At 57.9% G+C, this 68378-nt stretch overlaps 3 protein-coding genes across 4 annotated transcripts; all 3 read left to right on the top strand.

The window, feature by feature from the left end:
- Positions 1–8025: 8025 nt before the first annotated feature.
- Positions 8026–50269, top strand: LRRC4B (leucine rich repeat containing 4B). Of its 2 annotated transcripts, none has more exons than XM_061139893.1 (3): positions 8026–8153; positions 25689–26020; positions 47744–50269. In XM_061139893.1, exons 2-3 carry the CDS (start codon positions 25724–25726, stop codon positions 49595–49597), a joined length of 2151 nt encoding a protein of 716 aa, XP_060995876.1. In that variant the 5' UTR covers positions 8026–8153; positions 25689–25723; the 3' UTR covers positions 49598–50269. The 2 variants fall into 2 exon arrangements, with proteins under 2 accessions (XP_060995876.1, XP_060995875.1); XM_061139892.1 differs by lacking the exon at positions 8026–8153 and adding an exon at positions 23273–23538.
- Positions 50270–53560: 3291 nt separating this feature from the next.
- On the top strand, positions 53561–56298 carry ASPDH (aspartate dehydrogenase domain containing). Its single transcript, XM_061139956.1, has 7 exons — positions 53561–53619; positions 54517–54661; positions 54923–55007; positions 55096–55245; positions 55328–55548; positions 55617–55771; positions 56203–56298. The coding sequence occupies exons 1-7, from the start codon at positions 53565–53567 to the stop codon at positions 56244–56246; spliced, it is 855 nt and encodes a 284-aa protein (XP_060995939.1). The 5' UTR covers positions 53561–53564; the 3' UTR covers positions 56247–56298.
- A 399-nt stretch (positions 56299–56697) lies between these two features.
- Positions 56698–61283, top strand: JOSD2 (Josephin domain containing 2). The gene is made up of 5 exons (XM_061139983.1): positions 56698–56865; positions 57482–57641; positions 59162–59287; positions 60694–60888; positions 61016–61283. Exons 2-5 carry the CDS (start codon positions 57496–57498, stop codon positions 61113–61115), a joined length of 567 nt encoding a protein of 188 aa, XP_060995966.1. The 5' UTR covers positions 56698–56865; positions 57482–57495; the 3' UTR covers positions 61116–61283.
- Positions 61284–68378: the final 7095 nt, after the last annotated feature.

Here is a 68378-nt window from a genome sequence, read left to right as displayed (position 1 = left end):
TATTTATTTATTTTGGCTGTTCCAGGTCTTGGGTGTGGCATGTGGAATCTAGTTCCCTGACCAGGGATTGAACCCAGGCCCCCTTGCGTTGGGAGCTCAGAGTCTTAGCCACTGGACCACCAGGGACGTCCCCTCTACATCCTTTTTTCAACAACTCGGTGGAGGGTAAATACAATTTACTGAGATAAGGAAGACGGGAAGCAAAGCAGGTGTGTGGGGTGGGGTGGGAGTGGAAAGCTGCATTGGAGAGGTCAGTGGTCCTCTGTGAGCTTGCCTGACGAGAGTCAGGGCTGGAGACCCACGGGGGCATCACCAACTGACTGGGTTTAAAGCTGAGAGCTGGGTGAGTTCACCCCGGAGAGAACAGAGCACAGACAGAGCCTGGCCCCCGAAGCTCTCCTCCCACATCCGGAGACCCTCAAAGGAGTCTGGTGGGGAAAAGAAAGCGGAGGGTGTGGCTAAGCCACACTCGGGCCAAAAGAAGAAGTGGTTTCAAGGAGGTGCTCTGTTAAGTGCTGGCAAGTGGATGAGTAAGATGTGGGTCTAGAAGGAGCCCACAGATTTGCAACATGGAGGTCTTTGGTGACCTTGACAAGGGCAGCTTAGCTGAGTGGGGAGTCGGGGCGGGGGCAGAAACCCAGCTGTGTTTGAAGAGAGAACAGGAAGAAGTAGAGATAGTGAGTCTTCCCATTGTCTCAGAGAGTGACAGTGTTAGCCGCTTGGTCCTGTCCAACTCTTAGCAACCCCATGGACTGTAGCCCGCCAGGCTCCTCTGTCCGTGGGATTCTCCAAGCAAGAATGCTGGAGTGAGTTACCATTCCCTTCTCTAGGGGCTCTTCCTGACCCAGGGATCGAACCCAGGTCTCCTGTATCACAGGCAGATATCTTCTTTACCATCTGAGCCACTAGGGAAGCCCACAATTGTCTCAGGAGTTTTGCTGAAAAGAACAAAAAATGAGGTACAGGGAGATGTGTTCTCAAAGGCGGAAACTATGGGAGTTCAGGGGTTTTTACTTTTGTTTTTTAATATTTACTTGGCGTTGTTGGGTCTTAGTCGGGACAGACAGGGTTTTCGGGATCTTTGCTGCCTCTTTTGGGATCTTTGTGTTTTGGCATGTGGGATCAGTTTCGGTGCTCAGGCTTAGCTGCTCCATGGCATGTGGAATCTTAGTTCTTCTACCAGGAATTGAACTTGTGTCCCTTGTATTGCAAGGTGAATTCTTAACCTCTGGACCACCAGGGAAGTCCCAGGAGTTCAGGTTTTTTGAGAGAGGATTACCCATCCCCTGCTTGGCCCTGCAATAAAGCTTTCTCTGCCCATAAAAGGAAAGAAAGAAAGAGAAAAGAAAAAAAAAAAAAGGAACTTTGGGGTGATTTTTATTTGAGATGAGAGATATCTTGAATGTGGAGGCAAAAATTATTAATATTTATGCAGGAGGGGAAAGGGGTTCATAGCAAATAACAACTACCCTAAATGTTACTTCTCTCAGTGGCCTGCCCCCTCCTGATTTTGTATGAAAAATGTCAAATATATAGAAAATTGAAAAGCAAATTTCAATGAGCTTTCACACACCCATCATTTCAGTTCCACAATTGCTAACATTTCAAATGTCGACTTTTTAAAAGTTAAGTTGCAGGTGTAAATATTCCAGCATGAATCTCCTAAGAGTAAAAACATTCTCCTACATAATCACAATATCATATTATCACACTAGAGAAGACTAACATTAATTCCCTAACGTTTTTAAGATCAGGTTTAAGTTCCATTTTCCAAATTGCCCATAGAGTGTCTTTCAAACAGGGATCCAAGCAAGCGCTATACAAGTGCACCTGGTTTGGGGGCTTCCCCCATTCTCAGCAGTAAAGAATCCGCCTGCAGTGCAGAAGACATAGGAGACGTAGGTTTGATCCCTGCGTCAGAAAGATCCACTGGAGGAGGGCATGACAACTCACTCCAGTACTCTTGCCTGGAGCATCCCATGGACAGAGGAGCCTGGGAGGCTACAGTTCATACGGCCACAAAGAGCCAGACACGACTCAAGGGATTGAGCACAGGTGATGTCTCATTAATATGTTTTAGTCTAAAGCTGCTACTCCACCCTCTTTTTGCTCCCTCATGACACTGACTTTTCAAAGAGACCAGGCCAATAACCTTGTCAGTGCTCTACCTTCTGAATTTGTCTGATTATTTCTTCATAGTGTCTTTTGACTTGTTCCTCAATCCTATTTTCTATAGGATGGAAATTAAGTCTGGAGCAGAGGTTCTGAAACATCCTCATTTCACAGTACCTTTAGTGCCTCAGTAATTTTTTCATGGTATTCCTCAAGACCCTAAAGGAATACCTAACTCTTCCATTTATTAAGTAGTTAGATCCTTACGATGTAAGAGTTAGCACCGATGGAAAAAGTAATGCACATAAATCAAAAGAGAAAACATTTTGTTTCATCCTAACTGCTTACTAACAGGATGTGTGCAACTGTTGGGCACTTGCACAACCTCTCAAACTTCAGAATCAGATTAGACACCATGACCCTCATTTCCAGTCCCACAAAGATTTTCAGGGCAGTGCTGGCTGTTAATCACAGAACTGCCAAAACCCCAGCTTCACATAGATATGTCAACTCTAAAAACATAGCACAAATCTAATGTTGAAACTGTGGACTACTTCATACACACACACACACACACATTACCGACATCATGTCATTCCTCCAACTGTCCCAACTTCTGCCAATGAGAACCCCTTCAAGTTGGCTCCTGGGTCCCTTGGAACTGGCCCCACTAGTATTTGAGTACTTTCTTGCCTTTGTGGCCGAAAAAAAAAATGTCCCAGGCTTACTTTGTATTTGTCCTGTCCCACACCCAGAAGCAGCTACTTTCCCGAGGAGTCTGGTTCCTTTTAGGGGGAGCAATATCTAGAAACCAAGACCAGAGTGGTTCACAGTTTATTTCAGCCAAACATTCAACCACCGATGGATGCAGCCGGCTTGAGACTGCCTGTCTAATATAAAGAACTGGAGTGTCAGCGCCCGTGTCTGTGACTGTTGCAGTTACCTATTGCTCTACAGCAAATCACCCCCAATAATTAGTGACTTGAGGCCACAAGAGAATTTTATTATCTCTTCAGGTCTCTCCAAGTCAAGAATTTGGGAAACAGTCAGCTGGCAGTTCTGGCTCTAAAGCGGATACGGTGAAACTGCGGCTAGGGCTGTCACAGAAGGAGAGCTAACACACCCACGTGCTGGTCAGGCCTTCGTCCCTCTTCAGGTAGCGTCAGGGCATCTCTGTGTGGCCTCTCCCTGGATAGGACAGTTTGAGCGTCCTCCCAGCAGGCAGCCTCAGCGCCTTCAGTCAGCTTATGAAGCCAGCAGAGGCTCAAGAACCAATATTCCATCAAGTAGGGCAGGAGGTGCATCTCTTTTATGGCCTAACCTTGGAAGTCACGTGGTGTTGCTTCTGCCACTCCATTGGTCTAAAAGGTCATAAGCCCTTGCAGTTTTGAGGGACGTGCGCATGGAGGAGGACCAGAGTGTGCGGGACGGGAGTGGAGGGGGTGTTGCAACCATCTTTGGGAAACATGGCCAGCCACACTGACTCAGGACAAACACAGCTGTGTTAGAAACTGGACAAGTGAACTCACAGGGATGTTGCTCTGCATCTAATTCTGTGTTCCTTGGTCAGCATTGCCATCTCTCTGAAGAATTAGGGATTAGGTTGGAGGCACGGTGAAAGTCAGGTGGTTCCCAGGTGGTTCAGCAGTAAAGAATCTGCCTGCCAATGCAGAAGATGCAGGTTCAATCCCTGGGTCAGGAAGATCCCCTGGAGGAGGAAACGGCAACCCACTCCAGTATTCTTGTTTGGAAAATTCCATGGACATAGGAGCCTGGTGGGCTACAGTTCCTGGATTGCAAAAGAGTTGGACACAACTGTGCTTCACACATTATGCTTTTTATTCATTTACATGTTTAGGGCTGGTCTGGTGCTGGAGAAGACTCTTGAGAGTCCCTTGGACTGCAAGGAGATCAAACCAGTCAATCCTAAAGAAAATTGACCCTGAATATTCATTGGAAGGACTGACGCTAAAGCTGAAACTCCAATACTTTGGCCACCTGATGCAAAGAACAGACTCATTAGAAAAGACCTTGATGCTGGGAAAGATTGAAGGCAAGAGGAGAAGGGGACGACAGAGTATGAGATGGTTAGATGGCATCATTGACTCAATGAACATGAGTTTGAGCAAACTCTGGGAGACAGTGGAGGACAGGGAAGCCTGGCATGCTGCGGTCCATGGGTTGCAAAGAGTCGGACATGACTTAGTAACTGAACAACAACAAATAGTGAAGGTCAGAACTGGAGGCTAGATCAGAGCTTACCTGAGCACCCACTGTGATATTCTCCCACTCCTAGAACTCTCCGAGTCAGTGATGATCTTGTTTATGACTTGTTTATCCACAGTAGCTGCTCAGTGCAAGTATATTGAACAAAATACAGGAACACAGCTGTGGGTGGGGGTGTGTGTGATACCTCTAGCCATTATCTCCCATGGATCCCACTTTGAAAGAGTTTTCTGGGCAAACCAAACTACTTTAAGTGAAAATTTCCTTTGTTGGCCCATATTTTATTTATCAAAGGTAAACCTAACTGTCCATGAGAACTCTGATCAGGGTAAGATGACCAGTTAACACACAGAGTGGATTAAAAAAAAATTTTTTTTTTTTACAGCCTGAAGCAGAGAAATTTGATTTTGGGTTAGCCTCTGAAGTGCTATCCCAAAGGAAATGTATACTTTATGTTTGATTTTTTTTTTTTTTTAAATAGTAAACGTACCTTTTGAGTGTCCATTACTACGCGGGGGAGGGGGAGGTCCTGGGGTCACTGCCACTCTCTCTTAGGTAATAGAGTTTCTGGTCCATCATAAGCCCCAGTCAGTGTTGAATATTTGCTTGAAAAAAACGGGGATCAGGGTTTAGGTTGCTCAGGACTGCCGCTAGGGTTCAGCTTTCAGGCCAAGTTTAGGGGACAGGCGGGCGCCTGGGCTTGGTTTTGTGTTTGCGCTAATCTGAGGCTCTTCTTCCTCCCTTTCTGCTCTCCTTGCGTCTGCCCCGTCTCTGCCACACCTGCCCTATCTCCTCTCTCAAACAGACTAAGCCTGCAGCCAGCCCCATGCCTCTGCTCACCATGCCTCCTCAGCCCATGGACTCTCTGCTGCACACCCAGGCGGCTGCTTCCTCTTCATTTAAATCTCGGCTCAAATGCCACTTCCTCCAAGAGGCATGCTCATCACCTGCAGCCTGCCGCCCCACCCACCTCTGTCTTCCTAGTGTGTTTTTTTTTTTTTGGCTGCATCAGACCTTGGTTGCATTATTGGAGATCTTTCATGATGGCGCAGGATTCTCTACTTGTGGTGCACGTGCTCTCCAGCTGTGGCACACAGACTTAGCTGCTCCGCAGCGTGTGGCAAGTAGGATCTTAGTTTCCCGAGCAGGAATTGAACCCACGTCCCCTGCATTGCAAGGCAGACTCTCTTAACCACTACACCACCAGGGAAGTCCCTTCACAGTGCTCTTCTGCTTCTCTGAAATAGGTTCAGACCAGGCCAGGAAGGCTTGGGAGTTGTAAGATGTGGAAATTCTGTACTTCCCTGTTCTGGCCCCTCCCCAGCAAGCCTCCAGGAACTGAGGGGTTAACTCTGGGCACAGCAGGGGCTCCCCCATATCCTGCTCAGCCTGTGTCCACCAGTGCTCAAGCATCCATAAAAGTCCAGCTGAGGCTGGTTGTAAGGAATCATCTAGATGTTCATGCAGTACTCAGCACAGTGTCCAAGTCTGACCAAAGCCAGGAATCGCTAGCTGTTATTACTATTACTGTTTTACCACCATTATCACCACTGACCTTGAGCCTGTACTATGCTGCACTCTGGGGTGGCCGTGTTCACACCTCCCATCTCCTAAACCCGGTTTCTGTAGCAGCACCAAGTTGGGGACCCAGTGCTCCATGACCCACCTGCGGCTCCCAGGCCCCAGCCCTTCTCTCCTTCCTCAGTTTCCCCTCTCTGTAGTTCTCACATCTCATTAACCGGTCATCACCCACAGCTGCTTCTTACGCACCCAAAGGTGACCCACTTTCTCTCCCTGCCTCCCAGCCCCTCTCTTTCCCCAGGCAGGCTTCCACTTCACCCCACTTCTGCCTGTGGGGAAGAAGGGGATACATCGGCCCCTCCTGGGGCTCTCAGAAAAAGAGCAGGAGTCAGTCTCTCCGGGGACCTTGCCACTGAGGGAACTTGTACCTTTTCCCTCTTTGTCCAGAGTTAGTAGCCGGACTTTGGAGGTGGAGCGGGGGCGTCAAAGAAGAGGTGAATTTCCTGCCTGGGAGGAAATTCAGTGCCCAGGACAGGGGCTGCCTCCTTTCAGCCCCCTTCCGATTTTTTTTGCCCCCTTGCCCCCCATGCCCCCCACCCATGGTGTCTGAGCCTTTGGGGGCAGCAGATGGCAGGGCTGGGGGGTAGTTGATGAGGCAGCGGGAGGGCGAGGTGACCTCTGAGGCCCCTGCGGCCTCTCCCCACCTCCCTGCACCCAAGGTGCAGAGCGGGATCACAGCTCTAAATGTATCCCCAGCGCCCGCCGCCAACACCTGGGGAGGTGAGAGAACGCGGTGGGGGTCAGGTGGGTGTGGGCGCATCCTCTGCCCTGCCACCCGACAGATCTGGGCCAGGGGCTCCTTGCCAGGGCCCGACCTCCTCTTCGCTCCTCCAAGACAGCCCGTGCAGAGCCCGGACTCCGCACTGAGATGCGGCCGCCCTGGTCCCCCGGAGAGCCCAGCGTCCTCATCCGGAAAGTGGGTATGAGGATCCTCTCTCGGGGTGCTGAGTGGGGAAAAGGTGACGAGGCGGGCACCCCGCGGGGGTTTAGGTCCTGCCCAGGCCCCTGCCCTCCCTCCCCCAGCCTGCCTTCACGGCTGTAGCTGCCAAGCTCCTTTCTCCGCTGCCCTGGACTCCCCTCTCCCCCGACCCCTCCCTCGATGTCCGTCCTCTCATCTCCGTCCGCTTGGTTTCCCCGGGGCTCCCTCTCTGTCCCTACATCCCCCCCCAAAGCTCCCTGACCTTTCCTTCCGCCCTGTCCCACCTCTCCCCTCCCTCCTCCCTCCCCCACTTGCCCGCTCCCGGGGCTCCTCCAGGCCCCTGACCATCGCTCCCCTCGCGGTCCCTGTCCTGTCCTCTGCCTGCCGCTTCGCTTCTCCCCAGCTCGGCTTCCTCTCCACCCCTTCGCTCTGGCCTGCCTGCCCCCGCCCCCCCCCCCCCGTGCCCTCCCGCATTCGCCCCTGCAAATATTTACCAAAGGTGCGCTAGGAGTTTCTCCTCTCCCAGCCTCCCATCCCAGGCAGGACAAGCTCGCCTCCCTCCCCCCTTCCCTCCATCCTTCCTGGCTCGTCCCCCGGTCCCTCTGTCTCTTCCCCGTCTCCGTCTCCCCCGTCGCTTCACCCCTCCCCTCCCCCCACGGCCCTCCCCCCCCCCGTTTCCTCTCTCCCTTCCTCCCCCCCCCCCCCTTCTTCCTCTCCTCCCTCCTCTCCCCCCTCCGCTCCTTCCCGGGCAGCCTCCCCCCTCCCGGCGCCCTCCCTCCCCTCCCTCCCGCTCCCCCTCCATCATCAGTATTCCGCTCCCGTCTCTGCCGCTCTCGGCTGCTCCCGGTCGCTGCCGCACCGTCCGAGGCGGGGGCCGGGGCCGGGGCCGGGGCCTGGGGGGGGTGGGGTGGGGGGAGAGTGGCGCCGGCGGCCCGAGGAGGGAGGGGGGAAGGCAGGCAGGAAGGCTGGAAGGAAGGAAGCGAAGAAAGAAAGAAGGGAAGAAAGGAAGGCAAGAAGGAAGGCGGGCCGGCGGACCAGGGCGCCGGGCCGGGCGGCGGGCGGGCGGGCGGGCGAGGAGGCAGAGCGGCCCCCCACCCCCCGCCGAACCCCACCGCTGCCGCTGCGGAAGCCCCCTCCCCATCCAAGAGCCGGGGAGGGGGGCGCAGAACGCGACAGCCCCGGGCCCGGCCGCAGCCCCGCCCCCCCGCGCCTCCCCGCAGCGGGCCTCGCACCCCGGATCCCGTTGCCTCATTGGGGGGGTCCTCCCCCCGTAGGCCGGGCATGCTGCCCCCCGGAAGGAGCCCCTTTCCTCGCTGTGAGTAGCCGCCGAAGGGCCCGGGCGGGGGCGGGAGGAGGAACCGCGGGGGGGTGGGGGTGGGGGGGGCATTCTCTAATTAGGGGACCGTGGTCTTAGGCCTCCTCCGGGATGGGGGGGCGGCAGAGGACAGTGGGCGGGGCCTGCTGGAGAGCAGAAGCCGGTGGGAGAGGCGGTCGGGTGGAGGTTCTTAGTTCTGTGTTGGGGGGTCGCCGCCGCCGAGGGATGGGGGGGAAGCACGTCTGGCAGTCGCTGCGTATCCAGCTGTGGGGCTGAGGATGGAGGCTTGCGGGGAGGGGGGGCTCGCTGGATGTAGGTTTGGGCCCCCTCTCTGGGTCGGGAGTCCGAGTTCTCCCCCCCCATTGCCCCTCCCACCTTCCACACCACTGCTGCTTGGGGTGGGGGGGCACTCCAGTGATGGGGAGGGGGGGAGAGGCGGGCACGGGGTTTCCTTGGTGACCGCGCCTGGCAGGAGCGGTTGCCGTGGCAACCGGGGAGAACCGGGGAGTTTGGGAAGTGAGAATGGGAAAAAACGGAGGGGTGACTGGGGAATGAGACACCCCCCCTCCCCAACCTGCAGCCCTTCTCTCTCGGGGGTCCCCCAACCCCGACTGAGGGGCCACCGAACCCCGGTCTCTCCCTCTTCCCAAGACCCCCTTCCTTGACCCCATTCTGCTTCGTGGGGCCTTGCATCCCCAGGCACGTGTCTCTCTGGGACCACTACCTGCACCCCACCGTCCTTAGCCTTCTCCGCTTGGGGACCTCCCCTCCCCCATTTGCTGCCCTCCCAGGCCTTCCCTCCCTCATACGTGCTCTTCTAGGACCTTCTAACTGCTCCTCATCTTCCCCTCAGGATCCACTCATCTCTCCCCCCCCCCCCACTCCCTACCCCCATCTGTCACTCTCTCCCCGATATCCCCCCTTGATGCCCTCTCCAGGAGACCCCAACTTTAGCATCTTTCTCCTCTAGCCCCCAGCCCCTACCATGTTCCCCTCAGGACCCCTTACCACTTCCCCTGTTTAGGGCCCTCACCTGGGCAGGGGTCTGGAGCACCTCTCTAGCACTCCCAGACTCTTTCACTCCATCTTGCTCTGTCCGGGACCCCCTTCTGTGACCTTTCTTCACTCAGGGCCTCCATCCTCGCCTCTTCACTTCAAGGGCTCCCCCAGCCCCCGTTCCCCGGTCCTAGGGGCCTCCTCTCTGGAACCTCTCCTTCTCCAACCCTCGGGTTTTCCCAACTCCCCTTCAGTCCCTGGGAGCCCGAGACCCAGGCTCTGTCCAGGGTTCCTCTGTCCAGGGTTCCGCCCACGTTTTCAAGCCCCCACTTCCGCAGGCTCCTCCTTTTCTCAGGCCAGGGGTCCAGCCACTCTCTCTGCAGGACTCGGGGTCCTGAGGCCCAGGATGCTCCCTCGCCCGCCCAACCCTAACTGGTCTCTGGGCACTCACTTCTTCCCCCTCCCTCCCCACCCCCACCTCCTCCGGAGCCCCGGGCCCTTCTCCCCGCCCCGCTCCCTGCAGCCTCAGACCGGGCTTTCTGGAAGAGACTTTCTCAGGGTGAGGAAATCCCCTGGGGAGAGCCCAGCTGGGAAGGGGGAGGGGGCAGGGAGCCTCAGGGCCGCCCCTCGGCCCCCTCCCCACCCCCTCCCCAGCTGGGAGCTGCAGTCGAGCCTCCGCAGCGCCCCATTGCTATGCGCCTCACATCCCGAGTCCCGGCCGCGCAGCCGCCAGACAGGAACTCGGGCTCCGGCGGCAGCTGGGAGTAGCCTTCGTCGCTCGCTCCTGGTCCAGGCCGTGGGCAGCATCCTCTCCCCGCTTAAAAAACTCCCCGCCTCCCACTCCCGACCTGGGCCAGGATCGGCCTCCTTCCCTCTTCCTGTCTCCTTGATGCTCCTAACCTGCACCTCCTTTTCCCCTCCCCACCGTCCTTCTTCCCTGGGGTCTCCTCTGATCCTAGCCCCGGAGAGTTCGAAAGCACACTCAGGAAAGAACGACAGAGAGCAGAGCGGGAGGGATTCAGACGAGGCAAGGAAGGGAGGGAGACAGAGGGACAGAGAGAGGCACAGCCAGAGTGGGACAGGAGGACCCGACTCCCAGACACACACACAATTAGGGCGCATCGCCACGGGGCCAAACATACACAGAGTTACTTAATTTCTCTCGGGGAGAGAAGGGAACACACACCATCCTCACACACAGAGCCAGGGCGCAGGCGAGGCAGAGACACAGGGAGCCACAGACTCTGGGAGCGCAGGGACAAACCCAGGGCACAGCTGACAAGGAGCCCGGGGCACCCCAACACCAGAGAGGTGCAGGGGGCGACCAAGGCAAAGGGTCCAGCCTGCTAGACAGAGTCAGCCATCAGTGGAGGGCAAGAGGGGGAGTGGGAGACAGACAGAGGAGTGTGTAAGCAGAGGTGCACATGGGCGTGTGTGCACGCGCATGCACACAGAGTCATTCACTCGCAGCCAGAGTCTCAGATGTGGAATCAGACAGACCCAGTTAAACACTCGGCTTTGGTGCCCAGAGCCAGGGAGAAAGACCGGGATACACAGAGACGGGAGGGAGAGACGTGGCCAGAGAGAGGCCCTCACACCTGGTAGCCCTGGGACCTCACACTCGCAGAGACACAAATGTAGAGGCGCGGAGGCGGTGGCTTCAGAGCTGTGAAGGTGCAACCCCATGTGATGCTGGTCTAGTCTCAGAGCCCAGCTCGAGGGGCCAGGTGTGTCTGTGTGTGTGTGTGCGCGCGCGCTGAAGGGACCCAAGCAATGGCCCTCCAACCCACCCAGAAGTTAGGAGAGTGCCCGGGTGCACCGAGTCAGAGAGCTCGGCGGAATTAAGACATGAGGTATTAGAGGGCCGTTGGCTCATCTCTGGAAAATGGAGGCAGGGTCCAGCGCGTGCACGCACACACAGGAACCGAGGCCGGTGGAGAGAGGCAGGTCTCCTGGCGGAAGCGGAAGCGGAAGCGGAAGAGCGGACTTCTCCGCGTCTTCCGGTGTCTGCGCCTCGCCTCCCTACCCTCTTGGCTCACCTGTCTCCTCTGTCTGGACGGTGGGCCTGCTCTCTATAGCACCCTTCCTCTCCTTCTCACCCTCCTTGGCCTCTCTGGCTGGTCATCTGCCCCAAGGTGTCACCTGGACCTCCTGTCTCCCATCTCTGCACCTCATGTCCCGTCCCACCCCTCGGCTGACCCCTCATCTCCCCCGACCCAGCCCAGTGCCTTCGCTCCTGGCTTCTCTGTCTGCCTTTGCCTCTATTTCCATTTCTTCTCAGCCAGGCCTCCTGCACTCTTCTTGTTTTATTCCATGCACTTGCCCTCCCACAACCCTGAGCAGTTACACTGGTGTCCTGAAGACCACGAGTCTTAATTCCCCCAGTACTTTCAAAGTGTTTAATGTGTTGCCAGCTTTTTTTTTTTTTTTTAATTAGAGATTTCACATAAAAAACTCATTCCCATCAGGAGAAAAAAAGTGTTTAACTATATGTGGTGATTTGTAACTAGACATTGTGGTGATTATTTTGCAAATAATGAATTATTATGCTGTGTGTTATGGTTGTTTAGTCGCTAAATCGTGTTCAACTCTTGCTACACCATGGACTGTAGACCACTAGGGTCCTCTGTCCATGGGATTTCCCAGGCAAAAATACTGGGGTGGGTAACCATTGCCTTCTCCAAGACATCAAACCCATGTCTCCTGCTCATCAGGTGGATTCTTTACCGCTGAGCCACCTGGGAAGTCCATTGTGCTATACACTTAAAGCTAATATAATATAATATTAAATTATATCTCAAAAAAAAATAGCCAGCTTATCAGCTTCTTTTGAATAATTCTCCCCCACCTCCCACCTCTGGGTAGCAATGGGCTGTGTTCAGGTACTCTGTTCTAACCTGCTTCATCTGTCAGTCTTCCCTACCCAGTGCTATAGTCGGCTGAGTTTTCCACCTCTGCTATTTTCTCTTCTCTTCCTCCAAGTGGCTCTTACCACCACCACCCCACACACATACTGTCTACACTTCTTCCCTTGGTTTTCTTCCGGAATTGGGGCTCTCTCTGCCTGTCCCTCTTGCTCCATCATTCTTTGGGGCAGTTTTGCCCCCAGCTCTGAGCCTCCTTGGAGCCAGGGTCTGCCTCCCTGCCACACCAAGGGAGGGAAGACTCATAAGACCACCAGGCTGCAGAATGCAGACAAGTTCTCCATGGCCACAGCCCCTCGAGGTGTCTAGAGCTAGCGCTGCATGAAGCCACCATGTTACAACCTGTCCTTGGCTGGCTGACAGCCAGGGTGGGCCCCAGACCCCACCCATGTCCCCCGTGGGTCAGGGTGCAGCCCACAGGCAGGGGTGGGCTCCCTGTGTGTTGGAGGAAGGGCAGGTACACACTGGCTCACCTGCTGCCAGTGCAGGTCTCAGAGGACACGGGGCTCGGTTCCAGGAGAGGAAGGGCTTCACTTGGTCTCATCTTGGGGTCAGGGTGACATGAGGTCCCCTTGGTGTCGTGACCGTGCTCAGACCCCCATCCATTGCCCCGCCATCACCCTTGTCGGGATGAAAGGAGAGTGACCATGTTTCCTCTCTGGCAGGGTGTAGGAAGCCTCTTCATCTCTGATTTGAGAAGCCCCCTCCTCTTTGCTAGGGAGAACCTCCTTTCCCTTCCCTTCCCAGTCCCTGAGAGTGGGGTGGCTCTGCCAGAGAGGGGGGTGGCGGGAGAGTTAGCAGAGAGGCAGAACGCCCCCTTGTTGCCTGGAAACCTACGTGCAACTGTTGTCATGGCAGGTGGAGGGGACAGGCTGCATCTGACACCTGAGAGATGGGCTGGTAGGGGCTCTGCAGGCGGGAGTCCATCCCAGGGGACAGCTGGGTCCCCAAGAGAGCTGCAGAGAGTGAGAACGCTGGGTCCTGCCCTGTGTGTGTGGAAGGGGGATTTGAGCAGCTTGTGGGTGACCCAGATCGGGAGGAGCGAGGGAGCAAGGTGGGACTGGTGCAGCGACCCAGGCCACCCCCTTCCCGTCTCCAGCTGGGGCCCCCTGAATCCCTCAGCCCACACTGTTGTCAAAGTGTTGAGCTTACGCCCCAGAGTTCTTGTTCAAACAGTGTGACAAGGGTCAGAAAACAGCGGCAGCCCCAACTCTCCCAGAGGGCCAACCCCAGGCAGTAAATGTGGAGATCTGCCATCCGCTTGTCTGGAACCCTCAAACACAGGGCTGGAGATAGTGATAAGAGCTGACATTCATTAGAACTTACCCTGGGCCAGACTCTGTGCGGGTCATTCCAGGCGGATTCGTCCTGTTATCTCCTCTCGGGAGTCCTGGGAGGGAGGCATGATCATCGTCACTAGTTTGACAAAAGGGGGAACTGAGGCCGGGAGAGATGAGGTCCTATGCCCAAGATCACCAAGCTAAAAGTGGCAGGACTGGGACCGCAAATCCAGGCACTGGCCACCCTGTGGATTGCCTGTCGCAGCTGAGACTGCTTTCCAGAGGGGGAAACTGAGACCCAGAGAGGGCAACGTGCTGGCCCACCAGGCCCCCTGAGTGGCAATTAGGATTGTTAATAATAATGATAATGAGATTGTTAATAATAATCAATTCAGAAGGTTAGACCTCCAAGGATTCACTGGAGTTCTGGTAACGCACGGGCTCCTGGCCTCCCAGTCTTGTTCATGCCCTTCAAACCCTAGAGGGGATAAGACATATCCTATCCCCTGGGGCCCATTGTCACAGATGACTTTCCTCGCCAAGGTAGGAGTGTCCAGCCGGGCCTCGGCGGGGCACAAAGGCCCCTCAGGCAATTCTGTGGGTCCCCTGGCCCAGTGATAAATGGACATTTTTGATCCATTCAGAAACGCTGGATATACATATGGGGGGGTAGGAGGTGGAGTCACAGTGAGAAAAAGATTTGTTCTTCTGACCCAGTGAGAATAAACAATAATGGTTATTAATTATTTACTAATAATAATGCTGGAAAAGACCCTGAAGCTGGAAAGATTGAGGGCAGGAGGAGAAGGGGGTGACTGAGGATGAGATGATTGGATGGCATCACCGATTCAATGGACATGGGTCTGAGCAAACTCCTGGAGATGGTGAAGGACAGGGAAGCCTGGCGTGCTGCAGTCCATGGGGTCGCAAAGAGTCAGACACGACTTAGCGACTAAACAACAACAATAATGATTGTTGTCACTACCACTGAAGTGCCCAGCACTAGACAGATCATCCTGAGTCCTCACCTGGGGGGCTGGAGGGGAACATGGCAAGAAAGCAGCGAGTCAGCGTGGACCCAGGTCTCCCTGACACCCATGTTCTTCCCACTCTGACAGTGTGACGCTGTCTAGGAGGAGAAGGATAGTCACGGTTACAGAAGAGTTTTATTGAGACCTTTCTATGTGTCGGGCACTGCACTCAACCCATCACAGATATCATCACAGATATGGGGCCACAGACGCCCCGTCATCCAAGGAAGTTGATTAGCTATTTTTCTCATCTTACAGATGAGCAAGCTGAGGCCCTGAGAGGCGATGTCCCCTTTCCAAGGTCCCACGTCTAGTAAGTGTGACAGTCGAGGTGCTAACCCAGGTCTGTACCGACCCCCCACCCCCAGCACACCCTTAGACAGGGCAGGCGGAGGGTTCGTTTCTCATCCGGAAATGGAATGTGGGGGTGGACCGCAAGCTTAGGGGGCCTGTGACTACTTGCTGCAGGACCAGCATCCATGGGAGGTGTGGGATCTCCACTTCGTCTTGGACCCACCGAATCAGAACCTACACTTTCACAAAGTCCCCGGTGGATCTGGACGCACAGACGTCTAAGGAACGTGCTCCTGTTCAAGGAGTTTTCAACTTCTGGTCACTGTTAGTAGAACCACCTCTCCCCCTCCCCTCTGCCCTTTTTTTTTAAATGTAGTAGTTCTGCACACCTTGAGATGGAAAACAGATAGCAACATCACCCTTGCAGGAGACAGCAAGGGGAGCAAGGGGAGGGAGGTCACACACAGGCTGGCTCACACCAGAGCCCTCCCTCCAAACTTACCCCCATGCACTCCTGCAAAGTCGGCAGTGGCCACTGCTTTGAAAGATACCAATACCAGGCTAGGTCCTAGTTCTCTCCTGGGTAGATTCAGTTCAACGGTGGTGTTAGCTCCTCCCCACCCCCAACATCCAGAGTCATGCAGAGTATAGGGGGCCTGGAGGTTCAGCTTCCTTCCCTCTCTGGGCTCCTACCTGGGACCAGGCGGTCACAGGTACATTGAGAACTTGGGAGTCTCACGGCACCTCAGTATGCCCTTCTGTGAAGTGGGCCCAAGGATCCCTAGCACAAGCCTGGCACGGAGTAGGCCTCATATGACAGGCAGAGCCAGCCTGGCTTGGGTGCCCTGCTCTCAGTCAAGTTTGTTTCTCCAGCTTTGATCTTCTCCAGAGTCCTTCCAGAGTGCTGTGAGGCTGTCGGGCAAGCTGTCTGAGCTGGAGCCCAAGTTTTGGGGACTCAGAACCGGTTCCAAGTGAGACTGAGCCTGAGCTGGGAGACACTGGGATGGAGACACAGGGATGGAGACACAGGGATGGCCTTCCCCCGACGCCCAACACAGGAACCACTACGGCCGCAGCCACGTGTGGCCATCGACATTTAGATTAATTTAAAGTGGGACTTCCTTGGTGATCCAGTGGTTAGGACTCCACCCACAGTGGCAGGACTTCCACTGCAAGGGTATGGGTTTGATCCTTGGTCGAAGAACTAAGATCCCACATGCCACAGGATGCAGCAAAAAATGTTTTTTTTTCTAGATAAATTTAAAGTAAATCAACAGTTCAGTTCCTCAGTTGCACTCACCACATGGCAAGTGCTCAAAGCCACACGTGCTGGTGACCACACCCAACAGCGCAGAAAGAAGGTTCTGGGGGACAGTGACCCATTCAAATACTGAACTGGTCCCACACCAGCTGGCAAACAGCTGCTGCTCTTTCCTCATCCCCTGCCCTCCCAGCCCTTTCTCATATGGTGCACGCGTGCATGCTAAGTCGCTTCCGTCATGTCCAACTCTGTGAGATCCTATGGACTGTAGCCCACCAGGCTCCTCTGTCCATGGGGATTCTCCAGGCAAGAATACTGGAGTGGGCTCCCATGCCCTCCTCCAGGGGGTATTCTCCACCCTCACCGCGAGGGACTGAACCCCTGTCTGTTACATCTCCTGCATTGGAGTCTACCCAAACTCATGTCTGTTGAGTCAGTGATGCCATCCAACCATCTCATCCTCTGTCGCCCCCTCTCCTCCTGCCCCCAATCCGTCCCAGCATCAGGGTCTTTCAAATAAGTCAGCTCTTCGAATCAGGTGGCCAAAATATTGGAGTTTCAGCTTCAACATCAGTTCTTCCAGTGAACACTCAGAACTGATTTCCTTTAGGATGGACTGGTTGGATCTCCTTGCAGTCCCAGGGACTCTCAAGAATCTCTCCAACACCACAGTTCAAAAGCATCAATTCTTCAGCACTCAGCTTTCATAGGGTACCTGTTTTCAATTCCCATTTCTCAGATGAGGAAACAGAGGTGCAAGGTGTGGTTCCCAGCAGAAAACTGGCAGCAGCCTGGGACGGGAGTGGGTCCGCTTCTTTCCCCACGCAACCAGCCGGACTTCACATCCCAGTTCACCCTTGCCCGTCACTCACTGGTCAGACCCCCTCCTGGGCCGCCTTGCTCCAGCTCTGAGCTGCTCTGTCACTGACATCCTGGGTTAGAGGAGGAAATGGGAGCCCAGAGAGGGGAAGGAGCCGGCCCAAGATAGCACAGCCAGCAACCGAGAGCACCCAGGCCCAGGGTCCCTCCACCAGCACCTCCCGCAGCATGGCGGGTCTACCACCTACAAGTAAAGACTGAGGTTGGGAGGTGTGTCTAGCCACCTCGCCATTCTCCTCCCCTCTCCAGCCTCTTTCCCCGCCCTCTCCACTTCCCTGGCTCTGAGAATTTGACCCCCGCCCCCGCCAGATGGATCAGAAGACCCAGGCCTCTCCTCCTGCCTCATCGCCTGCTTCTGCCACTGTTGCAGACTGGCGGTATCTTTTCCGTCTCCTCCTCTCCATCCCTGTGGTCCCCCAGCCCCAGCCTCATCCTATCCCCCTGGACCTTTGACCCAACTCATCACCGGCCCCCAGTCTCTCCCGCAACCCCAGCATCCACACCTCCGCCTCTCAGCGCGCTGTGGAGGCAAGAGGTCTTTGTAACCGAGCTGGACTCTGCAGATCCCCGGCTCCCATCCGCCTCTCTGGCCCCCCTGGGCTTTGTACGCAGGGGGTCCCTCCACCCCACGCGCCCGTCTTCACCCGCCTGCCTCGCGATGGTCCTGCAGCTTTCAGCTTTGCCATCACCTCCTCCAGGCCGGGGGGCGGCGCCCCTCGGAGACGCTCCAGGGCCTTCAACCCTGAGCTCACGCTCTCACTCAGCCCTTTGTGGGTCTCCCCTCTGGACCGCTAGCTCCCCCAAGACAAAGGCAGGTTCCTCTGCCCCTGCGGCCCCGGAGCCGGCAGGGAACCCGGCGGTAGGCGGCGCTCGCTCGCACCTCGGTTCCGCGAGGGTGGAGAGGCTCTGTGGAAGCCTGGAGGGTTACAGGCATCCAGGATGCTTCCGGACAGACGACCCCCATGCCTGAGGAGCTCACCTCCTAGTGCGCAGACAGGCAATCAGCAGGACCAGTCGTGATCCATCAGATAAGGTCGGGCCAGCTGATGAGGGTTTGAAGGGAAGGAAGTGAAGTGTAAGGGGTGGGATGGGGGGCGGAGGGCCGGGACACCCTCCCGGAGGTAGCATTGGAACAGAGGCTGGAATGGACACAGAGGCAGACACGCAGACCTAAGGAGGCCCGCTTCAGGCAGAGGCAACAACAGGAGCAAAGGCCCAGAGGAGGGAACGTGCCTGGGATGTGGGCGGAGCCTCAGGGGGCGGGGTGGGGGGGCGGTGCAGCCTCTCTGTAAATATCCCTTAAATGAATGTATGAAAGATCAAATAAATGACCCACCAGTGCGTCTCTGGGGGGTGTTGGGGGAAGACAGGAAAATATAGGCTCCCTTGCCCAGCAAGTCATCCCTCCCTAGCCCACCCCTGCCTGGGGAGCCTGGGCGGGTCCGGAGCTGAGACCCCAAATTGTCCCCAGCAGTTAGGTCTGGACCGCCCTATTTCCAGGGTGGTTCTAGCTCAAAAGTTAGGCGACTGTCAACTCCTGAGGCTTTAGGGGTGCTTTTATTTTAAAAGCATTAAGGACACGGACTGACTCAGAGGGACACACGTGTGAACTTGTTTCATCCATCCTTGAAGCCTATGCTTCGGTTACCCTCCGGCCTCCCCACCCTAACAGCTCCCGCCCAACCCCCCCCCCCCCCCCACCGCAGGACAGACATCCAGAGAGGGAAGTGATCCTCTCTGCCCGGCTTTGATGTCTCTCCACCCTCCTGGCTCCAGGCTCCTCTTCCCCCACCCCCCCACCCAGTCCCTCACAGTCGGGAAGTTCTTCTTTAGATCTAACCTCCATCCCTCTTGCTGCGACAGCAATTTCCTATCTTTTCTCTCACCTTCTGAACTTACCCCAGAAAAAAAAAAAAGTGAGTACGCCCTGACAGGAATGTTCCCTGCCTCCCTTTTCTCCTCGCCCCGCCTCTCCTGGGCCCCTGAATTTCCCAGCTGCCATCTGCTTGAATCCTCTTAGGCTCGATGCCCTGAGAGTTCTCAGGACTGGAGCTTGAGAGGATGGGGAAGCTGGTGAGGCCTCGGCCCACACCTCGAGCACCTGTGTCTCCCTGCCTCCACTTTCCCCCTGGATCTCAGCTCCCTCTCTAGGTTCCTCTGTTCCCCCTTGAAGCCTCTCCCTCTCTCTCCCCTGGTGGCTCAACCGGTAGAGAGTCCGCCTGCAATGCAGGAGACCTGGGTTCGATCCCTGAGTCACAAAGAGCCCCTAGAGAGAAGAATGGCAACCCACTCCAGCATTCTTGCCCGGACTTGGAGAAGTCCGTGGACAGAGGAGCCTGGCGGGCTACAGTCCACGGGGTCGCAAAGAGTCGGACACGACTGAGTGACTAGCACTCCGCTCTTGCCGCCTCCCCGGGCTCCCCTTGGTCTCTGCTTCCTCTCTCTGACTCTCTGTCTGTCCCTCTGTGCTCCTCACACCTCTTCTCCCCCGGCCCTCTCGCAGCTCTGTATCCGCCCTGTCTCTTGCACCACGTAGCGGTGGAGGATCCTAGCACTGAGGCTTCTCCAGGGCGCTCGGGTGAGAGAGGCAGCGCGGTGACCTGGCCCAGGGCTGGGGCTTGGGTTCCAATCCCAGCTGTCCCGCCTCCGGGCTCCATGACCATCAGCCGGTGCCTTCAGCCCTCAGGATCTGCTTCTCCATCTGGAAAATGGGCACAAGGACAATGACCTGCTCCTAGAGCCGTGGGGAGAAGCCAGAAGCTCCAGCGGAGGGGGCCTCCCAGGTGGCACCAAGGGGTAAAGAACCTGCCTGCCAATGCAGGAGACATTAAGAGACTCGGGTTCGATCCCAGGGTCGGGAAGATCCTCCGGAGGAGGAAATGGCAACCCACTCCAGTATTCTTGCCTGGAGAATCCCCATGGACAGAGGAGCCTGGTGGGCTACAGTCCATGGGGTCGCAAAGAGTCGGACACGACTGAGCGCCTTAGCACACACAGCAGGTGACAGCAGCATTCAGTCGGCGCCGGGCCCCCAGCGAAAGCTCATTGGAGCTCCCGCCACTATCAAGGGTGCACCCTGGCCAGTAGGGGTCACAGAAGGCTGGGCACAGTTGACAGGTCCCCCAGGAGGACTGTCCCTGCTCTCATGACAAACTTCAAGGTCTTGAGCCCCTCAGCTCTGGGGCGGCTGACAGGGAGGGGCCCCTTCCCAGCTGTGTCTTTGGCTGGTGACTTTGCTTCTCTCTGCCTCACCTTTCCTGTCTGTGAAATGGGGGTAAGAGCAGTCCCCTGTCAGAGGGCCAATGGGAGAGCTATGGTAAATGCTAGTCAGCCTGCCAGCCTGAAGCCCAGACCCTCAAATACTGACAACTGACCAGAGCTGGGTTGTGAAGGTGTTGAACAAATGCAGGGAAGAACTGTCTTTAAAGGGAACGAGGTGTTTGGCCTGAGGAGCCTAGGGGAAGCAGCTGGGAGAAACGAAGAAAATGCCAAGAAGTGGAGGTGAAAGGTAAGGAGGGGCTAGAGAGCCAGCGGGACCCAAGGAAAGTCAGAGGGAGCCCTGGTGGGCGAGACTGGAGGAAGGGTTGTGAGGGGGTCACCAGGGCAACTGCTGCGCCGAGGGGTCCCAACCTCAGTGATGAGCCACTGGGATCAAGGGGTAGAGATCTCGCTGGGCCAGATACATGGCAGACATTTGTGCGTGGTGGTGGCATTAGTCAAGGAGATGGTGTGAGTCAGGTGTGTACCGCATCCCTGATTTTGAGAACATGCTCAGAAGAGGGTTAGCCAGCACCCCTGTTAGCTGGGTCGGAGGGGTGTAACTGGGGCCAGGCGTCCCCTCGGGACACAGCGATGTAGCCCACACAGGTGGCATCCGAGGTGTGGCTACCCTCAGATTTGCCTGCTTTTGGTGGGTGCACACAGCTGCCCTGGGGACCTTGGGTAGAATATCTAGGAGCCGATCAGCCAGGTGGCACCACGGCGTGGGCGTGGGTGTCCAGCTGAAGGTGGCTGTGCTCATGGTATATGGATGTGCTGCCTCCACCAGGCTGGCCTCCTGGGATGGGAGGGAACGTCGGGATCCAGGACATCTAGGGGCTGAGCCTGAGATGTGCAGCCGGGGGATGTGTGTCTGGGCCGGGTGTGCAGAGAGGGGCATCTCTGGGAGGCATCAGTCGAGCATCTCTGGGAGGCATCAGTGGGGCACCTGCTGCTGCCTCCACTCGGTGTTCATTCAGCACCTACTCTGTGCCAGGCACCGTCATAGGTGCCGGGAACCAAACTGCACACAACAGACGCAGTCCCTGCCCTCGGGGCACTTACACTCAAGTGCATGGGCTTCTAAGAGGTCATCGTCGTTGTTGTTCGGTCACTTCGGTCATGTCCAACTCTTTGTGACCCCATGGACTGTAGTCTGCCAGGCTCCTCTGTCCATGGGATTCTCCAGACAAGAATACTGGGAGTAGGTTGCCACGCCCTCCTCCAGGGGATCTTCCCCCTCTCCAGGGATCAAACTTGCATCTCCTGCAATGGCAGGCAGATTCTTTACCACTGAGCTACCAGGGAAGCCCTGCGAAGCCCTGGTCAGAGGGTAACAAATGCGACATAGACAAAGCAGAGAACGTTCTGGTGTGAGCGGGGGTGCTGTGTGATGCAAGGTGTTCAAGCTGGCCTCACTGAAAAGGCGACCTCTGGGCAGAGACCAGAGGGAGGGTGGGACGCCTGAGGGTCCAGGCCGTGGGAAGAGCATGTGCAAAGGCCCTGAGGCAGGAGTGTGTGCCCGGATCCGGAAGCAGCAAGGGGTTAGTGTGGCCCGAAGTGGTTGAGTGAGCAGGGGAGCAGCAGAGGGTCTGCTGAACCTCAGTCAGGTTACACACACACACACACACACACACACACACACACACAACTCCCCTCCACCCAGACAAAGTGTGAGGGCCGCTGAGCAGAGCAGGGTCAGGACCCCTCAGGCCACCTGTGGGAATAGTCTGGGAGGGAAGGTGAGAGTCAGAGAGGGGAGACCAGTGAGGAGGTACCTCTGATCACCCAGGAGAGATGGTGGTGGGCATAAGAAGTGGTCAGATCTGCATTTACTGTCAAGAGAGAGCCATTTCCTGAGCCAGTCAGTCCCCCAGTGGCCCTGTGATAGATACTATTATTATCCCTGTCTCACGGTGTTTTTCTGCAGCTCAGAAAAATGAAGTCACTGGCCCGAGGTCACACAGCAGGTCCAGGATGCAAACCTAGACCCCCTGGTGCTTGATCTATCCTCCTACTACTGCTACTTGATGTTGGGGTCTGGAGGGTGGGGGTAGCGTTTGTCAGCATCTCTACCGGCGTCTGCACATAGTAGGGATATGGGAAAAAAAAATCTGTTGGATGGATGGATTCATCGACTGATGGATGAATAGAATGAATGGAAGAGGCTGCCCTGCCCATTTTGCAGAAGTGTATCAGGAGGTGGGTAGCAGGAAACCACTGAAGTCCAGAGGGAGGGGACTGCATCTGGGAGTGGGTTTCTTTGTGGTTATGAGCAGGGGTTGGCCCTCGGGCTGAAGGACTCGGGTGACCTGGGCCCGGGTTCGCTGGTATATTGGGGTGGAGGTCTGTACCCATGTGGTGGCGGGGGGCGTTTGGGGGAGCTTCCGGGGTGCTGAGGGGAGCGCCTGCCTGCAGAGAAGCCCTAGCTAGGTTGTCTGCACTCCGGGGGGGCAGGTGTGGGAGGGGGTGCTGTGGCCAGCGGTGGAGGGGGGCGGCCAGCGCCCGCCCGGCCTGGTTTTGCAGCCCGTGAGGTTGTCTAGACCACGAGGCCAGGCTTGGCACGGTCCAGAGCCCCCCTTCCCCCCCTTCCCCGGGCAGCCCAGCCTTCAACCTTCCTCCCCCGCTTCCCTCGACCTTCCCCGGCTGCCCAGAACCAATGGGTTAATTAGATAACAGAGCCTTTGATTAGCGGGGGAGGGGGAGGCCTCCGGCGCTAGGAAAGGGTGGGGGGTGGGGGGTCGGGCGAGGAGGAGGGAGGGGAGGCGCCCGCCCCGCGCAGGAAGCGAGGAAGAAGGAGTGGGGAGGGAGGGAGCCGAGGCGCACAGCTTGGCTCTGCACTGCCGTGTGACTAGAAATTGTAATCGCGGAGAAAGCCAGGGAGAGGCAGACGGAGCCCGGCCGAGGGAGACCGAGACGGACGGACAGACGGACAGAGAATCTGACCGAGACGCGCTCCCCGACCGACCTACGAGCGGGTGATGGGGGCGCAGCGAGAGTGAGGAGGAGATGGAGGAGAAGGAGAGGGGGGCCCGGTGGTCCCAAGGGCAGCGAGACAGCGAGGGGGGCGCCTGAGGAGGGGGTTGGGGGGCCCTGAAGAGGTGGGCGGGGGACTGGAGGAGCAGGGGAGTCAGGGAGAGAGCAGGGGGCCGGGGTCCCCGGGGGCAGACCGGAGGCGGGCGGAGGTGGGGGCGGGGGTAGCGGACCGGAGGAGGCGAGCCGGGAGGGGAGGAGGAGACGGTTGCTGCAGTGGCCTAGACGAGCCTCCCGGGGGGGTGGGAAGGGCGACTGGCGAGGAGGGGGGGGCGCGGGGAGACCCAAGAAGCCCCTGCGCCCCCCCCCCCCACAACCTCGACGGGAAACCCTGGAGGACCGGGGAGGCAGAGCCCCCAGCGGCTGGAGGCATGCGGAGGGGGGGGCCTGGGGCGCAGGGAGAGGCCCAGCGGAAGCCGAGCCACTGGGGTGAGTGTCCCTCGCGGCGTGTGTCGGGGGGCGGTGGGGGGAGACAAGGACGGAGAGATGGCGGAGGGCGAGGAAGGAGGGGAGGGAGGCCCCCGCGCCGCAGAAGCGGGTGGGGGTGGCTGCGGGCTGGCAGCGGGCGAGATGGGCACCGAGGCGGCGGCGGGGGGGGGGGGGAGAGACGCAGGGGCGGTTTGAACCTGGGGTGGGCGCTACCGGGCTCCCACCGCCCGAGGGGCATCGAGATCTGGGGCTTCCCCGGCCTCGAATCCTGGCCCCCTCGGGCTGCGCGGCCTCTAGGCTGGGCTGGGGGGGGGGGGTGCGGCAGGGAGGGGAGGGGGGGGACTGGCTTCTCACCAGTCTCGTGAGGTGGGGACAGGCATGGTGGGCGCAGGACGAGGACCCCACCGCCCTCGCAGGGCACGCAGAGAGGAGCTCGCAGCCCCCAGCCCTCTGGGCAGAAAGATGAGTCTGGGGTGTAGACCCAGGACCAGCCCTCCCCCCACCCCACCCCACCCCACTCCATCTCTCTGTGTCTCTGTCTCTCCGTTCTCTCTCTCTTGTCTAGCTGTTGCTCTTCCCCTCACACACGCGCGCAGGCACACGGACACACGCACATGCATTTTTTTTTTTTTAATCCGAGTTACAATGATGTTGGAAACCGCGGGCGGGAGCATGTGCGCGTGCGTGCGCACGGAGTGCGGGGGCCAGCCGCCCCGGGTCCGCGGGTCTGGGAGCGCGAGGGCGCGCCCCGTCACCGCTGAGGGTACGCGCGTTTGTGCAGACCGCACCCGCCCCCCATCCCCGGTCCCCCTGGCCTCCCCACACGTGGGAAACTCTCGGGTCCGCTGTGTTGAAGCAGAGCTCGCGGGCGTGGGCGCGCGCGCGCGTGTGTGTGTGCGCGCGCGCGCTGGGGATGGAAATGCTGCTTGGAAGAGAGGGCCGGGCGCCCCAGGGGTAAACCCAGGACCACAGTCCCCTTCTGCCGCTACCCAGCCAGCCCCAGGCTCCTCAGTGGCCTCATCCGTCAATTGGGTATCCTCACAGCTTCCTCCCGAGGCTCCCCGGGAGCTTACACAAGCGTGTGCAGAGTCTGGCGCAAGAAGGGGCTGACTCACAATTCCCAAGTTATTGTTGTTGTTGTTTTCACTGCGCCTGTCATGACTAGCCCATCTCCCTCTAGCCCATCTCTCCCCTTTGGAGATGGGGGTGGGAGGACCTGACCCCGCGCAGCCCACTGCCCTCCCAGAGCTCCGGGTGGGAGTCCCCGATCACCCAGCCCCTACCCCGGCAGCGGCTCAGCCATATCCTGCGGCAGCCACTGTCACAGGCCCAGCAGCCGCCCTCGTGGCCTCCAGCCCCTGCCACCCAAGGCCGCCTCCTCCCCCGTCATCGCCCGGCCTCCCCACGGGCTTCCTCCCAGCCTCACCTGCCCGCACCCAGCACTTACCCACTTGCCTTGTCTGGCACCTCACCTTCTCCTTCAAGGTCCCTCTTTGAGTCTAACTTAAATCTTTCCAGCTGCTGCCAGGAAGCGCAAGGGAGACAGGAGCCCCGTGTGTGATGGTGGGTGGGGTGTCCGGGTCCCTGGGAAACCTGGCCTCTGCAAGCACTCCCTGGAGAGAGAAGTGGGGTGAGGGGGCGTCCAGGGGGCCGGACCCCTCCCAGAGGCACGTGCAGGTGGCGAGGGGACTTGGGTGGATGCCGAGACGGGCACCAGATCCTAGCTCTGACTTTCTCAGCTTGGCTCATCACCTTTTGTCTGTCACCTGTGTCTCGTCTGTCTCTCACTCCATCTCCACTTATCGATATCCCTTTGTGAAATCACACAAGGACCCAAGTTTTTAATCTGGCTGATGTCTCCACCTGTCGGCACAGCCTCTCCCCCTAGACTCAGTTTTCTGTTCTGGGAAATGGGCATAAAGTCTTCCCAGCACAGAGATGGTGAGCTGAGGGCCAGCCCCTGCCTCTCTGCCTCCCTCGGCCTGTTGGGCCCACATCACCTGGGACCTGGGGTGGCCTTGATCCCTTGGGTCCTGAGCCTTGATGGCAGCAGCAGCAGAGAGCTGTCTGGACTCGGGGGAGGAGCTGGGCCTCTCGGGGGTGGGGGTCCCTCCGGTCTCTGAGCCTCTTCCTCTCTCCGCTCCCGACAGCCCCCCGGCGCCCAGGCGGAGCATGAACATTGAGGATGGCGCGCGCCCGCGGCTCCCTGTGCCCCCCGCTGCCGCCCGGTAGGATGTCCTGGCCCCATGGGGCCCTGCTGTTCCTCTGGCTCTTCTCCCCGCCCCTGGGGGCCGGCGGGGGCGGCGTGGCTGTGACATCCGCCGCCGGAGGGGGCACCCCTCCGGCCACCTCCTGCCCAGCGGCCTGCTCCTGCAGCAACCAGGCCAGTCGGGTGATCTGCACCAGGAGAGAGCTGGCCGAAGTCCCAGCCAGCATCCCCGTCAACACGCGGTACCTGAACCTTCAGGAGAACGGCATCCAGGTGAGCTGGGCTGATCGCCGTGGTGGGGGCCCTGGGGCAGGGGCACGGGTGGTGGCCGGGCGGCCGGTCCCCCCTCACTGAGCCACCAGCTCTTCGTGCTCGTCCGTCTGTCTCCGGGCACTTCTCGGACACCGTGTGCATCCTCGTTGCTTGAGCTGAGGCTGTGTCTTGCGTTTTCTCAGCATGAGGCTCCTCCCTGTGTCTGGGCTGCAGCAGGACCGCCTGCCTGCCTCCCACAGCTCAGGAGCCGCAGGTCGTGCTGGGGGTGACCCTTCCCTGAGGCCCCCCCCACCCCGTGCCATCTGCACTGCCGTGCCCGCTGCCTGGGGCATTGGGCACATGACACTGGGCCTCAGTTTCTCCATCTGGAAAATGGGGATGATAAGAGCTCTGCCCGCAGGGCAGGTGCGAGGGCTGCTGGACTTCATACTTGTCAAGGGTGTAGACTTGCTCTGGCATGGGGAGCAGCGCTCATTCGCTAGTGGTTCGGGGCTCGCGGCCCCGCGGAGTCTGTATGAGAGCCGGGCGCTCCCAGGTGCTGGCTCCTGCTGGAACCGGGCAGGTGCCATCCGATTATTATTGTGGCTAAGACGGGCCACCCGTGATGCTTTGGGGGCGGGGCTGCACTGTTTTGAAGCAGGTGTCTCCTCTTCTGCTCTGTTGACTCTGGGGCTGGATCATCCTTGGTTGGGGGGGTCGTCCTTGCTTGGGGGGGGGGGGGCGTCCTGTGGGCTACAGAATGTGGAGTTGCGTCCCTGATCACCAGAAGCCAGTAGCATCCCACCTCCTCAGTCCCAACCACATCTCCAGATGTCAGATATCCCCTGGGGACGGAGGGAATCCCCTTTGGTTGAGAACCACGGCAGGGGAGGGATTGTGTGGGTTGGTTTTCTTTTTGGCCGTGAGGCATGTGGGATCTCCTCACCCACGGAACAAACCGTACCTCCTGTGTTAGAAGACCAAATCTTAACCCCTGGACCACCAGGGAAGCGCTGAGAACCACTCGGGTTGGTTGATTGGTTTTTGGCTGTGATGTGCGTCAGGGCCGGCAGGACCTTCCCCAACCAGGGATCAAACTCACGCCCCCTGCTTTGGGAGCACGGAGTCTTAACCCCTGGACCACTGAGGAAGTCAGAGACGCTCTGTTTCAAAGGCCTTTGCTCAATCCGCTGTCCCCATGCAGGCCTCTCCTCTCCCAGCCCGTAGAGCCACAAGAGAAGAGGGGTCTGAGCTAAACTTCCCCTCCCCCACTGCACCTCCTGGCCTAACCCCAGGAAGGGGAAGGGGTCAGGGACCCCCTCTGCCATCTGACTGTCTTGGACTGCCTGAGGACCGGGGCCCCATCTGTGGGGGCAGAGAGGGGACCTCGGGAGGTGGGGGGCGGTCAGTGTCAAGGGAAATGCCAAAGGCCAGGCTGTCGCTTCCTGGGTGGCTGTGGGGCTAGAACGCCTGACATCACCCAGCCCCGCTCCCGCACGACTGTGTTCCCCCCCATCACCCAGCCCCACTCCTGCAGGACTCTGTCCCCCCGGGGCTCCAGGCCGCCACCCCAGCTGCCTCCCCCAAGAGGCTCCCTTTCCCGCTCCCGACCTTGGAGTCCAGCTTCAGTCTCCCGGCTCTGTCCAGGTCTCCCTTAATCGGTCCCTCCATTCCCGCCCGTGTTCCCCGTGCTCCCTCGCCCCGTCCTCCGACATCCCTGTGATGGCGCATTGATGCTGCCAGGCCCTGCTCTCTCCCTGGGTGGCTTCGCCTCCCAGGTGAAGGGAAGGAAGACATAGTTGACTGGGCGGGCACGGCAAGCTGGGGAAGCTGGGACCTGGGAGGCCGAAGCAGGGAGGTGAGCGCATCAGGGATCCTGTCTGCGACGGAGTCACAGAGTCCATGCCACAATGACCTCCCCGTGGTGGGGAGCTGGATGAAAAATTCCACCCCTCCAACAGCCGCTGAGGGCCGGTCCCCACCCAGGTGCCCCCGCCCCCAGCCCTGCCAGATCCTTACTCCGTACACCCGGCCCATCCTCCCGGGGCCTCTACGCAGGCCTGGCAGCGCCCTCTGCCTGGGTGTTGTTCAGTCACTGAGTCGCATCTGACTCTCTGTGACCCCACGGACTGCAGCACGCCAGGCCTCCCTGTCCCTCACCAACTCCCGCGGCTTGCTCAAACTCATGTCCATGGAGGCGGTGATGCCATCCAACCATCTCATCCTCTGTCGTCCCCTTCTCCTCCCGCCTTCAATCTTTCCCAGCATCAGTCTTTTCCAATGAGTCGGCTCTCCGCATCAGGTGGCCACAGTCTTGGAGCCCTCTGCCTGAAACGCTCCAAAACCCCCTCGTCTCTGGAACGAAGTCCAGGCTCTTCTGCGACAACCAGTCACTCTCCCAGCCTTGAGAGGCTGCTCAGACCGTCCCCTCGCCTGAACCTGCCTCTCTTTTGGCCCTGAGGTCCCCCAGGCGAGCCTTCCCTCATCGCCTTCCTCTCTGGATCCACAGTCCCCCAACATCCCTGGCCTTCCCCCTTAACGCTTCCATCATTCAGTATCACTTGGTCGTCTTCCAGGAGGGAGGCTGTAGTGTAGGTACTTGGGACACATCAGTGAGCAAAACCGACACCCAAATGCGTCCTCCCAGTGCCTGCATTCCAGGCCTTTGTCTAAAAGGAAGTGTGTGAATGTGTGTGTGTGCAAAGTCGCTTCAGTCGTGTCCGACTCTTCGCGACGCCATGGACTGCAGCCCGCCAGGCTCCTCTGTCCTTGGAATTCTCCAGGCAAGAATACTGGAGTGGGTTGCCATGCGCTCCTCCAGGGGATCTTCTCAACCCAGGAATCAAACCCACATCTCTTACATCTCCTGCATTGGCAGGCAGGTTCTTTACCACTAGCACCACCTGGGAAACCCAGAAGAAATGTGCTTTGTGTTAAAGATATTAAGGGCTGTGGGGAAGGAGGCTGGATGGGGATGAGGGGGTGGTGGCTGGAGCTTTATAGACACAGGGGTCAGGGCGGACTCATGGAGAAGGTGACATTTGAGCAAATGTTTGTTTTCGGTTGTTTTGTTTGGCTGAGCTGTAAGGCTTGTAGGAGCTTAGTTCTCTCCTAAGGATGGAATCTGAGCCCCCTCCAGTGGAAGCGTGGTGTCCTAACCACTGAACCGGCAGGGAATTCCTCGAGCACGTGTTTGGAGGAGGTGGTGGTGGTGGGGGCGTTCTGGGCAGGGAGCAGCAGGTGCAAAGGCCCCGGGGTGGAGCCTGCCTGGTGTGTAGGAGGAACAGCCAGGAGACTGGCATGGCGAGAGCGGAGTGAGCCACAAGGAGAGGGTGGGGGTGAAGACAGAAAGCGGACAAAAGGGTCACGTGGTCATGGTGAGCGCTTGGCTCTTCTCTGCTGGAGACAGGAGCCAGGGGAGGCTCTGAGCAGAGGACATATGGGCCCTGACTTGGGTTTCTCTCTGGCCAAGGTGTGGGGACCCCAGAGGCAAGAGTGATGGCAGGCACGCCTGTTCAGAGGCTGGTGCAGAGCTCCGGAGAGAGAGGTTGGTGGCCCGGCACACTCCGGGACCGGTTATGGTGGAGGTGGAAAGAAGCGGACAGATCCTGGGTCAGTTTGGAAGGTGGAGACCACAGAATTTTTTCTGCAAAGTGGTTCTAGGAAAAGAGGGAGAGAGGGTGACTCTGTAGGTCTGAGTGGACCCAGTGGTTGGATCTACCTGCCCATGTGTCTATCACCCCATCACCCAGGCCACTGGCCACCAAACCATGTAACCCACACCCCTGTCAGATTACACATGTATGAATTTATTACAAAAGTCATGCAAAGGTCTACAGCATCCATGGATCGCATGTTATAAAGCTTACACAAAAATGGCTACGTTAAAGGATGGTGTGTGTGTGCGTGCTCAGTCGTGTCCAACTCTTTTGTGACTCCAGCATGGATCGTAGCCTGCCAGGCTCCTCTGTGCATGGGATTCTCCAGGCAAGAATACTGGAGTGGTTTGCCATTTCCTTCTCCAGGGGATCTTCCCGACCCAGGGATCGAACCCTCACCTCCTGCATTGGCAGGCAAGATTCTTTACCACTGAGCCACCCGAAAAGCCCATTAAAGGATGGCAAGCGTGTCTTTTTTTATTTTTTGGCTGAGCCATGTGTCATGTGGGATCTTAGTTCCCTGACCAGGGATCGATCCCACGCCCCCCGCAGTGGAAGCTTGGAGTCTTAACCACTGGACCACCAGGGAAGTCCCCAAGTGTGGCAGGCATGTCTTAAAATCCTAGCACTTCCGTTTCTCACCCCTGGAGGTTCTTGCACCCCACCCCCACTCTGGAGAGCACTGATACCCCCCCCAAACCGCATGTTCCCTGAGGTCAGGGAATGTCCAGTCCACAAAAGCAGATGATTTGAAGTGTCTAGTGGAATCATACACCCTTGGTGGACACAGACAGATAGCAGGAGAAGTGAGGTCACCTTAGTTACCAAATAACTTTTTAATTATTCAGATTTTAAAAACTGAAATAACTCACCCTTAGTCCTACCACCTAGATATAATAAATAACTACTGTTTACAGTTTGTTTTAAAGCCTTCCTGGCTCTTTTCTGTGCCTATGTAAATATGCTTTTGAATTATTTATCCCAGAATAAACACAAATTAATTTAGGAAAACTAGGAAAGATATCTAAGTAAGAACACAGGGACAAAAGTCAAGTGTAATCCGACAATCACAGGTAACTCCCATTAACATTTGGTGTCTTTTCATTCAGAGACTCAGCACACACACCTCCGTGCGTATGACAGGTTCAGGTCTCTAAAGAGATATTTTGCTTTTATTTTTTAAAAGAAAAAATGCAATCACCCCATTTCACACTGGTTTGCAACTGACTTTTGGCACCTAGGAGTTTAACCATGAACATCTTTCTCCCTGATTCTGATACTTGTCTATTGTACGTTTGTGTGTGGTCAGTCGTGTCCGACTCTGAGACCCGGTGGACTGTAGCCCTCCAGGCTCCTCTGTCTATTACTTGTATTTTAACCACCACATTGGATTCCAATATGTGGGCGTCGGGTTAATTCACTTGTCCCTTCTTATTTCCACTGTTTTAACTGATATAAACAATACTGCAATGAACATCCTCAGTGCTTGTTCTTTGTACCATTCTGGATTCTGCCTTGGGAGTAAATTCCTAGAAATGGGATGGTGAGGTGTGGGAGGCTGTGACCTCCCCAAACACGCATGCACACGCCCGAGGCCTGGCACCATAGAGGTGGCTGGGGTTGGGAGATTCAAGAGCCACCCCCCGCCCCCCTTGTCCGTGATCACCTGCTTGTCATCTGGGCTCCCAGCCAGATGGTCACCTCCCTGAGGGCAGGGACTTCCCCCACTCCCTTCTGCTTCCCCAGAACCCAGATCAGAGCCTGGCACGCACTAGGCGCTCAGCAGGTGTCTGTCTGAGGATAGAAGGCCAGCCCCAGGGGAGCCTCCGTGAGCTGTAGCAAGCCAGTCCTGCAGCCCCCCTCCCCAAGAACTGGGGGCAGCCCTCAGGTTCAGTCACCTGATCCCACTCACCCCGGCTTGCAGTCCAGCAAGGGTGAGAACCACACCGGGAGCGCAGCGCCCATGTAGCCGCCGGGACAGGGGGCCGGGCCCTCGGAGATGCTTTCTAGGCAAAGCCCTAGGGACTCACCTTCCCTCAGTCCCGATGCCACTCAGGCCGGGCACCTGCCCACCCTGGCCGGCTCGGGGACACCCCTGCTCCCCCGGATCCTCTGGGTCCAGGTAGACGCCGTGGCTCTGCACGGAGCTCAGCCAGCTCACCCCTTCCCAGCCCTGGGCGGCGGGGGGTCCTCTCTGGGACCCCTCCCTCAGTCACAGCCTCGACCTCCTCTCCTCATCCCCACTCTGTTCTCCTCCCCACCCCCACCAGAGCCGACCATCCGTGTGTGTTTACTCTGGATCTTTCTGCTTGTGTGTGTTCTTGCAAAATGCTTATTGTTGCTTTGTGTGCATGCGTTGTTAATTTATGTAAATGAAGCTGCGTTATAGACGGCTTCCTTTGTCTCGCTGTTTTCACCGGGCCTGGGTTGTTAAGAGCCTTCCACGTCGCTCTGTGTGTGTGTGTCTGTGTATGTATACTCGGTTGCTTTAACTGCTGCAGAATTCCCTTGATGGGACGCCCCCACCAACACCCCCCAGCCCGCAGGAAGCTTCAAGCTGCCCCCACCACAAGCCCTCCCTCAGGAGCCCCTTGGGGGCTGCGGTGGGATCATGTCTTCGGAATGCACGCCAGGGGAATTCAGAGGACATGATGCACTTGACCTTACAAAGTACACTGACCTGCCCAAGCTTCTGTGGGCTGCCCTGGTTCCTCTGGGGCCCACCATGGGGTCCTGTGGGCAATGTGTGGGAATCACTTGACTAGGAAATACGCTTCCATCCTAAGGAGATGCTCAGTGTTGTGCTGAAGGCTGGGTGGCCCAACAGCCAAAACACAGACACAGCCTGGGCTCCGGGTGATTGGACATCGGTTCAGGGAATCACCGAGCATCCTGATGACAGGACATTCATGCACCGATTTAAAATGGAGTTTCAGGGGCTTCCCTGGTGGGCCAGTGGTAAAGAATCTGCCTTTCAAGGCAGAGGACATGGGTTCGATCCCTGTTCAGGGAATTAAGATCCCATATGCAGTAGAGCAACTAAATGCAAGCGTTGCAACTACTAAAGCCTGCACGCTCCCGAGCCAGCGCACAACTGCAGAGTCCATGTCCCTCATCAAAAGATCCTTCCTGCCACGACCAAGACCCAGCACAGCCAAATAAATTAATAAATGTTTAAAATGAAGTTTCGAAGACTACTGAAGGACACCGGGAAATGCTCAGAAGATCATACTGAACTTTTCAAAGGATGCAAGTAGTGTGTCCAATGTGTCTTTAAATTTTAATTTAAAATTAAAACAAAATCCAGGGACCACTCAGACATGTTAGCAGTTCCTTTTTTTTTTTTTTTTTGGCCACGCTGCGGCTTATGAAAGCTCAGCTCCCCAAACAGGGAGTGGCCCTGGGCCCAGAACTGTAAAAGCACTGAGTCTTAACCACTGGGTCGCCAGGGAATCCCTTGAATTTCTTCTTGATGTCTTCTTCATTCTCTAAATTTTCTACAGTGAGGGTATTTAACACTTTTTGAAACCGGGAAAAGATTAAACTTAAAAAATAACGAGTATAGGGCTTCCCTGGTGCCTCAGTGGTTAAAAATCCACCTGTCCATGCAGGGGACTCAGGTTCGATCCCTGATCCAGGAAGATCCCACATGCCTTGGAGCAACAAAGCCCATGTGCCACAACTACCGAGCCTGTGCTCTGGAGCCTGAGAACTGCAACTACTGAGCCCTCCTGCCTAGAGCCCGTGCTCCGCAACAAGAGAAGTCACCGCAAGGATAAGCCCGAGCACAGCTGGAGAGTGGCCCCCACTCCCTGCAACTAGAGAAAAATCCATGCAGCAAGGAAGACCCAGCAGAGCCCAGAATAAATGCAACTGTTAAAAACAAAAATAAGTACAAAATGTTACACAAGTCAAAGGAAGAAGCCTACACTGGGACTTACTCACCTTTCCCTGGAGAAGGGAGAAAGAACTAGAGTTTGTGGAAGATTTGCCCCGACTCGTTTGTTCCTGTAACAGCGGGATTGCTCCCATCTGACGGGTGGGGGAACAGGGGCACAGGCGGCTTGTCCCCCTGCTTGTCCAAAGTCACCCAAATCACGGTGACCCTGACAGCTTGCCCCAGGTCCCAGGAGCCAGAGCGGAAAAGCGAGGCCCTGCCAGCCAGGCTTCAGCTTCAAGAAAGTCAGTCTGTTGCAGAGAAGAACCCACCGTGGTGCGTGACCGAGGTGACAGTTTGTGATTTTCTGGGCGGTCGAGTCCTACCAGCATCAGGAAACAGGGAGTTTTTGACCAGATGGACTTTTCCCAGCCAGAGCTCTTGAAGGAAGGGAATGGTGAGCAGAGTGGGTGCAGAAGGACCCTCTCTGGGGGTCAGCAAGGGCAGGCTGGTGGGATTCCCCATCCAGGGTCACTGGGGCAGGAAGGGACAGCCAGCCTCAGGAGTCACGCCCAGGCTCCCAGGACTGGATGCCTAACTCGACCTCCCCAGCTTCCATCCTGACTCTCGTTTCCTCCTTCCTTCCCTTGGAAGCGCCCCCCAGAACCCCGGGTCATCCCAGCGCCCCCCAGAACCCCGGGTCATCCCAGCGCCCCCCAGAACCCCAGGTCATCCCAGCACCCCCCAGAACCCCGGGTCATCCCAGCGCCCCCCAGAACCCTGGGTCATCCCAGCGCCCCCCAGAACCCCGGGTCATCCCAGCGCCCCCCAGAACCCCGGGTCATCCCAGTGCCCCCCAGAACCCCGGGTCATCCCAGCGCCCCCCAGAACCCCGGGTCATCCCGTCCCCCTCTCTGGCACTTAGTTTCCGCATCTGTCAGACGGGACTCTGGAAGCCTTGTCAGTTTCTTCCTGACTTATTTTCATTATGACATGTAACACACACACAAATAGAACATGGAGTGAATGTCCAGCTCAAAAAGATCATCAGAAAGAGAAGGGCTGGGACTTTCCTGGTGGTCCAGTAGCTAGGAATCTGCCTGCCAATGCAGGGGACACGGGTTGGATCCCTGGTCTGGGAAGATCCCACATGCCTCAAGACAACTAAGCCCAAGTGCACCACGACTATTGAGCCTGAGCCCTGGAGCCCGGGATCCACAGCTACCAGAGCCCAAGTGCCCTAGAGCCCGTGGTCCCTAAAAGAGAAGCCCAAGTAGCTGCATCGGAGAGCAACCACCACTCTCTGCAGCTAGAGAGAGCCCGCATGTAGTGATGAAGACCCAGTGCAGCCAAAAGTAAATAGTTAAATGGAAAAAAAAGAAAGGCTCCTAGCTTCCACTGCACAGGGTGAGGGTTCGATCCCTGGTCGAGGAATGAAGATCCCACATGGTGTGTGACACGGCCAAAAAGTAAACTTTAAAAAAAAAGAGAGAGAAGGGCCACGTAAACACCGCCAGGACAAGAAATGGAACGTAAAGAACCCTGGACCCTCCCCCAGCGTCCTCGCTCTGGGCAGCTCCCCTCCTGCACTTCTGGCTGCTTCTGCTCCGCACACCTCCTGAAACGCGTCCCTGGGGTTTCCTGTGGCCATGGCTGCACCCCTTTCCCTTCCATATTGTCGGGTCACGTTCTATCCATTGCAGATACCTCAGTTCCTCTTTGCATTTCTGTTGATGGGCATTTGGCCACGCCAAGCAGCATGTGGGATCTTAGTTCCCCGACCAGGGACCAAACCCACACTCCCTGCATTGGAAGCGCAGAGTCTTAACCACTGGACCACCAGGGAAGTCCTGTTAATGGGCATTTGGATTGTCTCCAGGTTAGGGCTCTCACAGGCTTCCCTGCTGGCTCAGTGGGTAAAGAATAGGCCTGCCAACGCAGAAGTCACAGAGGGTATGGGTCCACTCCCTGGGTCGAGAAGATCCCCTGCAGGGGGGCATAGCAACCCACTCCTGTATTCTTGCCTGGAGAATCCCATGGACGGGGGAGCCTGGTGGGGTCCATGGGGTCGCACAGAATCGGACACAGCTGAAGCCCCTGAGCACACACGCAGAGTGAGAACTCTGCCTGCTTTTAGATTTAGTCTTTCCGAGTGGGAGGAGATGTGGGTGGACCCCCTCCCCCGTTTATCCCTAGAGAGTGGGCTGCCTGCCTCGGGCTGGGGTGGGAGGGGCGGCAAGGCTGCCTCAGAGTCAGGTGTGTGGGTGAGTGGGCCCAGGAAATGATGCCACACACCTCAGGCCTCACGGGGCAAGTCCTGTGCCAGCAAGCTGGTCTGCTTCTTTGAACATCGGACGCCCAGGTGTTCGCTCTGGTACCTACCTTGATGGAGGCAGAATCCTTCAGGACTCGGCCTCCCATCTCTCCCCACTCCAGCCTCCTGCATCCCGGGCAGGACACTGGCCCTTCCTGCTCCCTCCTAGCTCACCACCTTCACGTACGCTGTTCCCTTTTTCTGAATGCTGTTCCACTCTCCCACTCACCTGGGCAACCCCGGCCCTTAGGATGGTGGGGGATTGTTGAGATTTGACTCACGAGTCCTCCGACACATTATGGAACCCACTGGGGCCTCAGTTTTTTCATCAGCAAGATGGGGATAATGGTCCTTCCATCTTACAGCTGCCAAGAAATTCCATGTCTCTAAGCTATGGACCAGCACGTACTGAGCGCCACTGTGTGCCATGCGGTCTTGGGGCCCTGGACTCAGCACCTCAGCAGATCTGATGCGGGAAGAGCGCCCTGGGCCTTAGCACGCACGCACACAGCCGATGAACAGTGTGGTGGTTAGAGATGAATAGCAAAGGGGCGCAGCCATATGTATACATGTGTCCACTGTCCCCCAAAGCCCCCGCCTCCCCTCCAGGCTCCCCGTGCTCTACAGGAGGCCCCTGTTCGACCCCCGAGCCTTACCCACCAGGCCGCAGGGCTCGGCCTGTAAGGATGGCTGGGCGGGGTCTGTCTGAGCACAGTGGCTGTCCAGGGAGCCGACACGTGGACATCAGGCGGTCTCCTCTCCCGCCCTGGCCTGAGCACCCCCTGCCGCCCCATGTAGCTGAGGAGGGCCAGCGCATGGAGCATGCTGAGAGGTTGGTTTCAGCCGCCCTCTCCCATGATGGTTCCTGGGGGAAGCAGGGGAGGGCTGCCCCTGTCCCCCTGGAGCCTCTCGGAGCCCCTGTTAGAGCGGTGCCTGGTGCGGCCCGGAACCTCCTAGCAGGGACACATTTGTTGGATTTGTTGTCGGCAGTGATGGAGTGATGATGGAGAAGATGCTCCGTTCTGGGTGGCCCCTGGGCGGGGCCGTGTTGTTGAGATACATGTTTGTTCTCAGTCCTCAGGGCCCGTGTTCCCGTGTTCCAGAGGGGGAGGCCCCAGGGGGCCGAGTCTTAGGCCTGGGCGGGGGGCTCAGTGAGCAAGATGGGAGCCCTCAGTGGCCCGCACGCTTGCCCAGCTCCGGCCACATCCTCGCAGTCAGACAGATCCCCGCTGAAGTCCCTGACCTCAGAGAAGGAAGAAATAGAAGGAGTCGTCATAAAAGCAGCGGGTACAGGAAAAAAAGAAACAAACAAACAAAAAAACCGTGAGCGTGGACTTCCCGGGCAGGCCAGTGGTTAAGACTCTGTGCTTCGGACCCAGAGGGGTGTGAGTTCGATCCCTGGTTGGGGAACTAAGATCCCCCATGCCGTGGGGCAACTAAGCTCGAGCACCCCAGCTACTGAGCCCGAGTACCTCAACTAAGACCCAGCGCAGCCCAAGGGGGGGAAGAAAAAGTGAACCTAAAATAATTAACGAGAAGAAAAAACCAGGAAGCTTACTAAATTTTTGTTTGCGGTTCATTACGTTCAAAACCTATCAGAGCGATTTATCTTCATAGTGTTCAGATGAACAATTCGCCTCATGATTCTCCAACCACAGTTAAATTTTTAATAAGGGATTTCTTGACAGTTTATTTTCTTAAAAATCCCAACAGAACATAGTGGGTTTGTTTTTTTTTTTTCCCCCAGCTTTAATAGCATTTATCTACCACCACTGAAGTGGAAAGTCCCCTAATTTATAGGAAAGGTTACAGGATGGAAGGAGCGGGGGAGAAGTCCCCGGCGGGGAGGGAGGTGGTCAGGGACAAGACCACATTCCCAGGCCTGCCTGACTACTGTTTGCATCCATGATAATTAGCACAGAGCCAGGCTCATGGGTGGGGGTGGGGAGGGCTTGGCAAATGTGTGCTTACAGGGGGAAGGGACTCAGGTGGCTAGGACCCCAGGCTCAGCTTCTCTGTCATATCACTGGATGTCAGCGTTCCCTCGAGCCAGAGACGTCAGGCTGGGAGGGCAGGGGGACTTGCCTGCTCCGAGAAGCCAGTCCCCACCTTGTCCATCCCACTGTGGGCCAGTGGACACAAGGGTGAGCCGGCCTTTAGCATCAGAGAGGGTTTGGGGAGGGGTTTCAGATGGCGCTGGGTGAAGGGACCGCAGGCCTGCCTCTCCCCTGCAGCCAGGGCACCTCCCCAGATCTGTTTACACCATCACCACTTAAATGATCATTTGCATAATTAGTATGCTGGGTGTCTCTGGTCCCCTCTCAAGGTCGGGCTCTGGGAAGTCGGCTGTGGCTGTGTCTTGTCCCTGCTGGATTCCCAGAGCCCAGCACAGTGCTTGACACATAGCAGGCACTCAAAGAGTATCTTCCGAATGAGCAAGTCAGCATGTGGGTAACGGGCTCTGCAGCTCAGAGAAGCGAGATGGAACCCACAGAAGCCCCGCCGTCTGGGTTTAGGTGTGGGCGTGGTGGAGAAGTGGTATTTCGATTCAGGAGAAACGGACAGAGTCCTTGTTCTGCTACTCTGGAGCTGTGAGACTGGAGGCAAATGACTTCACCTCGGTGAACCTCCGTGTCCTCAGCTGTAAACCACCAACTGTGCAGAGAGAAGGCAAGGGCATGTGGTTGGTCATCTCCATGTGACAAGATTTCCACAAGGATCAAAGCAGATCACAACCTCAGAGTGTTTACCACAGGGTCTGCTAAATGCTAAGCACTCAACAAATACTAGTTTCTCCGTTTGACTTGTTAGGAACCTGCCTTGGAGCGCCCTTTGTTAGAGTCAGAGATGGGATCAGCCTTGTATTGTCTGGAACAAGAGGAGAGGAGTTGACTGGCTTTGATCTTTAGGTGGCTGTTGTTCAGTTGCTCAGTTGTGTCTGACTCTTTGCAACCCCATGGACTGCAGCACGCCAGGCTTCCCTGTCTTTCACTATCTCTGGGAGTTTGCTCAAACTCATATCCATTGAATCAGTGATGCCATCCAACCATCTCATCCTCTGTCATCCACTTCTCCTCCTGCCCTCAATCTTTCCCAGCATCAGGGTCTTTTCCAATGAGTTGGCTCTTCACATCAGGTGGCCAAAGGATTGAAGCTTCAGCTTCAGCATCAGTCCTTCCAATGAATATTCAGGGTCGATTTCCTTTAGGATTGACTGGTTTGCTCTCCTTGCTGTCCAAGCGACTCTCAAGAGTCTTCTCCAACACCACAGTTTGAAAGTATCAATTCTTCAGTGCTCAGCCTTCTTTATGGTCCAACTCCCACATCCATACATGACCACTGGAAAAACCATAGCTTTGACTCACACCATGGATGCTCTCCAAATGAGCCTTGTCCATTCTAAGCCTTGACTAAGCCTTGGCCTGGGTGCAGAGAAGGCAGAAATGATTTATATGGCGTCTACTCATGAAGTTTCACAGCCCAGACAAGGAGACATATGCACTGAAGCAGCATGATAAGGGTCTGCTAAGAGAATGCCTGTGACGAGTCAGTGAGCACAAGGCCAGAGAGAGACTCCTGGCAGAAGGCAATTGGAACGTCCCAGGGAACTAGAAGCCCAGGTGGCGTTAATGGTAAAGAACCTGCCTGCCGGTGCAGGAGACATAAGAGACATAGGTTCGATCCCTGGTTTGGGAAGATCCCCTGGAGGAGGGCATGGCTGCCCACTCCAGTATTCTTGCCTGGAGAATCCCATGGACAGAGGAGCCTGGCGGGCTACAGTCCATGGGGTCGCAGAGAGTCGGACACAACTGAAGCGACTGAGCAGCGATAGCAGGCATTCCAGGCGGAGGGCACAGCCTGTGCGGAGGCAGAGAGGCCAGGTGAGTGACCAGAACCTCGTATGTCTCCCTGTGGCCAGAGCAGAGGGGAGGCCAGCGGGGCAGGTCCTACAGAGCCTCCGACACCAGGCTGAGGGTCACAGGGAGCCGTGGGAGGGCTGTGAGCAGGGTCGTGGCAGGATCTGAACTGCACTTCAGACAGTTCTGGCAGCCGATATACAGAAAGCGGCCAGGGAAGAAGCCAGAAGCCCGGAGGTACGACAGTTGTTAACGGTCATCATCAGCCTCATCAACAATGTAAAAATATGTATTACTGCCTGCTTGCCGTGTCCCGGACACTCACTGTCTTGCCCGAGCCTCACAATGCTGCAGGACCTGCAAGGAAAATGGTCTCAAGAGACGTTAGGACACCTGGCCAAGCTCGCACCGCTGGTCAGCAGCAGAGCCGAGATTCGAACCCAGCCAGCGCTGACTCCCACCCGCAGCCCCCGCCCCCAGTAAGGGTGCTCCCCAGTCACCCTGCAGAGAGGAGGAGGGAGAGAAGACTGGAATCCTGTTAAAAATAAAGGGACTCACTATTTAAAGCAAGCCTACAGCGCCTCCTCAGTAAACCCGGGCTTCCCTTCTCCGCCACACCCCCGGCCTGCGGCCTGCTTATTCCCGAGTGCATCATTAAAGGGACTGGTGGGGAGACCCCCCCAGCCCCGCCCGGGGAGTGCCCCTGCAGCTCCCGTCACACACCCCCTTTTGAAGGGGACAAAGCACGTGGACCAGGAGCAGCTGCAGCCCTGGGCTGGGCCGGGACGCGCCTTTGGGACGTGTGTGCTTTCAGTTGCTTTGTGCAGAGAACCAGGGAGACCTGGGCCCACCTACCAGCTGTGGGCTTCCCCCAGGCCCAGTGAGCAGCCCTGCTGAGTCACTCGACCTTGCTGAGCCATCTGATCTCCGAAACGAGGCATGATGCTCTGCAGTGCCCAGGTTGGAACCTCGCTGAGCAGTTCCTTCTGCGAACATGCGCTAATAGCACCCGCCCCACCGGCCTGGGCAGGACAAGCTGGGCTGGTGGTTGGGGATGCCCAGCCCAGAGCCTGGCACTCATCGCTGCAGCTCAGATGCTGCCTGCGGGTGCCAAGTCGAATCTCACCAAGTACCTCATGTCCTCCAGTCAGCTCTGCAGGCCTGGTGTTGAAGGTGCCCTTCCATGGAGAACAGTCCTCCTTCATTTGCTCCTTCAGAATTGCCCTACCCTGGCTCAATAAATAGGCAAAGAATGGATGGATGAATGAGAGACATTTGGGCTGGGTTCAAGAGTATGGACCAGAAAGAGGGCTGATGAATGTGGAAGAATTGATGCTTTCAAACTGTGCTGCTACAGAAGACTCTGGAGGGTCCCGTGGACAGCAAGGAGATCCAACCAGTCCATCCTAAAGGAAATCAGTTCTGAATATTCATTGGAAGGACTGATGCTGAAGCTGAAGCTCCAATCCTTTGGCCACCTGATGCCAAGAGCTGACTCATTGGAAAAGACCCTGATGCTGGGAAAAACTGAGGGCAAGTGAAGAAGGGGACAACAGAGGATGAGATGGTTGGATGGCATCACTGATTCAATGGACATGAACTTGGATGAACTCCGGGAGATGGTGAGGAACAGGGAGGCCTGGTGTGCTGCAGTCCATGGGGTCGCAAAGAGTCGGACACGACTGAGTGACTGAACAAGAAGAAGAGGGTCAGTTCAGTTCAGTCGCTCAGTTGTGGATGACTCTCTACGACCCCATGGACTGTAGCACAACAGGGTGGGCGGGAGTTTTCCAGGTGGATGAAAAGGGAAAGGCATTCTGAGCAGGGTAAGAGTGTATGCCGAGTGAGATAGTTCTAGAAGTTGACAGTGGCTGAAATGCAGCTGGAGTGATGGCTTCAGGTGAGAGGGCCAAGCCAGGCTTCCAAGGCAGGCTGAATCTCCCCGGAGGGCACTAGGGAGCCATGGAGGGCTCTAGAGGAAGGCAGAGGCCGGGTCAGCTCCAGCTGTGGCAAGGCCCTGGGGATGGACTCCAGGGGAAGAGATTGGCGGCTGGGAAGCTGAGGCCTGAACTAGGCTGTAGGAACAGAGGAAGCGTGAGATATTCAAAAGGGACAGAACTGGCTGGCTTGCTGGTCGACCAGCCCTAACATGGGGAGGCTGTGGACAATACAGGGTGCAAAGCTACATTCCTGCTTTTGACTGGGAAGGCGGGCTGGAGAACAGGGACCCCAGAAAGAGTGGGGGCAGGGTGGGGCATGTGGATGGATTTGCTGGGAACTAGGGAGGACCACAGGGCGTTGTGTGACTCAGACAGGGTGAGGGGGCAATGGGGCGGCTCCCAGAAGTTCTTTTTATTTATTGGTTGGTTGGTTGGTTTGGCTGCACCTGGTCTTAGCTTCGGCACGCGAACTCTTAGTTACGGCATGAGGCATCTAATTCCCTGACCAGGGATGGAACCCAGGCCCCCCGCACTGGGCGTGTGGAGTCTTAGCCACTGGACCACCAGGGAAGTCCCTCCCAGGGGATCTTGCCGGCACCTGGGCCAGCAACCCCTGTGTTCTCAGCTTCTCAGTCTGAACCCTCAAGTCTGACCTTTGAAGAGCCCACCTCATTCTCCTCTGCCTAGTGATTAGTAATGACTGGATATTACTGTTATTATTATTGTTGCTATTAATAGAAACAGCCACTAAAAGGCCTGCTTGGGGCTTTGCCAGCGTTTCCCAGGGTGATGAGGAAAGGCAGCCTGTGAGAAGGGTTCTGTGGCTATTATATTTGGGAAAACTCAGACTTGAGCAAAGCAAAGGGCCGGCCGGTTTGATCGGGAAAGCTTTTGGTCATGCTGCTGTTTAGAAGCTCGCGGGATGGGTGGGCGAGAGGACACACTGGGCTCTTTCTGGGGTCGCTCAGAGGAGGAAACCCAGGCTCCCGTGGCCCACGCAGCAGGGCTGGGGCTCCAGGGCCTCTGAGAGCTGCCAGGCCAAGGCTTTCCAGCCCCGCTTCTTCTCAGCCCCGACCGCAGGCACAGACCTGGCTGCATCCGCATCGATGCGCCACATCGTCCCCAGACCAGCCCTCCCTAGCCACATCCAAGTCTAAAGATGAGCCTGTTCACTGCAGGAAACGAGATGAGGCAGGAGCGTATTAAGGAAAAGAAAAAACTGATCTTGTCAATTCCATCTCTGAAAGCAGGTGTAGCTCCGGGAGGAGATTCTAGGTGGGCACAGAAGGCAGGTTTTAGAAGCATGTTCATGAAATGGGGAAGGCTCACAATATCCTATTATTGAGGGGAAAGGCAGGAACCTGCTGCTAAGGGTGTGGCCTGTCAAACACAAAATCAGACCTCAAAGACTTTGTGTGGAAAGAGTGTAAAATAGGGGCTTCCCTGGTGGGTCAGTGGTAAAAGACTCCACTGCCAAAGCAGGAGACACAGGTTCAATCCCTGGTCCCGGAAGATCCCACATGCGGCGGAACAGCTAGGCCCGTGGGCCACAAGCATTGAGCCCGTGCCCTAGAGCCTGTGCTCAGCGCCAAGAGAGGCCACCACAATGAGAAGCTGAAGCATCGCAACTAGAGATCAGCCCCCACTTTCTGCAACTAGAGAAAAAGCCTGCGCAGCAATGAAGACCCAGCTCAGTAAAAACAAATTTAAAAAAGAGATCGTAAAATATGTCATATGTAAGTTCTCCCCTGGATTACATGCTGAAACCATAATGTTGCTGTTCGGTCACCAGTGAGTGTATGAAACTCGCTCAGTCGTGTCCGGATCTTTTCGACCCAATGGACCATACAGTCCATGGGATTCTCCAGGCCACAATACTGGAGTGGGTGGCCGTTCCCTTCTCCAGGGGATCTTCCCAACCCAGGGATCGAGCCCAGGTCTCCCACATTGCAGGCAGATTCTTTACCAGCTGAGCTACTGGGAAATCCAGTTCACTTGCTAAGTCGTGTCCGACTCTTTGCGACCCCATGGACTGCAGCACGCCAGGCTTCCCTGTCCTTCACCATCTCCCGGAGTTTGCTCAGACTCATGTCCATTGAGTCAGTGATGCCATCCAACCATCTCATCCTGTGTTGTCCCCTTCTATCTTGGAACTATCAAGCTAATCATTCATTAAAATTGATTTCATCTGTCTTGGGTCTTTTTTTTTTTAATGGGGCCTCTAGGAAATTGACAATTAAACACGTAGCGGGTGTCATGCTTCTGTTGGGTCGTGCCTGCAGGAATGGTGGCTCTTGTTTTACGATGATAACTGCACCAGGAATAACGTTGTTCCTTATCCTGGGGTGCTTCCCAGGTTAGAGTCTCTTTTTTTAAGGTTTTAAGGTGTTTTTCTACGTAAAAGTAATTTGTATTCATTAAAGAGAAAGCATAACTTAAGAAAAATAACTGAAGTCCATAATCCCCAGCTGCTGGAGTTCACCACCAAGAAGTGGCTAGGGCATGTCCTTGCGGCCTTTTCTTGCTGCGTATATGCGCACACCCAGTTCCTTGGCTGCTTTTTTTTAAGTTCTATGAGGTCATAAGCACACTGTCTGCTATTTAGGGTTCTCCATTATCCCCTTAATATTCGAATGCAAGCGTCTCCGTGGCATAACTAGGCTGCAGAAAAGCTGTCTGGTGGCTGTGCGGTCTCCGGTGCCTTGCTGTAACCAGCACGGTGATTGATGAGGAGAATCTGGTAAGATTAGATTCTGCGTCCCACGCCCAGCCCAGCGCTGCCCCTTCTGTGGTCCATCAACCTCCACCCTGACAGGTGGCAGCCAAGTGCAGGGGTGAAGAGCTGGGGCTCTGGAGCCAGACAACCTCGGTCGGATCCCAGATCTGCCAGCCCCTCCTGTGCACCCTGGGCCAGTCACTGCGTCTCTCTGAGCCTCCACTTCCTCCCGCTTTGTCCTCATTCTGTCACTCAGTCGTTCCCACTCTCTGCTACCCCACTGACTGCGGCACGCCAGGCCTCCCTGTCCATCACCAACTCCTGAAGCCTGCTCAAACTCACATCCATCGAGTCGGTGATGCCACCCAACCATCTCATCCTCTGTCGTCCCCTTCTCCTCCTGCCTTCAATCTTTCCTAGCATTGGGGTCTTTTCTGACAAGTCAGTTCTTTACATCAGGTAGCCAAAGTATTGGAGCTTCAGCTTCAGCATCAATCCTTCCAATGAATATTCAGGATTGATTTCCTTTAGGATTGACTGGTTTGATCTCCTTGCAGTCCAAGGGACTCTCAAGAGTCTTCTCCAACACCACAGTTCGAAAGCATCAATTCTTCAGCGCTCAGCCTTCTTTAGGGTCCAACTCTCACATCTGTACATGACTACTGACAAAAATCCATAGCTTTGACTACATGAATCTTTGTCAGCAAAGTGATGTCTCTGCTTTTGAACATGCTGTCTAGGTTAGTCATAGCTTTCTTCCAAGGAGCAAGCATCCTTTAATTTTATGGCTGCAGTCACTGTCCACAGTGATTTTGGAGCCCAAGAAAAGAAAATTGGTCACTGTTACCACTTTTTCCCCATCTGTTTGCCATGAAGTGATGGGACTGTATGCCATGATCTTAGTTTTTTGGATGTTGAGTTTTAAGCCAGCTTTCCCACTCTCCTCTTTCACCCTCATCTTCCCACTTAGATGGACATAACTCATAACCCCTCGTGTGACACCCTCAAGGATGAATGTGTTTGGCCATCCGATATTAGAAAGATACTCATATACAGCATTTATGTTTACAGCACCCCCAAGGATCTCATACTTCTTAAATCTGGGAATGTTCTAGAGTGGAATGTTTGACTAGTCACAAGAAGGGGATCAATAAAAGCTTTAAACAACTTCACATGAGTTCGGATCAGGTTTTGCCACCAAATGGGGTTTGGTGCCAAAGTTATTGAGAAACCTGGCTTTTGGAGCTCTATGGATTTCATAGTTACTCTACGGATTTCAGGGCAATTTGTCGGATTGACTGAGTTGTTGGTCATAAAGCATTTAGAATAGCTTCTGGCACCCAAGAAGTATCCAATGCATGTTAACTGCTGGCATAACTTTTTTTAAAAAATCTTTTGGCCATGCCACACATCATGTGGGATCTTAGTCCCCCAAACAGAGACTGAACCCGTGTCCCCTGCATTGGCAGCACAGAGTCAACAACTGGGCCACTAGGGAAGTCCCTAACTTTTTTTAATCTCTTTTTTTTGGCCATGTCACAAAGCTTGTGAAATTTTAGTTCCTTGCTGCTGCTGCTGCTAAGTCACTCCAGTCGTGTCTGACTCTGTGTGACCCCATAGACGGCAGCCCGCCAGGCTCCCCCGTCCCTGGGATTCTCCAGGCAAGAACACTGGAGTGGGTTGCCATTTCCTTCTCCAATGCATGAAAGTGAAAAGTGAAAGTGAGGTCGCTCAGTCGCGTCCTACTTTTAGAGACCCCACTGACTGCAGCCTACCAGGCTCCTCCGTCCATGGGATTTTCCAGGCAAGAGGACTGGAGTGGGGCGCCACTGCCTTCTCCATTAGTTTCCTTGACCAGGGACCAAACTGGAGCACTTGGCAGTGAGAGCTTGGAGCCCTAATCACTGGACCACCAGGGGATTTCCTATATTTAATCTTTCTGATTAAATTCTATATATAGGATAAAATGCCTCCCATGTTACGGGTGGGCTTCCCTGGTGGCTCAGCTGGTAAAGAATCTGCCTGCAATGCTGGAGACCTGGGTTCAATCCCTGGGTAGGGAAGATCCCCTGGAGAAGGAAATGGCAACCCACTCCAGTACTCTTGCCTGGAAAATGCCATGGACAGAGGAGCCTAGTAGGCTACAGTCCATGGTGGTCACAAAGAGTCGGACACGACTGAGCGACTTCACTATGTTATGGGTAGTTTGGGGACTTTCGACAGTTGCATTCACCTTTGTAACCACCACCCCAACTAGGGGCATTTCTATCAGCCCAGGAATCCTGTTCCCTCGCGGCCCTTTGCAGACTGTCTTCCCCCTGCTCCGGAACATACACACACACGTGGAATGGACAGGGTTCTATGGCACATGCTCCTTTGGGTCTGGCTGCTTTCACCCAACCTGACGCCCGTGAGATCCATCCAAGCTGTTGTGTCCAAAGTTTGTTCTTTTCCCTTGCTGAGCTGTTGTGTCCCATCCTGCAGACACAGAGTGTGGCTCCATCACCAGGTGATGGGCCCTGGTTCATTTCCGGCTTGGGCTGTAACAAACACAGATGCTGTGAGCACCCATCACAGGCTTTTGGATGGACATCTGCTGTCCTTTCTCATGGGGAAATACTTGGGAACTGGAGGGGCCGGGTCCCAGGTAACTAACCTCTCTGCTTCACTTTATAAGAAGAAAGCCTCAAACTACTTTCCACAGTGACCTCATGATCTTACAGCAAGGATGGAGACGCGGGGAGTCGTCACCCGCGCCAGCACTCAGAGCTCTTTGATCCAGACATAGAGAACAGACTCCTGGTTGCCAAGGGAAGGGGATGGGTTGGGAATTTGGGATTAGCAGATGCAAACGATTATATATAGAATGGATAAACAGTGTCCTACTGCATAGCACATGGAACTATATTCAGTATCCTGTGATAAACCATCATGGAAAAGAATAGAAAAAAGAATGCATGTTGTGTATATATATTTATTATTTTTCATATATATGAATATATACATGTATTTTTCATGTATCTATTAACTGAATCACTGGTTTACAACAGAAATTAACCAGCCATGAAAAGTGTTAGTCATTCAGGGTGTTTGACTGTCTGCAACCCCCTGTACTATATAGCCCACCAGGCTCCTCTGCTCATGGGCTTCTCCAGGCAAGAATACTGGAGTGTGTTGCCGTTCCCTTCTCCAGGGGATCTTCCCAACTGCGGGATCCAACCCAGGTCTCCAGCACTGCAGGCAGATTCTTTACTGTCTGAGCCACCAAGGAAGCCCAAATCAACCATACTTCAATAAAATAATTTAAAAAAAAAAACCCTCTGTGGTCCACCCAGTTAGTGTCAGTATCACCGATGGTGTTTCCCCTCCCCCCGCCCCCAGGTGATCCGGACGGACACGTTCAAGCACCTTCGGCACCTGGAGATCCTACAGCTGAGCAAGAACCTGGTGCGCAAGATCGAGGTGGGCGCCTTCAACGGGCTGCCCAGCCTCAACACCCTGGAGCTGTTCGACAACCGGCTGACGACGGTGCCCACGCAGGCCTTCGAGTACCTGTCCAAGCTGCGCGAGCTCTGGCTGCGGAACAACCCCATTGAGAGCATCCCGTCCTACGCCTTCAACCGCGTGCCCTCGCTCCGCCGCCTCGACCTGGGCGAGCTCAAGCGGCTGGAGTACATCTCGGAGGCGGCCTTCGAGGGCCTGGTGAACCTGCGCTACCTCAACCTGGGCATGTGCAACCTCAAGGACATCCCCAACCTGACGGCCCTGGTGCGCCTGGAGGAGCTGGAGCTGTCCGGCAACCGGCTGGACCTCATCCGCCCGGGCTCCTTCCAGGGCCTGACCAGCCTGCGCAAGCTGTGGCTGATGCACGCCCAGGTGGCCACCATCGAGCGCAACGCCTTCGACGACCTCAAGTCGCTGGAGGAGCTCAACCTGTCCCACAACAATCTGATGTCGCTGCCCCACGACCTCTTCACGCCCCTGCACCGCCTGGAGCGCGTCCACCTCAACCACAACCCCTGGCACTGCAACTGCGATGTGCTGTGGCTGAGCTGGTGGCTCAAGGAGACGGTGCCCAGCAACACGACGTGCTGCGCGCGCTGCCACGCGCCCGCCGGCCTCAAGGGGCGCTACATCGGCGAGCTGGACCAGTCGCACTTCACCTGCTACGCGCCGGTCATCGTGGAGCCGCCCACGGACCTCAACGTCACCGAGGGCATGGCCGCCGAGCTCAAGTGCCGCACGGGCACGTCCATGACCTCCGTCAACTGGCTGACGCCCAATGGCACCCTCATGACGCACGGCTCGTATCGCGTGCGCATCTCCGTCCTCCACGACGGCACGCTCAACTTCACTAACGTCACCGTGCAAGACACGGGCCAGTACACCTGCATGGTGACGAACTCGGCCGGCAACACCACGGCCTCGGCCACACTCAACGTCTCAGCCGTTGACCCGGTGGCGGCTGGCAGTGCCGGCAGCGCGGGCGGCGGCGGCGGTGGGGGCGGCCCCGGGGGCGGCCCCGGAGGCGGGGGCGGCGGCTACACCTACTTCACCACCGTGACGGTGGAGACCCTGGAGACGCAGCCGGGAGAGGAGGCCCTGCAGCCGCGCGGGACCGAGAAGGAGCCGCCGGGGCCCACGACAGACGGCGTCTGGGGCGGGGGCCGACCCGGGGAGGGGGCCGGCCCGGCCTCCTCGTCCACCACGGCGCCCGCCCCGCGCTCCTCGCGGCCCACGGAGAAGGCGTTCACCGTGCCCATCACGGACGTGACGGAGAACGCCCTCAAGGACCTGGACGACGTCATGAAGACCACCAAGATCATCATCGGCTGCTTCGTGGCCATCACATTCATGGCCGCCGTGATGCTCGTGGCCTTCTACAAGCTGCGCAGGCAGCACCAGCTGCACAAGCACCACGGGCCCACGCGCACGGTGGAGATCATCAACGTGGAGGACGAGCTGCCCGCCGCCTCCGCCGTGTCCGTGGCCGCCGCCGCCGCCGTGGCGGGCGGGGGTGGCGTGGGCGGGGACAGCCACCTGGCCCTGCCCGCCCTGGAGCGCGACCACCTCAACCACCACCACTACGTGGCGGCCGCCTTCAAGGCGCACTACAGCAGCAACCCGAGCGGCGGGGGCTGCGGGGGCAAGGGCCCGCCCGGCCTCAACTCCATCCACGAACCTCTGCTCTTCAAGAGCGGCTCCAAGGAGAACGTGCAAGAGACGCAGATCTGAAGCCGGGGTTGGGGGGGATGGGGTGGGCCCCCCAAGGGGGGAGGGGCTGGGGCCGGACCGGGACCCTCCCCACAGCCCCAACCCCGCACAGGGGAGGTTGGGGCAGGCAGCTCAGAGCCCCCACCCGCGTCCGGACCCCAGGGCGGCTCTCCAAGCGAGGACAGGGTGGGGCCCCGGGAATGGAGCCCCCCAGGGGTTCCGGGCCTCGCCCCGCTCCCTGGCGATGGGAGGGGACGCAGGAGGGGAGTGGCCAGAAGCCTCCGCCTTTCCTCCTCGCTCTCACGAACAACTGCTCCTGGCCCTCGGCGTTCCAGGGGAGAGAGGAGCTTTTTTGAGGGGTGTCCTCTCCCCTCGCCCCCAACAGCCCTCCTTTTACGGTTCATTTTTTGCAGTTTGACGCCTGTCCCCCGACCCCCACCCCCGCCCTATCCTACCCCTAACCCCCTGGAAACTGAAGAGACGGCCACACGGTCAGAGCCTCCGGACACCCTGGCCCTGTCCCGGGGGAGTCCACTCCTGGCCCCCAGGCCCCCGTGGGCCGGGGATGGGGCGGCGTCAGCCCGTCCCCCACAGTTATCCCCAACCTTCTCCTGCCCCACAGACTCTTTTGATACTGAAGGGAGGTTTGCGTCAACGACTACCTGCTCTGTAATTACTTTAAAAAAAAAAAAAAACATGGAAAAAGTAAAAAAAAAAAAATTTTTTTTGGTCATGGAAGCATGGAGGAGAGAGAAAAAAGGGAACGTGGGTGGGCAGCTAAATGAGAAGATGGAAAACTCCAGGCCCCATCGGGAAGGTCAGCAGGGGAGCTGGTGCCTCCAGGTGGTCTTAGACCCTTACCCTTTCACCCCTGAGGCCCCAGAGAAGGGCTGGGCCGCCCAGCGCACCTGGCATTGTGTTTAATCTCCTTGCACCTCTTAGGAGGCATGTTCTGGGATCCTCTCCCCTCACCTCCCACCTCACAGCAGGAATCCAGGGGGCTTGTTTCCTGGGGCTGCCCTTTCAAGGTACCATAGAGTGGGTGGCTCAGAACCACAGCAATTTAGTGTCTCAGTTCCGAGTCCAAGATCAAGGTAGCGGCAGAGCCATGCTCCCTCTGTAGGGAAGGGTCCTTCTCCGCCCCTTCTGGCTTCTGGTGGCCCCAGGTGCTCCTTGACTGGTGGCGGTGTCACCCCAGGCTCCACAGGGCATTCTTCTCCCGTCCCCACATCACCTTTCCTGTGTATCTGTGCCCAACTCCCCCCCCCCTTCTATGAGGTGGTGGTTGTTTAGTCCCTGTGTCGTGTCTGACTTTTTTGTGACCCCACGGACCGTAGCCCTCCAGGCTCCTCTCTCCATGGGACTTCCCAGGCAAGAATACTGGAGTGGGTTGCCACGCGCTCCTGCAGGGGATCTTCCCAACTCAGGGATGGAACCGGCATCTGCTTGGCAGGCAGGTTCTTTACCACTGAGCCACTTGAGAACCCCTCTTTATGAAGACAGCAGCCATATCGGATTGGGGACGACCGGCTCCAGCATGATCTCAGTCATCTGCAAAGACCCTGTTTCCTACTAGGGTCATATTCACAGCTCCTGGAGGCGAGGACACAATTCAGCTCATCACAGAGCCAAACCTGAGAGGGTCTGTCTCCACTGCAAACCCATTGGAGACACTGCCTCTGGAGAAAGCTGGCAGGGGAGGAAAGGAGGGGCATGAAGGGTGCTCAAGCTGCAGCTGGGGCCTGCTGGGCATGAGGGGGCTGCACTTCTGCCTGGTTAACTCAGAGGCACAAGGCAGAGTCCAGGCCCGGGGAGTAGGCGAGGGCTATATTGTAGCTTTCCAGGTGGCACTAGTGGTAAAGAATCTGCCTGCCAGTGCAGGAGATGCAAGAGACGTGGGTTGGATCCCTGGTTGAGGAAGATCCCCTGGGGGAGGCTGTGGCAACCCACTCCAGTATTCTTGTCTGGAGAAGCCCATGGACAGAGGAGCCTGGCTGGCTAGAGTGCATGGGGTCACGAAGAGTCAGTCACGATTGAAGTGATTTAGCAGGCTCGGACGCACGGTGTAGTTCAGAAGGGCAGGGGCCGCACACAGAGTCCTCGGAGAGATGAGAGCCAGCCAGTGGCAGCAAACGCCAGAGGTTGGTCAGGCCAGCGGGCAGATGCTGGTGGGGCCAGAGGAGGCCAAGGTGCCAGCGATTCAACCTCCAGAGGGTCCCCCAGGGCAGCTTTTGCGTGCTGTGCAGACAGGCAGAAGCCAGTGGAAGCAGGATAAGGCACTGCTCTGGGCAGACATCACTGCACACACACGGGGCTCGGCCCCAGCAGCGGCTCGGGTCTCAGCCGCCTTTCTCCCCTGCGCCCACCCTGGTCAGCGAACAGGGCAGGCCTGGCGCATGCGCAGGACGGCCGGACCCTATGGCGTCCACGACTGCAGGTGGGGCGCGAGGAGGGCTGGAAGCCCCCGGGACCGCACCCAGGCCCTGTATGCTCCCAGAGGGCCTGGACTGGGTCCATGCTCCTGGCCCTCCGCCTCCACCCCGCCTGTTTCTGACCCACAGAATCTTATCTCTCCCCCACCTGGGGCTCTTAGAGCAAATTCTTCACTTATCACCCGTGGCAGCCGCCTCTGCTGCGACGTGTCTGGGGTCCCCGGCCCTATTTGTCAGGCCTGTCTGCTGGGGACTCTCCTCTCAAGCTACGCCTGGCCTCCCCCTGGCTCCCTCTTTCAGGCTCAAGCTCTCTCCCTCTCTCTCTCTCTCTCTCTCTCTCTCTCTCTCTCTCTCTCTCTCTCTCGTCCTCTCTCGGGGCCCATCCTGGTTGCTATGGCAACGCTGCAGCGGGTACCAGGTGGTGGTTGGGGGCAGGGAGCCAAGAGTGCCGCAGCCTCCGCCATTTCCGATGCCAGGCACCCTCGAGGCGCAGTGGCGGGGGCTCATGGTCGGGGGTGGGGGGGCACTCGGGGCCTCCCCAGGCCTTGCAGGTTTCTCGTTGGCCATGGGAGGTGGCAAGAGGGGAGGTACGAGCATGGGAGTGAGGATATAAGGTGGCGTCCTGGCTGGGGGAGGGGAGGGTAAAAGGTGAGAAGTCAAGGTGAACAGAAGGATGATCAGACTGGCGGGAGGCAGGTTTGGAGAGGGGCTGCGAGCGTGGACCCCTTCCATGGGAGCTGGGAGGGGGGGCGCTTGGGGGGGGGGGCCGCTGAGGCTAGGATGAACGCATCTCCAGCTCCTGCTGCCTTGTGGGGAGATGGGCATGACCAGGCCAGGCCTCCCTCGGACTTTGCGGGAGATGAGGGCCCGGCCTGGCTGGGGACGGAATGGTAGCCAGCCCAGAGGAGGCAGGAGTAGGAGCTGGAGGGATGGAGATCCAGGAGAAGGTGGAGAGACAGCGATGAGAGTGAGAGACACACGAGATGGAGACAGAGAACCAAGGGAGGAAAACGCTGAGGAGGAACGTTGACAAGAACCCCGGGTGCCAAGGCACCGGTGGTGGCTGGGGTGGGGCAAGGATGGGGACTGGAAATACAGAAGCAGAAGCAAGGGGACAGACAGAGCCCAGAGTCCAGCATCACCATCTCCTCTCCCCTGCTTCCAACCCTCTCTACCCCCAACCCAAGCAGGATGCAGTTTCCATGACAACCTGGCTGGCCAGAAAAGGGGGGCAGGGGACTGCAGAGGAAATTTTCCACATCAGCAGGAAGACAGGAGGACGTGATGCAGAGAAAGAACAGGCTAGACTGGGGGGGGGGGGCACGATGCAGGGTCCTAGAACCCCAAACCATCTTGCCTACTGTCCCCAGAATCCTCCTTTTGCCCCCATGCAGCACCCCCTCACCCCCACCTCTGGGCCACCACAGGGAAGGGGGAAGGTTCAGGAGAGGACCGAGGGTCAGAGTCCAAAGATCAGCCACTGCCCAAACCTCGTGTGTGGGGTGAGAGGGGCAGCAGGCAGTGGAGCTCAGACGCAGACCACTGAATTCAAGGGCATGGCCCTCGACAGGGTCCCGAAGAAGGTGGGGATAGTGGGCTACGGACGCCTCGGTGAGTCCTTGACTGTCCGGGGCCTCTCCCCAGGGTCCTTTCTGGAGCCTCAAAAGCCTGTGTCCTCCACCAACATTCCTTTCATCTCTGTCTTGATCTGTGGCCTGGCTGAGTCTGCCTAAGCGTGTTGCACTCCCCACCGCGGGTCTCCGGCCCCTCAGGGTCTCTGCCCGCAACCTGTTTTTGTGCCCCCCCCCGCCCCCGATCCCTGTCCTCCTCTCTGGGTCCCTGTCCCCTCTGAGTCCCTGTCCCCCTCTCTCTGAGTCCCTGTCCCCCTCTCTCTGGGTCCCTGCCCCCCTCCCTCTGGGTCCCTGTCCCCCTCTCTCTGGGTCCCTGTCCCCTCTGAATCCCTGTCCCCCTCTCTCTGGGTCCCTGTCCCCCTCTCTCTGAGTCCCTGTCCCCCTCTCTCTGGGTCCCTGCCCCCCTCCCTCTGGGTCCCTGTCCCCCTCTCTCTGGGTCCCTGTCCCCTCTGAATCCCTGTCCCCCTCTCTCTGAGTCCCTGTCCCCCTCTCTCTGAGTCCCTGTCCCCCTCTCTCTGGGTCCCTGCCCCCCTCTCTCTGGGTCCCTATCCCCCTCCCTCTGGGTCCCTGTCCCCCTCTGAGTCCCTGTCCCCCTCTCTCTGGGTCCCTGTCCCCTCTGAGTCCCTGTCCCCCTCTCTCTGAGTCCCTGTCCCCCTCTCTCTGGGTCCCTGTCCCCCTCTCTCTGGGTCCCTATCCCCCTCCCTCTGGGTCCCTGTCCCCCTCTCTCTGGGTCCCTGTCCCCCTCTCTCTGGGTCCCTGTCCCCTCTGAGTCCCTGTCCCCCTCTCTGTGGGTCCCTGTCCCCCTCTCTCTGGGTCTCTGTCCCCTCCCTCCTGAGTCCCTGTCCCCCTCTCTCTGAGTCTCTTTGCTTCTCCCCAGGACAGTCCCTGGCCTCCCACTTGCTGACTCAGGGACCAGAACTGGGCCTAGAACTTGTTTTTGTCTGGAACCGTGATGCAGGACGAATGGCGGGGAGCGTACCCCCTTCCCTCCAGCTCCAGAATCTTGCTGCTCTCGGAGAGAGGTCAGTGACCTCGCCATGAGAGAGCAGGACTCTCTGAAACTCTTATTCTGGCCTCCTTTAAGTGCTGTGTGCTCTCAGGCAAGGCCCTTACCCTCTCTGGTCCTCCCTCACCCAAACGTGAAACAGGACAAGCCTCCGTCCTATTTCCCCTCCCAGGCCAGAGTGAAACATGACGGGCCTCCACAGACTCAGGGAACCTGGGGAGCGGGGGGAGGACCGATACCTCTTCGAGGCCTTCCCTGCCTCTCTCCCGTCTCCCAGGCATCCTGACCTTGTGGTGGAAGTGGCCCATCCCAAAATAATCCAGGAATCTGGGGCAGAAATCCTGCGCTATGCCAATCTCCTGGTGAGCCCCGCCTCTTCCGCCTTGATGCCACCCCACCCTAAAGTGGGATCCATCTCCTGACCTCAGCTCCCCGCTTCATCTGCCCCAGGTAGGGTCCCCCTCAGCCCTGGCTGACCAGGCCACAGAGCGGCAGCTCCTGGAGGCCTCACATCGCTGGAGCCACGCTGTGTTCGTGGCCCGGGGGGCCCTGTGGGGCGCGGAGGACATCTCCAGGTTGGACGAAGCCGGGGGTCTCCAGGTGAGGGCCCGCTGCACTCCCCGGGAATCAGAGGTGGCCAAGAGGCACACCCAGGCTCCCTAACCCCAGCTTTCACTTCCAGAGCCTCCGTGTCTCCATGGCCACACACCCCGATGGCTTCCGGCTCGAGGGACCGCTGGCTACGATGCGCAGCACCGGGCCTCGTGCCGTGCTCTATGAAGGCCCTGTACGGGGGCTCTGCCCCCACGCCCCCCGAAACTCCAACACCATGGCGGCCGCTGCCCTGGCCGCCCCCAGCCTGGGCTTCGACCGTGTGATCGGGGTGCTTGTGGCTGATTTCAGGTGAGCGGAGCTGAGTGGGGTCTGGGCTGGGGCCAGACCAGCTAGACTGACCACCCTGCTTGCCCCAGCCTCAAGAACATGCACGTGGTGGATGTGGAGCTGAGCGGACCCCCGGGCCCCACAGGCCGAAGCTTCACTGTGCACACGCACAGAGAGAACCCCGCAGAGCCAGGCGCTGTCACCGGCTCTGCCACCGTCACCACCTTCTGGCGCAGCCTCGTGGGTACGGCCAGGCTCCTCCTGGGCACTAGCGGCCCCTCTCCCCAAGCCCCAGGCAGAGCTTGAGTCTCAGGCTTTCTGAGTCTGCAGTTCTGATTCCGTCTCTATCGACTGATCTTTATTTCTGAGTTTCCTTAACCTTCTTCTCCACGAGGTTGAGTCTTTATAGATCTCTCGCTCTCTCCAAGTCTCCTCTCCCAGCCTCTGTGTCCCCGTCTCTCGGGGACTCTAGCATGTGAGTCTCTCCATCTGCCAGGTCTCTATCCCTCTTCCTCTAGGTTTTGGCCCCTCTCTCTGGGTCTCTGTTCCCCTCTGAGTCTCAGTCCCTCCCTCTAGGTCTTTCTCCGACCCCACGGTGATCTGTTCCTTCTTCCAGGTGTCTGTCACTCCTCATCTCTCTGTTTAAGCCTTTCATTCCCTGTATCTCTCCCGCAGGCTGCTGCCAGCTCCCCTCCAAACCGGGGATCCATCTCTGCTGAGAAGCCTCCCCCTTCCAGAGAGGACATCCTCATCTCCTTATTTACCTCCCACCATCACCGACCCACTGCTGTCCTGGCCTCAGTGTCCTCAGACATCCCTCTGGTCTCAGTAAATAGTGGAGGCTTTTCTCCCTGCGTGGTCTGGTGTCTGATCACTTTCCCTTCCGTGACGTCACGCTGCATTATCACACTAGGCATGACGCCAGCCCAGGGAGAGGACGTACAGGGAAGTAACACCCCTCGAACCTATCGCGAGAGCCTCCTCACTAAGTTTCCCAGAATCTTCCGAGCACCAGGGGGCGTGGAACTGTGAGAAGGAGAGGAACGATTTAGGGCACATTTCCGGGACTCTTCGAAGGGCTGACGGAAGTTGTAGTCCCGCGTTCTCGGGGCGACAGCGGACTTCCGGGCCACGCTGCCCGGACGTTCCGTGAGGAGCTCGCGCTCTCGCCGGGGTCGCCGGGAATCGTAGTCCGGCTCGCGGGGGCCGCCGGGAGCTATAGTCCGTCCCACCTGCCCAGTCAGCGCTGTGCGGCCCGCCCTGCGCTCTCGGAGCCCGGAGCCGCCGCCCGGGGGGATGCGGGAGCCCCCGGTTTGGGGGAACAGAGAGGCAGGCGGGGTGAGGGGCGTTTCCAGGCAGCGGGACGGGCGAGCGCCATGGTTGGGGTACAGGTCGGGGAGACAGCTCTGTTACTCGGTGTCCGGGAAGGGGGCCCTGTTGCCAGGTGACAGGAGGAGAGAACTCTGCTGGTTGGTGACAGGGGAGGGGAGTCTTCTGTTGCTAGGCGACCAGAAGAGACCCTGTTACCTAGAGACGGGGAGGAGGCTTCCTCTATTGCTAAGTAACCAGAGGAGAGCCTGGTTACCTAGTAGGGGGCGAGTGGGGGAGGGGGGAGGAGGCTCCTCTGTTGCTAGGTAACCAGAGAGGAGGCCTGTTACCTAGGGACAGGGGAGGGGAGTTCTCTGTTGCTAGGTGACCACCACAGGGACCCATTCACTTAGGGATGTGGCAGGGGCGGGGGTGGTGGTCCTCTGTTGCTAAGCGAGAGAAGAGAGAGCTTTTTTCCTAGAAATAGGGAATGGAGGTACTCTGTTGCCAGGAGATCGTCAGAGTCAGGGGCCCCTCAGGCTGCCCGAGCCCCCACTCAATGACGGTGCCCCCAAGGGCCTGCTGGCAGGTTGGATTTCCAGATCCCAGACTCCTGAGCACCTTCTCCCCCCACCCCTCCAAGCAGGAGCCGAGGACGGCATGTCCCAGGCCCCAGGAGCTCAGCCAAGCCCGCCCTCCGTGTACCACGAACGGCAACGCCTGGAGCTCTGTGCCGTCCACGCCCTCAACAACGTCCTGCAGCAGCAGCTCTTCAGCCAGGAGGCTGCCGATGAGATCTGCAAGAGGTGACCATCACCCACCCCAGCCCCTGGAGAAGCAGGGCTCACGGAGGCGGGGACACCCACCTCGGTCTCGGAGCAAGGCCTGAGGGAGAGCCCTGCAGCTTCCTGCTGCCCCATCCCCTGCCCGGCTGGACTCCCGGACTCAGAGGCCGAGATGTTACCCAGGCGGCTACGCACCCCGCTGGCCTCAGCCCCTGACCTGGCCTCAGCCTTTTACCTCTGCCCTCATCCTCACTCTCTTCCCACCTCCCAGCTTCTGGTTTATCTCCTTCAGTCCCGGCTACACAGGGCTCCAGCACTGCACCTGCCCCTCCCCCACTCCCAGGCCTCCCAGGGCTCCCCCAGCACCCCTGGCAGAAGCCCCAGGCTCCGCACCCAGCCTGATAACAAAAACCCTCTGTGCTGTGGTCCCCACCCATCTCTGCAACTTCATATCTCACTGCTTGCTTCCAAACAAATTCCCCTCTAGTCTCTGAATGAGTGCCACATGGTGCCCCTGGGCCTTTGCACAGGCTGTTCTTTCTGCCTGGCACAGCTCTCTCTTCTTGGCAGCCTGGAGTGCCGCCTCACTATTCAGGATTTCAAACATCACTTCTCTGTTATCTCTCTGCCGAGCCCCTCCTCTCTGGCCCTACTGCCTTCTGGACCCTCCCCTTGGCCTCCAGTCTCTCCCCTCCCGTCAGTCCCCCGTGTGATCCTACTCCCCCAGATGACCCTTTCTTCCCATCTCTTGCTCACAGCCCTCCCGTGCCTCCACCCCCGCCATCCTCAGGCCGAGTCCCAGCCCCTCAGACTGATTATTTTAGAATGTATTCAGAACAGGAATCAATCAACTCTTTCATAGCTCGCCATGCTGGATACTCAGAGATGAGTCCGCTGTGAGCCCCTGCCCTAAGGGAAGCCAGGGAAACAGATACACAGAAAAAGAATACACAACTTTCCCCCTCTCCAGCCCCTCCCCCTGCCTTGCCCCCCAAAGGCCCAGAGACAGAACAAAGTTGCCTTTGTCTCAAGGAGGCGGGGCCCAGAGAGACAAGCGGGCTGGGGGACAGCTGGAGGGAAGGCGGGGTGCAGGAGCATGGGAGATGCGGTGGGTCAGGTGGCTGTAAGGAATGGGGCAGGCATGAAGCCAGGAGGCCAGCAGGGCCCAGATCCTGCCAGGCCAGGCCGAGGGGCTGGGGTTCTCTCCTGGGGTGACGGGGGTGGCAGGGGCAGCACTGGGTGTAGGAGGAGCCCCTAGGAGGGGGGAGATTGGAAGCTGGGTGAGGGTCCAGGAGGAGGAGGGCAAGGCCTGAGCAGAGCTGTGGGTGGGGGACACGGCCTACTTCCCTGAAGACAGAACGAGAGAGTCGGGGGACAGGAGGAACATGGCTGGGGGTGATGAGTCGGGCAGAGGGTTGAAGAGAGGGAACAGTCCCAAGGGTGGGTGACTCACGGACCCTGGGACTCTTTGGCTCTGTGGGGGAGGGGGCGGCCCTCTCAGGAACCCCCAACTCAGGAGGCCCTGACCACCTCCCAACCAGGTTGGCCCCAGACTCCCGGCTGAACCCCCATCGCAGCCTCCTGGGCACCGGCAACTATGACGTCAACGTGATCATGGCCGCCCTGCAGGGGCAGGGCCTGGCCGCTGTGTGGTGGGACCGAAGGAGGTGCGGACCATAGCGCTGCGTCAGGCGTGCTGAGCTGGGCGCGGTGGGTGCGGTGCGACGGTGGCCTGTGGGGGACAACGCAGGGGGAGGGGACGGGTGGATGGGAGGGAGGGAGGAAGGGGTAGACAGGTGGAGGGTTTGTAGGGGTGGATAACAGGTGGCTGGCCGGCTGAGGGCTCGGGAGGTGGTAGAGGGATGGTCAGGGGGTAAGCTGATGGATGCATGATTGGTAGGTTGATGGGTAAGTGGATGGTGAATGGGCAGATTGGGTGATGAGATATATGAATGGATGGGTGGTTGAGTGAATGAAAGATCAAGGATGGATTGTTGATACGTGTGGGTGCATGCTCAGTCACTCAGCCATGTCCAACTCTTTGCGACCCCATGGACTGTAGCCCGCCAGGCTCCTCTGTCCATGGAATGTTCCAGGCAAGAGTACTGGAGTGAGTTGCCATTTCCTGCTGCAGGCCAACCCAGGGATCAAACCCGCATCTCTCATGTCCCCTGCTTTGGCAGGCGGATTCTTTACCCCTGAGCCACCTGGGAAGCCCTCAGTTGATAGGCTGCTGCTGCTGCTAAGTCGCTTCAGTCGTGTCCGACTCTGTGCGACCCCATAGACGGCAGCCCACCAGGCTCCGCCATCCCTGGGATTCTCCAGACAAGAACACTGGAGTGGGCTGCCATTTCCTTCTCCAATACATGAAAGTGAAAAGTGAGAGTGAAGTCACTCAATCGTGTCAGACTCTTTGCAACCCCATGGACTGCAGCCCACCAGGCTCCTCTGTCCATGGGATTTTCCAGTCAAGAGTACTGGAGTGGGTTGCCATTGCCTTCTCCAGTTGACAGGCAGTAGATAGCGAACATCCTGGATGGACGGATGGAAAGAGCGGATGAAGAGTTGGGTGGATGGTGGAGGAGATGTTGGGCTGTCAGCTGGCTGGCTGCGGGTTGATTGCATCAGTGGGTGGCTGAGTGGGTCAGTGAAGAGCGTGGATGGTAGGTGACTGTTCTATGGCTGGGAGGCTTGGATGGGTGGGCGGTGTATAATGGGTGGATGATGGATGATGGTAGATGTGTCAGGAGTGAATGGGGAGAGGGTGGATGGTGGAGTTGTTGGGCAGGTGGTGCTTGGGGGCTTGGCTGGGTTGGGTACATGATGCGTGGGTAACGAACGGGCAGGTGGATGGGGGTGAAGGGTGACTTGTTGGGTGGGTGGCCTGACTGGGAGGTCTGGGTGGGGTGGGCAGCAGGTGAGTGGAAGGAAGCAAATGGTGGGCTGATGGAGGCGAGTCCCTGGGTGGGCTCGGGTGCCCACCGCCGCCACCAGCCCGGGCCCTACACACCTGGCCAGCAGGCACCCGCCCAGGGCCGGGGCTCTGACCGTGGCGCCCCCGCCCCACCCGCAGGCCCCTGTCCCAGCTGGCGCTGCCCCGGGTGCTGGGGCTGATCCTGAACCTGCCCTCGCCCGTCTCGCTGGGGCTGCTGTCCCTGCCCGTGCGCCGGCGGCACTGGGTGGCCTTGCGCCAGGTGGACGGCGTCTACTACAACCTGGACTCCAAGCTGCGGGCGCCCGAGGTGCTGGGCGACGAGGATGGCGTCAGGTGAGGGCTGGGGGCGGCTCCAGGGCCAGGGGCCACGGGGAGGCGGCCTGTCCCCCCCCCCCCCGCACCCCCACCCCCCCCCCCCACCCCCCCCCCGCCAGGCCTCAGCCTCCCCGTGTCTGCGCAGGGCCTTCCTGGCGGCCGCGCTGGCTCAGGGCCTGTGCGAGGTGCTGCTGGTGGTGACCAAGGAGGTAGAGGAGCAGGGCTCCTGGCTGCGGGCAGACTGACCCCAGGAGGAGGGGAGCACGGCTGCCCTCCCAGAGCGGCCCCCGCGACCGCGTCAGCCTCCCAAGCAAGCGCCGGGGGGCCGGGGCAGGACACCTCGTGGACCCAGTGGAGGCCCCGCCCCCTGCCCCGTATCCCCGCCCCGCCTCGTGCTGCTGCTGCCTCAATAAACCTGGTAATTTGCTCCCGGCCTGGCCCGTGTCTCACCAGGGACCCCTCTCCTTCAGTTACTCAGGGTTATCAGAGACCTAAGCGGGTTAGACTACCTCCTGGGACGCACTCACCTCTCAGGGCCTCGGTTTCCTCATGGGGGTGGGGCGGGGACGCACTGGGAGAAAGCAATGCAAATCCTTGCCTTCTGCATCCCAGAGGGTATGGGGAGATGAGCCCCACGGAGAAGGCAAGGGTTGACTTCTCAGCGCCCAGCTTGTCCAGCAACTGGCAGTCGTGGCCCCAGAAGACATCCCTGACCTCATCCAGGAACCTGCGAGTCTGGCTGAGCTGCTGACCTCAAAGGCGGGAAATTGTCCTGCGTGGTCTGCATCAGCCCAGTATAATCCCGAGCGTCCTTAGACGTGAAGGAGGCAGTGGGACTTGCCTGGTGGTGGTTCAGTATGGTTAAGACTCTGCGCTTCCACTGCAGGGCGGGGGTTTCAGTACCTTGTTGGGGAACTAAGATTCCACACACAGTGCAGTGCGGCCAAAAAATAAAAAATAAAAAAAAAATGGAAGAGAGGCAGGAGAGGAGAATCCGAGAAAGATGGGTGATGAAGACGCTACATGGGAGACTCGGGGTGGGGCCTGGGGGTGTCTTTGAAGACGAGAGGGGGTCACGAGCCAAGAAAAAGGCAGCCTCTAGGAGCTGGAAGTGTGAAAATGAACGTGTCAGTCTTTCAGCCTTGTCCCATGGACTGCAGCCTGCCAGGCTCCTCCGTCCATAGAATTCTCCAGGCAAGAATACTGGAGTGGGTTGCCAGTTCCTCCATCAGGGGATCTCCGCGGCCCAGGGATGGAACCTGGGTCTCCCTCATTGCGGGCAGATTCTTTACTGATTGAGCTGTGGGGTCCTGGGCAGGGCTGGCTCTAGGAGGCTGAGGGGATTGCTCTCCAGGGAGCCAGTAGGAAGGGTGGGAGGGGCCATTCCAGAATTAGAAACAGCCCCCAAGGAGACCTGGAATGTTGAGGGAGGCAATTTCTCCAGTATCTATCTGAGGAGGTGATTAGAGATAAGGGTAGATCCTGGCAGGCCCACTGCCCACAGGGCCTCCAACAGCAGCTGGAGGGCTGGACCTGGCCCAGGATGGGGCTATGAGCAGGGGTGGGGCGGGTCGGTCCTGGATACAGAAAGACCCCTCTGGGGCCACGTAGGGGCAGGCTGGAGGCCCAGGAGGAGGCTGAGGGTCCCCGTGGGAGCAGATGAGGCCTGAGCCAGGACCCTGCGGGCAAAACAGAGGTGACAAGAGGGTCAGGGCACACTCTGCAGGTGAGGGAGCAGGCAGGGAAGGAGGGACCCCAGGGTCTGGCTCTGGGGGACCATGGGGCGACCCCACAGCGGCTGCTGGGGGCGGGGGGGGGGGGGTGGGATGCAAGGGGTATGACAGGCCGGGTGACATCAGGAGAGGAGGACCCGGGTCAGGGACTCAGGAGATGGCTCTAGGGGTCACGGGCCTGACCCAGGAGGGGTGAGCTTAAGGGCAGGAAGTGAGCAAACGTGGGGAACCTCATTAGGTGCCAAGCAGAAATGGGGGACCCAGAGGCTGTGGGCAGGGAGAGGCAGGCAGCGCCCCAACTCGGGGTGTCTCCCTACCCCCACCTCAGGATGCGCTCCACCCAGCAGTAGATTCATCCAAGGTGGGGAACACAAGAAGGAAGGCAGGGAGCAGATGCTGGCAGGACGCAATGGCCAGCCATTGCGGGGGCACTCAGGCTTGGTGGATTCTGGCTCCCAAGGCTTCAGAGGTCAAAGGGCAACTGGTAAACATGAAAAGTAAAGCTGCACAAGGAACCTCCCTGGTGGTCCAGTGGCTAAGACTCCAGGCTCCCAATGCCAGGGGGGTGGGGGGCAAGGTTCAGTCCCGGTCTCCCCGGTCGGGAACTGCATCCCACATGTAGCAACTAAGAGTTCATATACCACAGCTGAGACCCGGAGCAGCCACGCGTATAAAACACAGTCAAGCAGTGCATGTGGGGAAACTGCCAGGCTCCCAGGACACCCCAACGCCAGGGGTGCCCCCCAGGCCCCACACTCCCCCCATCTGGCCCTTCCTCAGTGCCCCTGTCTTGGGCTCTCTTTCCGGGTGTCTCTCTCTCAGCCTCTGTCTGTCTGTCTGTCTCCCTGGGCCCTCTGTAGCCCACTCCCCCACCCCGTGCCTGTCGCCTGTCCCATCAGGTCCCAGACAGCCTGGCGGGGCTCCCTGAGTGTTTCTATTCCTGGGCCTGAGTGATCTTCCCAGGTGCCTTCTCCACGGTGGCCTAATATGGTCCGAGGAGCGGGAGCTTCGGGGCAGGGGGGTGGGACCCCGGGGGTGGGGACGGGTGGGGGCGTGGGGGTCCAGCATCCTCCCTCCCTCCTACTCCCAGCCCCACCTCAGGTGATGATCCCTCCTGCTCTGCACAGGCTAGAGCACCAGCAGGCTGGGCCGGTGCATAGGTTGAGTGCCTACTGTTTGCCTCTTAGGGTGGGTGCAGGACCACCCCACCGCAGCCTCTCTGGCCCCCACCTGCTGCCCCTGCCCCGCCCCCGCTATTCACAAGACTGAGTCAGGCTGTTCCTTGTCCCCAGGATGCCCCCAGCCAGGCTGGTCCCAGAGCGTCAAGTGGTCGGGGGGGCTCCTGGGGATCCCCAATTTCCCGTTAGGGGCGCCCCAGGCAGACCCACGGGGAGTGTCAGGGCCTGCGGGGCTGCAGGAGGGGAAGGGGCAGCAGGTGCAGGGGGAGGTGACAGCTCGCGCCCCCCGGGCGCCAGACCGACAGCTGAGGCCCGATTTAGCTCTCTGAGCCCGGGTCTGGCCAGATAAGGCCGTGGGGGGGGGGGAGGGTGCAGCCCCGCCCCCCGGGACGCCCCTTAAATCGCGGTCGGGCCGCGGCGGGGCGGCCGCCGGCGATGCCAGGTGAGAGGGGCCGCGCTCCTTCCTGCCTCCCCGCGTCCCACCCGCCCGGCGCTGCCCCCTCTCTCCGGCTCTCTCCTCTCTCCCTGCGGCGCCCTGCTCTCTCCCTCTGCCTTTCTCCGTCTCTTCGCATCTCGGACCCCCGCCCCCGCGGCTGTTTCTCCCCATCCCGTCCCTGACTCTGCCTCCCTTCCCCCGTAATCTCTCTGGGCTTTGTCTTCCCACGTCTCTCTCCTCTCTCTTCATCTCTTTCTGTCTGTCTGTCTGTCTCTCCCTTTGCACCGCACAGCGGGCAGGTTCTCAGTTCCTGACCAGGAATCCAGCCCGCACGCCCTGCAGTGGGATCCCGGAGTCTTAGCCACTGGACTACCAGGGAAGTGCCCTCCCTGTCTCTTTCCACTTCTTTGTCTCCGTGGCTTTCCCCGCTCTCTTGCTTTCTCTCTCTCTCTGCCCGCGCCCAGCCCTTCTCTCTGCACCTCTCTCTGCATCTCCCACCCTTCTGCCCATCCCTCTCCCGTCTCCCCAGTCTGTCTCCATCTCTCTCCTCGCTTCTCTCTGCGTCTCTCTCCATCTCTCCCTGCCTCTCCCAGCCTCTCTCTCCTCTCTCTGACCCCGCCTCTCCAGCGCCCGGGATGGAGCCGCCCCGGGGCCTCTGCCGCGGTTCTGCTGAATAAAGCTGTGTCTATCCTCACCTCTCCAAGTCCTCTCGCCTCCTTTCCTTTCTCACCCCTCTGCCTCTGAGCTCAGCAACACCACCCCTGTTCTGATCCCAGGGGTGGGAGGGGGTAGTCGGGAACCCAGGGCTGAGGTCAGGGTTCCTGCCTCCCAGAGAGACCACCAGAAACGGGCTGAGAGCCAGATGGAAGAGATGGGGAGAAAGGCAGAGAGATGTGTGCAGAGGCCGACCCGGAGACAGTAGGGGACAGGGACCCAGAGACAGAGGCAGACCAGCTGGGCGCCATGGACTCAGAGATGGGGAGGGCCGGTGATGGTGCAAGACCCGGAGACTCAGAGGCTGACAGACACACAGCAGGCAGTGCCCGCGTCCCTCCAGACACAGCAGACGGGGCTAGTAGCCACCCCCCAACCTCTGCCAGGCGGTGCCAGGCCCCAAACAACGGGCCCTTGTCCCACTCTGTGGTCCTCGGGGCAGCTGGGGTGGGGGGCCACCAAAAGCCTGACTTCAGCCTCCAGCTTCAGACCCCCCTACACCCGCCTTCTGGCCTTCCTGCTGGGGTCTCCACCCCCTTGAGCCTGCTTTCTGCTCTGCAGGGGAAGGAGCCAGGCATTTCTGGAGCACCTGCTGGATGCACCCGGAATGCCTCCGTGCCTGTCCTGACACCCCCTTCCTCCGTGCCCTCTGCTTCTTCCTCCTGAACTCCCAGCTCTCTTCCTTGGAAGAGATGGGCACTTATTAAGTTCCTACAGTTTGCCAGGCAGTTCCACACACTGTCCCTGCACCTTCTTCTCTCTTTGTTCTCCCATCCATTCCACCGTGTTTCCTTTCCCTTCCTCCTGAACTGCCTGGTCTCTCCTGCAAGGAAATGGGCATGTATTGAGCACCTACTGTATGCTGGGGAATTTACAAACCCTGTCTCTTCTTACACTCTTTTCTTCCCCAATTCCTTTCTTCTCTCTCTATTCATTTCCTCTCCTTTCTGACTCTGCTTCCTCCTAGGGGAGGGAATGAACATATAATGAGCACCTACTGTGTGCCAGGCAGTTTACACACTTTCTCTCCCTTCCTCACACTCTCTTCCTCCTCTGTTCCTCCTCTATCCTCTCCTTGTCTTTCTGGGCTCTCTGCTCTCTGCCAAGGCAAGGGACACACATTTATTGAACACCATTGGAGAAGGAAATGGCAACCCACTCCAGTACTCTTGCCTGGAGACTCCTATGGCAGGAGGAGCCTGGTGGGCTACAGTCCGTGGGATCACAGAGTGGGACACGGCTGAGCGACTTCACTCCCACTTCACTGTGGTATACCAAGCAATTGCTTGCTCTTTCTCGACTCTCCTCTCACCCTCTCTTCTCCACGGACCTGTGGTCTTTCTTTCTGCTCTCTGCCAGGAGAGGATATGGCATTTATGGAGCACTGATTGTGTGCCTGGCAGCTTCCCTCCACTCCCCCTGCCCCTTGACACTCCCTGTTCCTTCATCTCTGACTTCTCCTTTTTTCTGCTCTGTCTGCCCTTTCTTGGGGATGAAAAAGCAATTATGAAGCACCTACTGGATACCAGGGCTTCCCCTGTGGCTTAGCTGGTAAAGAATCCGCCTGCAATGCAGGAGACCTGGGTTCAGTCCCTGGGTTGGGAAGATCCCCTGGAGAAGGGAAAGGCTACCCACTCCAGTATTCTGGCCTGGAGAATTCCATGGACTGTATATCCATGGGGTCGTGTTTACCAGGCAATTAACACTTCCCCCACCCTACGCCCCCAGCTCATCTCTTGCTTCTTTCTTCCTGCTCCTCTCATTTTGCCACCTTCCCTTCCTGTGCTCTCTGGGCCTTCTTTGGGGAAGGGAACAAGCATTAATTGAGCACCTCCTCTTTGCCCCATGGTTTACCCGCACTGCCTCCTCTGCCATCACCTCCTCCCTCCTGCTCCATCCTGTCACCTCCTTGGCCAGCCTTGCTTTACACGTGTCTTCTTTTTCCTCTTGCTCTCTCTCTCGTCCAAGGAAGAAAATGTGCATCTATTGAGCACCTCCTGTGTACTTCACCTGCACAATAGCATGTCCTCTCCTCATTTTCTCTCTTCTTCCCAGCTCCTTGCTCCAGCTTCTCCCCTCCTCTCTGCCCCTTGCTCTCTCCTGGGGGAGGACTGGGCATGTATGAGCGCCTGCTGTGTGCCACTCCTCCTATCAGCTGTCTGTCTGTCCTGGCTTGCCTCACAAGCCCGGCTCTCTCTTCTCTCACCCTTCTTGGCTTGCTTTCCTCATCCTGGTTGCCTCCTCTGTCCCTGCACCCATGGAGGGGAGTGGGTATTTATTAAGTGCCCACTGTATTCCCACTACCTACACTACCTTTACCTACACTGTCTCCTTCCATCACAGCTTCCATTCTCTCTGCTGGAGCCTCATCTCTCCTCTCCTTTTCCTCCTGTCTTCATTCTCCCGGGAAAAGAACGAACACTTAAGAGCACCCACTGTATGCCTGGTTCTTTCCACCCCTGGCCCTCTCTCCACAGGCTGTGTTTCTTGCTGTTTTTCCTCCGTGCTGCTGGTTTCTTCATATTTTTTCTGACTTGGCTTCTCTCTCCTGAAGAAGGGAATGAGCAGGCATTGATTGAGCACCAACTGTGTGCCAGGCTTTTTCCATAAAGCACAGTGTCCCACCCCCCACACTTGGCTGTCTCTTCTCTCCCTTCCTGCTCTCCTCACTCTCCCCCAGAAAAGGGAAGGGGCACTAATTATGCACCAACTGCATGCTGGGCGACTCACACTGCCACCTCTCCTTAGATTTTGTGTCCTCCCCTGCCCCTCCTCTCCTGTTCCCCTTCCTTCTCAGTGGTGGAAGTTCTCAGTTTTCCAGACACAAGGGGTCTGGGCTCTGTAGGAAGGGCCCATCGTCCTTGCCCCCCACCCCTTGGTGCTGGGTGAGGCCAGCTGATGAATGATGGGGGTCCAGCTGGATTTCCTCATTGGGGGAGAATGTATGGGTCATAACAGCCACTGCCTAGGGTGTGGGGTCGGGGAGCTGAAGGAGACCAGGAGGGAGAAGCAGGATAGAAGGTGCTCATTCTTCCTCTGGTGGTGAAGTCCGGTGGTTAGGTCCCCAGGTGCCGCAGTCTGCCCCCAGCCCCCGCCTTTCTGCTTCCTCCCCCACCCCCACCCCCACCCCAGGAAGCAGCTGAGGAAACTGAGGCTCTGATGAGGGTGGAGGGGGTGGGCGAGAGGACTCCTGATTCTCTGAGTCCTGACTCACTGGGGGCCTGTGTCTCCCGCCCTCCGTGAGCCTGGCTGAGGGCCCTTCTCTCCCTGGGTCTCCGTCTCTCTTCCCTGCCTCTCCCTCTGACCCCTGTCTCTCCACTGGTCCTTCCCCGTCTCCCTCTCTCTCTCTCCTCCCTCCCATTCTCTGGGCCTCATGCTCTCTGCCCCCCATCTTTTTTCTCTTTCTCTCCTGCTCCTCTGCCTCACACACAGTTTCTCAGCCTCGGT

The sequence above is a fragment of the Dama dama genome, chromosome 4 (assembly GCF_033118175.1).
Source record: "Dama dama isolate Ldn47 chromosome 4, ASM3311817v1, whole genome shotgun sequence".
Lineage (NCBI taxonomy): Eukaryota > Metazoa > Chordata > Mammalia > Artiodactyla > Cervidae > Dama > Dama dama.
This window is presented reverse-complemented; position numbering and strand designations above follow the sequence as displayed.

Bases quoted from the DNA above. Each gene is read 5' to 3' on its own strand.
- LRRC4B (XM_061139893.1), top strand. From the start codon at position 25,724: ATGGCGCGCGCCCGCGGCTCCCTGTGCCCCCCGCTGCCGCCCGGTAGG. The intron at 26,021-47,743 runs GTGAGCTGGGCT...CCCCGCCCCCAG, and splicing joins TTCAGGAGAACGGCATCCAG to GTGATCCGGACGGACACGTT.
- ASPDH (XM_061139956.1), top strand. From the start codon at position 53,565: ATGGCCCTCGACAGGGTCCCGAAGAAGGTGGGGATAGTGGGCTACGGA. The intron at 55,008-55,095 runs GTGAGCCCCGCC...CATCTGCCCCAG, and splicing joins TGCGCTATGCCAATCTCCTG to GTAGGGTCCCCCTCAGCCCT. The intron at 55,549-55,616 runs GTGAGCGGAGCT...TGCTTGCCCCAG, and splicing joins GTGCTTGTGGCTGATTTCAG to CCTCAAGAACATGCACGTGG.
- JOSD2 (XM_061139983.1), top strand. From the start codon at position 57,496: ATGTCCCAGGCCCCAGGAGCTCAGCCAAGCCCGCCCTCCGTGTACCAC. The intron at 59,288-60,693 runs GTGCGGACCATA...CCCCACCCGCAG, and splicing joins GTGTGGTGGGACCGAAGGAG to GCCCCTGTCCCAGCTGGCGC. The intron at 60,889-61,015 runs GTGAGGGCTGGG...GTGTCTGCGCAG, and splicing joins GGCGACGAGGATGGCGTCAG to GGCCTTCCTGGCGGCCGCGC.